General features: G+C 37.3%; 4 protein-coding genes, 1 long non-coding RNA gene and 1 pseudogene across 5 annotated transcripts; 2 read left to right on the top strand and 4 right to left on the bottom strand.

Moving 5' to 3' along the window:
• Positions 1 to 11,511: 11,511 nt before the first annotated feature.
• On the bottom strand, positions 11,512 to 12,303 carry LOC110148348 (olfactory receptor 51V1-like). Its single transcript, XM_070464598.1, has one exon. The coding sequence runs from the start codon at positions 12,301 to 12,303 to the stop codon at positions 11,512 to 11,514; it is 792 nt and encodes a 263-aa protein (XP_070320699.1).
• A 13,945-nt stretch (positions 12,304 to 26,248) lies between these two features.
• Positions 26,249 to 49,486, bottom strand: LOC139034165 (uncharacterized). Its single transcript, XR_011486596.1, has 4 exons — positions 49,382 to 49,486; positions 34,882 to 34,998; positions 33,473 to 33,579; positions 26,249 to 26,502 (listed from the first exon to the last, which is right to left on the bottom strand). It is a non-coding gene; the product is annotated as an uncharacterized lncRNA (long non-coding RNA).
• Positions 29,081 to 29,982, top strand: LOC110142046 (olfactory receptor 52D1-like; annotated as a pseudogene).
• Positions 42,808 to 43,752, top strand: LOC110142045 (olfactory receptor 52D1-like). The gene has a single exon (XM_020901056.2). It carries the CDS (start codon positions 42,808 to 42,810, stop codon positions 43,750 to 43,752), a length of 945 nt encoding a protein of 314 aa, XP_020756715.2.
• A 1,533-nt stretch (positions 49,487 to 51,019) lies between the features above and the next one.
• Positions 51,020 to 52,103, bottom strand: LOC139034163 (adropin). The gene has a single exon (XM_070464599.1). It carries the CDS (start codon positions 51,676 to 51,678, stop codon positions 51,448 to 51,450), a length of 231 nt encoding a protein of 76 aa, XP_070320700.1. The 5' UTR covers positions 51,679 to 52,103; the 3' UTR covers positions 51,020 to 51,447.
• A 9,973-nt stretch (positions 52,104 to 62,076) lies between these two features.
• LOC110142030 (olfactory receptor 52A1-like) lies at positions 62,077 to 63,015 on the bottom strand. Its single transcript, XM_020901045.2, has one exon. It carries the CDS (start codon positions 63,013 to 63,015, stop codon positions 62,077 to 62,079), a length of 939 nt encoding a protein of 312 aa, XP_020756704.2.
• Between the last annotated feature and the right edge of the window lie 9,074 nt (positions 63,016 to 72,089).

The raw sequence follows: 72,089 nt of genomic DNA on the forward strand, positions 1-72,089 counted from the left end.
TTAGCTGAGCATTTGGGCTCTAAGTTCAAGTCTTGAATTTCAGATGTATGGCCTTGGCAGAGTGCATTTACTCTTTATGGAATTCTATACACTTATCTTTATAACAGGCACAAAATATTATGTAACTTATAAGGTTGATAAAATTATTAAGTAAAATGATTTATATAAAGCTTCTAAAGCACTGCATAGCATATAATGAAAGTGAAGGAAGGTTGTCTATTGTTACTATTACCAGTTATACTACTGTAATCAGTCTGCATCCCAGAGAAAGGAATCTCCTTTATATTTCCTCTTTGTGTGTAATACACATTACTTCAGTTATGTCCAACTCCACGACCCCATGGACTGTAACCAACCAGGCTCCTCTGACCATGGGATTCTCTAGGCAAGAACACTGGAGTGGATTGCCATGCCCTTCCCAAAGGGATCTTCCTGACCCAGAGATCGAGCCACCTCTGATATCTCCTGCACTGATCGGAGGATTCTTTACCACTAGTACCACTTGGGAAGCCCATATTTCCTCTTTCCTAAGTATAATTTCAGGCATTATGGGACATAATGATTTTAGGTGATCTTGAGGCATCAAGCTATTTTAATTTTTCACTCTGGAGACAGGAAAAAAATTTTGCCAGAGGTAGAAATTTACAGATTATTAGCATGTGTACATGCTAAATTGCTTCAGTTTTGTCTAACTCTTTGTGACCCTATGGACTCTAGCTCACCAGGCTCTCTGTCCATGGGTATTCTCCAGGCAAGAATACTGGAGTGGGTTGCCATGCCCTCCTCCAGGGTGTCTACCCTACCCACGGATCCAGCCCGTGTCTCTTAGGTCTCCTGCATTTGCAGATGGGATCTTTACCACTAGCACCATACATTAGTAAAAGCACTGGAATGAATAAAAAATCTGCATCTGCTCCCCAAATGACTGTCAATGCTCCTCTTGATCATTTTATAATCATACTATAGACTGCATTTATTTTACCATAGTGGTAATAATTATTACTCTTACTAGCAACAGTAAAAGGTATTCATCAGGGAAGAAAAGAAACAGTGAGATGTCTGAGAACATAAATGATTTATAAAATAATAAATAATAAAGAATATTTTACATGTTCACTGTACAAGTACTAATGAAAACTCATGAACATGTTTATTTCCTCACAGCATTGATGACAAAAGTGAAAACTAGAAATATAAATGCACAGGATGAATGTATTGCAATACATTTTAAAAATTTAGTACAATTATTACTGAACATGTACTACAAAGTGCTAATAAGTTTAAAACATTTTAGAGAGAAATTACAGGTTGCAGAACGATACATATCAGATGATCATAAGTAATGAATGTACACACACATATTAATGTATGGAATCTTACACACAAGTGTATTTGCATAGAAATTCTGGTAGAATATATAGAATTCTCCTGATAGTGTGTATATTTTTAAAAGGATATGTAAATTAAGCTAATCATATAATTAAATTATATCTAGTGATTCCTGTACAAGATGAGATATTTAGCATTAGCATGACTTTATATTATTCTACCTCCCCTGCAGATGTCCCTAATGTTTTCTTAATTCCTTAAGTATCCAGGATTTATATTTAATTACTTTAATTGTCTCTTGAAATTATTCTTTCTTTTTTTAACTCTGATGGAGGATATTTTGAGCATTTTTCTAGTAGGATTTTTAGGTAAGTAAAAATAGAATTTCTACTTTATTCTACAAGTTAGCAGTGAAGAAGATAAATCTAAGTTTATCATGATTTCCAGATTTTTATATGATTACTGATTAATTATATTGTTTCTGATTCTTTCTGTATTTACTATTTTGCTTAAATTCTGTGCTATTTCCCCTAGATATTGAAAGAAAACAGAAGTATAAAGAAGTGATTTTGGCAAATTTTTGTTTCCCATACATGTATAAACATCAAAATTTTAAAAGACTTTAAGCTTATTAAGTATATTATATTCAGTAAAACTTTCTATTCTTCTTTCTCTTCTGTAGAAGAAATAACTCTATAAGTTCTATCTTTAAAGTCTATTTTTAAACTTTAAAAATCATATTGTGAGTGTATTCATGTACAATCAACTATAGTGATTGTGAATTCTTATATTTCATAAATGTTAGTTGGCCTAAATATTGCTTTAGGATTTGAAATTTGATTCATTGTTTTATTGATACCTGTTTACAAAGGATAACTTTATTAATTGTTGGATATCATACATATCTCCTTGAAATTTACAAGAATGAGAGTATGAACTGACTTTTTAAAAGATTAATATAACTTACAAACTTAGTCAAAATTTTCAGGAAATAAATAGAAAATATACAATTGCAAAATAAAAATTAACTTCATTATATCTAATAACTAAGACAAATGAGAAAATCCCTTGCTATGTACAAACTACTAAAGCTCATTTTGAAAGAAATAGGTAATCTAAGTACTCTCATATCTACTGGAGAAATTGTAGTTTAAAACCTTCTGCAATCCCACTTCTGGGCAAACACACCAAGGAAACCAGATCTGAAAGAGACACGTGCACCCCAATGTTCATCACAGCACTGTTTATAATAGCCAGGACATGGAAGCAACCTAGATGCTCATCAGCAGATGAATGGATAAGGAAGCTGTGGTACATATACACCATGGAATATTGCTCAGCCATTAAAAAGAATTCATTTGAATCAGTTCTAATGAGATGGATGAAACTGGAGCCCATTATACAGAGTGAAGTACGCCAGAAAGATAAAGACCATTACAGTATACTAACACATATATATGGAATTTAGAAAGATGGTAACGATAACCCTATATGCAAAACAGAAAAAGAGACACATGTACAGAACAGACTTGTGGACTCTGTGGGAGAAGGCGAGGGTGGGATGTTTCAAGAGAACAGCATCAAAACATGTATATTATCTAGGGTGAAACAGAGCACCAGCCCAGGTTGGATGCATGAGACAAGTGCTCGGACCTGGTGCACTCGGAAGAGCCAAAGGGATCGGGTCAAGAAGGAGGTGGGAGGGGTGATTGGGATGGGGAATACATGCAAATCCATGGCTGATTCATGTCAATGTATGACAAAAACCACTACAATATTGTAAAGTAATTAGCCTCCAACTAACAAAAATAAATGAAAAAAAAAATAAAACAAAACAAAACAAAAAACCTTCCAACAAGGAATTTTCCAAACCCATATGAATTTACTAGATGAATACAACCAAACAATAAGAAGGAAAATAATATGGATTTCATAAAAACTTTTATCAGAAAATGGTAAAGGATAAAGCTCATCCCAAATTATTTAATAAGAGCAGCTCTATGCTGCTATATAACCATGAGTACGCAAGATAAAGAAACCACTACAATATTTTTATAAAGAAAATCCCCTCTCTTTCCACATATATTTGTTCTTCCCTCAGCTGTGTATATTTAAAGCCAAACTAATCCTGGGATTTTTTTTCCTCTTTGGATCAGTGTCACGGAGCGTTCCCATATTTACAATCCTTGGACATGCCTTCCTGTGGAGTTAAGTACCTCACAAGGTTTGGTCACCTCCTCATACATTAGTTCACAAACTTAAGTTCTAGCCACATTGTCAGCCTTACACAGTGATGGCAAGTACCTTTTCACAGGGGATGATTGGAAAAAACTCTGATGCTGGGAAAGATTGAAGGCAGGAGGAGAAGGGGATGACAGAGGATGAGATGGTTGGATGGCATCACCAACTCGATGGACATGAGTTTGAGCAAGCTCTGGGAATTGGTGATGGACAGGGAGGCCTGGTGTGCTGCAGTCCATGGGGTCTCAAAGAGTCAGACATGACTGAGTGACTGAAAGGAACTGAACTTCCAGGTGGTGCTAGTGGTAAAGAATCCCCCAGTCAATGCAGGACATGCAAAAGCAGTGGACTGGATCTCTGGGTCAGGAGGATCCCTTGAGGAGGTCATGACAACCCACTCCATTATTTTTGCCTGGAAGATCCCCATGGATAGAGGACCACTGGTGAGCTAGAGTCCATAGGGTTGCAAAGAGTTGGACACAACTGAAGCAACTTAGCAGGCACAAACTTCAAGATCTCATAAATATCAGTATTTTTGAAGATTAAAAGAAATAGATAAAGCATGGGTCACTGTCAAATACTGCATATTTGGCACAGTGTGAACTCTGGTTGTTTTCTTTAAATTGATAAGAGCCCACGGGAACTCTTTAGCAACCTCCAGGTTATAGAGAAGCTAAAAAAAAATCTTTAAATACGATGGTCCACTGGTAAGATAATAAAAGTAAAAAGAGAAATAAATGTATTTTAATTATAATATAGGGCCAGGTTAAAGAAACAGACTACTAGTTACAAAGGCAATAATTCTAAAAAGCTATTCCAACATCCAAACACATATTTTTAAAAACAATGGGGTTGCGATTGTTTGCAAAATTGCCTTGCAGCCATAGACACAGGGAGGGCTGTGAGGACTAATGATGCAATGAGAGAATCAATGAGGCCTCAAAGTGGATCCAGCAAGTGCAAGGATTTACCATTCCAAGAGGAAAGCACCAGCCCTATAAAATTCAGCAAGAGTTCAGAAAAAAATAAGAGTTCTTCACAGAGTCAAAGCCAGCTAATGTGTTCTGGAACTATGTAAGTCTTCTTGCAGAAGCTAATGACTAAGAATCATCTCTTTTCCTTGCTTAGGAGTCTTAATACAACATTTAAAAAACTTCCTAGATATCTGAATATCATGTTACTTAAAATGAACTTTAAAATGTGCATCTGGGTAATTTACTAGCAGTCCAGTTTTGGGACTCAGTACTTTCACTGCCAGAACCTGGGTTCAATCCCTGGTTAGGGAATTAAGATCATGCCACAAGCAGCACAAAGTGGCAAAAATAAATTAATTACTACATTTGACAGAAAAATGTGTAACTGACATATCGGGCAGAAACTGAAGAAATGTATATCACAAAAGAAACTATTAATGGAGGAGTCAGGAAAGTGTAATTGTGACTAGCAATTATAAGACAAAATAATGCAGAGAATATATAGAATCATAGTAAAACTTAAGAATGCAAAAGCATAAGGCTTTAAATGCTTTTATTAAGAGTGAAGTTAAAAAAAATAAGAGTGCAGTCATTTTCATGTAATTAATTGGAATTACTGGTTTGAAGCATTAGGACACAGTGTAGGCTTGTGACTAAAGAGGACAATCTCTGGAGTCAGAATTCTAACAATCAAATCTTGGTTCCATTGCTTCTAGGTATAAAATCTTAGGAAGCTTATTTTATATGTGTGGATATTTTGTTAAATTGAGAAAATATATAAGGCAATTATAACAACATCTGGAACATAATGAGTGTCCAGAAATGTCAATAGGGACTAACAGAGTTTTGCCAAGAGAATGCACTGGTCATAGCAAATACACTCTTCCAGCAATGCAAGAGACAGTTCTACACATGAACTTCACCAGATGGTGAATACCAAATCAGATTGATTGTAATATTTACAGCCAAAGATGGAGAGGTTCTCTACAGTGAGCAAAAGCAAGACCAGGAGCTGACTGTGGCTCAGCTCATGAACTCCTTATTGCCAAATTCAGACTCAAATTAAAGAAAGTAGGGAATTAGACCATTCAGGTATGACCTAAATCAAATCTTTTATGATTATACAGTGGAAGTGACAAATAGACTCAAGGGATTAGATCTGATAGACAGAGTGCCTGAAGAACTATGGACAGAAGTTTGTAATATTGTACAGGAGATGGTGATCAAAACCATCCCCAAGAAAAAGAATGTGAAAAGGAAAAATGGTTGTCTAAGGAGACCTTACAAATAGCTGAGAAAAGAAGAGAAGCTAAAGGCAAAGGAGAAAAGGAAAATATATCCATCTGAATGCAGAGTTCCAGAGAATAGCAAGGAGAGATAAGAAAGCCTTCCTAAGTGATCAGTGCAAAGAAATAGAGGAAAACAATAGAATGGGAAAGACTAGAGATCTCTTCAAGAAAATTAGAGATACCAAGGGAACATTTCATGCAAAGATGGGCTTAATAAGGAACAGAAATGGTATGGACCTAACAGAAGCAGAAGATATTAAGAAGAGGTGGCAAGGATACACAGAAGAACTATACAAAAAAGATCTTCATGATCTAGATAACCATAATGGTATGATCACTCACCTAGGGTCAGATATCCTGGAGTTGGAACACAAGTGGGCCTTAGGAAGTATAAGCAGAACTAAAACTACTAGAGGTGATGGAATTCCAGTTGAGCTATTTCAAATCCTAAAAGATGATGCTGTTAAGTGCTGCACTCAATATGCCAGTAAATTTGGAAAACTCACCAGTGGCCATAGGACAGGTCAGTTTTCATTCCAGTCCCAAAGAAAAGCAATGTCAAAGAATGTGCAAACTACCTCATAATTGCAGTAGACTCACTTGCGAGCAACATAATGCTCAAAATTCTCCAAGCTAGGCTTCAACAGTATGTGAACTGAGAACTTCCAGATGTTCAAGCTGGATTTAGAAAAGGCAGAGAGGAACCAGAAATCAAATTGCCAACATCTGTTGGATCATAGAAAAAGCAAGAGAATTCCAGAAAAACATCTACTTCTGTTTCATTGACTACACTAAAGCCTTTGACTATGTGGATCACAACAAACTGTGGAAAATTCTTCAAGAGATGGGAATACCAGACCACCTTACCTGCCTCCTGAGAAATCTGTGTGCATGTCAAGAAGACACAGTTAGAAGTGGACATGGGACAACAGACTGGTTCCCAATTGGGAAAGGAGTATGTCAAGGCTGTATATTGTCACCCTGATTATTTAACTTATATGCAGAATACATCATGTGAAATGCCATGCTGGATGAAACACAAGCTGGAATCAAGATTGCAGAGAGAAATATCAGTAACCTCAGATATGCAGATGACATCACCTTTATGGCAGAAAGCGAAGAGCCTCTTGATGAAAGTGAAAGAGGAGAGTGAAAAGTTGGCTTAAAACTCAACATTCAAAAAACTAAGATCATGGCATTTGGTCCCATCAATACATGGTAAACAGGTGGGGAAACAATGGAAGCAGTGAGAGACATTATTTTCTTGGGCTCCAAAATCACTGCAGATGGTGACTGCAGCCATGAAATTAAAAGACGCTTGTTCCTTGGAAAAAAGCTATGACAAACCTAGACAGCATATTAAAAAGCAGAGATATTACTTTGCCGACAAAGGTCCATGTAGTCAAAGCTATGGTTTTTCCAGTAGTCACATATGGATGTGAGAGTTGGACTATAAAGAAAGCTGAAAGCCGAAGAATTGATGCTTTTGAACTGTGGTGTTGGAGAAGACTCTTGAGAGTCCCTTGGACTGTAGGGAGATCCAACCAGTCCATCCTAAAGAAAATCAGTCCTGGATATTCAATAAGGACTGATGCTGAAGCTGATGATCAAATACTTTGGCCACCTGATGCGAAGAACTGATTTATTAGAAAAAATCCTTGATGCTGGGAAAGATTAAAGGCCAGGCAGCGGGGGGACAACAGAGGATGAAATGGTTGGATGGCATCACTGACTCAATGGACATGAGTTTGAGCAAGTTCCGGGAGTTAGTGATGGACAGGGAAGCCTGGCATGCTACAGTCCATAGGGTCACAAAGAGTCAGACACAATTGAGTGACTGAACTGAACTGAAATGAAATGTCAATAATCATTTACAAATATTATAGTAAAATTTAGTTTGCACTTTTGCAGTGTCATGTTGGTGTTGGGACTTGATTTAAATGTAGTACTGTGGAAAAAAGTGTTTAACTTATGCCAAAATGTATTAGCATTATTTTATAACAAGTATAATTTGCTAAAATTCATATGTATTACCATAAGAAAAGAAGTAGTTGAAACCATTCAGAATATATATGTGTGTGTGTGTATTTGTATATATGTGTGTGCCTATATATATATATATAATATAAAATAAATATAATATATAATAAATATAATATATATAATATTTTGCCTTTCGGATATTATTGATTTTTCTTTTGTCTCACTAGCATCCTACCATTATCAGCTACTTCTGTTAGAGGGTGCCAGCTAGAACAAAGATAGAAAGCAAAGAGTTTGGGATGTAGAGAAAGTTTCTTTTAGATATTAAAACAAAAGAGGAGTAATGGAACCCTTTTCTGCACAAGATGGAGAAGAGAAACACAGATAGGCAAGGAGAATTGAAAGATATAATCTTCAAGGTCTCAGGTTCAGCTGCAATTCTTTGGCCCTCATTCAGAGTGTCAGGGCATGAGAAGCTAGAAACCCAATGTCTCTTGAGGGTGAAGTTAAAAGCAGAAGGAGATTAATAACCTACTACTTGTTTATCTCCTGAGGGAGATGTCCATGCAAACTATCTCATGCCATCATCAGAGAGCAGCATTAGGTTAAAAACTAGCACATGGTATATTCAGTGAGGGAACCAGTTTCTTGCTCTTCCACAGTGTGGCACATGCATCTAGGTGTTCTTTACAGCATTGTGGGGACACAAAAATCATGGTGAATGCTGACTAGTGGAGTTGTCAAGGGAACTGTTAATGCCTAGGAAAAAATGATTCTGCAGCCAAAGGCTAAAAAATCAAAACAAACAAACAAAAAAACAACTTAGAGTCAGGGAAATAAGAGAAAATGGGTCCGTTTTCAGAGCTTGTAGACTGAGCACCATTTACAGTTGGATTGCTAACTAGATTGAAGAGAAAATCAGTCAAACTGCAGCAGAGGGTGAGAAAAATCAGCATTCCATACAGAGTGAGGAGGTGCGGTAAGATTCATCCAGCAAGGGCCTGCCAAGTGTTACAGACCTAGAAGAGAGGCCCATCCAGTTTCTGAATCCAGGGCCATGTCAGCTTCCCCTTCAATGCAGTGATGAGGGGTTTGTAGGGAGGTGACAGTTAGTGGAGAGACCTGTGGAAGAAGGAAATATCCTGGCAGAGAATATCAGTTTCCAATTGACAGAAAATATGACGCCACAACAAACATAATTTTTAAGCTCAAAAACTTTAATTGATGTTTTAAGTGGAAGAACCATTGGCTCTCTGAGAGCAGATAAGACTAAAAAAAAAAAAAAAAAACTAAACTCACCACATCTTATTATTTGAGTAAAAAGTATAAAACCTGTTACATTAGAATTTTATATATCATAACACTGGCTGATGAAAGAATGGCCTACTAAATGTTTCAAGTGCTAACGCATTTGAAAACTTATATTTACAGCAACACACAATTTAAACATTTTAATTCACACCATGGACACCACCAACAATAAAAACAAATAGAATGATGGGGAGATAACTGCAATGTAAAATTGAACAGTGATGCAGTGGTAAAAGTTCTGTGAAACTAAAGTGCCCCACAATTATTTTCTACTTTTTAAAAATCCTTTTACTTCAATTTCCTCATCTGCAAAATTGACTGATTATGATTTACACCATGGACTGGGTCTAAAGATCAACAGTGAGAATCGTTACTGTGTCCTTCCACAGTGCCTGGCATATAGTAGGAATCTGATAAATATAAACTAATTATGATCATTATTATTGTTATTGTGATGATTAAAAATAAACTCTAACAATATTAGGGAGTTGCTTTTAAAATTGTATGGTGTAGTTGTTTATAACTGCTTCATTCAAAATCAAAACTATAAAATGCTAACCCAATCAGTTAATGAATAGTTTTCCCTATGTAGTATGAAGGAATAAAACTCAAATATAAAAATGAGCTGTGGATGCAGGCAACAACAACAAGGTGAATCTCAAAAGTATTATTGCACATGAAAGGATCTGGAGGAAAAGAGATTACATTAGTTATGATTCAATTAACGGGATCTTCTCTAAAAGGTGCTTCCCGGGTAGCTCAGTGGTAAAGAATCTGCCTACCAATGCAGGAGACACAGAAGATGAGGGTTCAATCCCTGGTCAGGAAGATCTCCTGGAGTAGGAAATGAACCCACTCCAGTACTCTTGCCAGGAGAATCCCATGGACAGATGAGCCTGGTGGGCTACAGTCCATGGGGTTGCAAAAGAGCTAGACACAGTTGAGCACACAAATAGGGGCTCTCTTAAAGGCAAAACCTATGATAGAAATTAGTTTGGAGGCAGTGGAGAATTTGGGGCTGTGGGAGAACAGTGACTGCAAAGAGATAAAAGGCTCTTGTGGGGTGATGGAAATATTCCATATCTTGATTGATTGTGGTGGTGATTTCATGACTGTAAATATTTTTGAGAATTTATCAGACAGTGCCTGTATATCTAAACAGAGTGAACTACTATTTGAAAGTGTGCATTAACAAAACATGCCTTTAACATATCAAATAGATTATATAAATATCCTTGCAACAATAATATCTTAAGGAAATTTACACATACCAAGAGTCCAAATGTGTGCATTATTTTGCTATCCATGATTTATTTGTGCTTTTGCTCACTTTATTTATTTTATAAAATCTTATGATGGTTGTGGAACCATTTAACAAACTTCATGTTAAAAAGCACAGAGGGGAGATAGGAAGAAAGACTTTTCATGTGATTTGAAAATAAAAGAGTATATATTTAAATCACATTACTTACTACCACCTGAAAATTTGATGTATCATTTAATCTTTGTGTGTTTTAAACTACAAATCATATATGTATTAGAAAATAGCATCTACCACAGAGTCTTGATGAGAAGATAAATTAGAAACATTTTTCTTTGATCACAGTAACCCTCTATCCCCATTGGATTTATATGATCTATAGGTTCATAGGAAATATTTTCAAATGGTTTTCAAATGGAGTAGCTATTTGTATTGTTCCTTGGATTAAGCAAATAAAACTAATCACAAAAGTCTATTTTTTTCCTACTCTGGCAATTACTGATTGTCTCTGTTTCCAGTTCAGTAGGGTGGAAGTTGGGAAGATTTGCTGGCGGGCAAAAAGCATCAAGATTAATTTTTTGTTGTTTGCTTGTTTCATTGGTTTTTTAATTTATTCAAAAAGGTCAAATTCTCTATTATGCTTATTCAGTGACATGGGCATGTGGCTAAACTGGGAAAATTGGGTAGAAAATAAACAAAAATGTTGTTTAGAATAGGGAGAATAAGAAAATTTTTGGTCCTTAAGTAATTACTTGGGGGATTTTAATCAGCAAAATGTACCTTTTTATAATGAATGAATCCCAAACTGGCCATAGTGAGATGAATTTTAATAGCTAATCTGCCTCAGACCTTATTAAGATTCTGAAGCTATTATATATGTATTTTCAGATATACAAAAATCATTGACAGCATAACATGTTAATTTCACTGATATGATAGTTTCAAGGAAAAAGCAGAGGAAGGTATTTGTAAAATGGAAAGCCTCATTCAAATGAAAGTCATTAAACATATTTTAAATATTCACTGACTCTTATCCTTTGGAACTCCTTTGTTGAATTTTAAATACATTCACATTTGATATTAAGACATATTTTTTCACATAAAACAATCTCTGGACTCTTCTTCATATTTGCTGGGTCTTGATACTATAAATAATGGGGTTCATCAAGGGTGGGAAAAGAATATAGACATTGCCCATGAGAACATGAACCCAGGGTGAGAGATGTCTGCCAAAACGATGAACCATGGTCAGACCAATGATTGGGATGTAAAAAACTAAAACAGCACAGATGTGAGATACACAGGTCTGCAAAGACTTGATTCTCTCTTCTCGTGATGCAATTGCTAAGACTGCATGCAAGATCATGATATAGGAGATAATGATGAGCACTGCATCCAACAACAGGTTGCTGATCACCAGGGCCAGACCATAGATGCTATTGAAGCGGATGTTTGAACAGGCCATTCGAATTAAGTCTTGGTGCAGGCAGAAAGAGTGAGAAAGGATGTGGGGGTGACAATAATTTAAGAACTTTAGGCGAATAATGACTGGAGGTATGAGCATAGAACTCCTACATAAGATTGCCACCCCAATCTTCATGATTTTGTCATTAGTTAGGATGGAGGAATAGCGTCGTGGATTGCAAATGGCAATGTAGCGGTCAAAAGCCATAGTGAGGAGGACAGAGGACTCCATGAAGGACAGACCATGGATGAAATAGGACTGGGCAATGCAGGAATCCAGGCTGATCTCTTGAATGACCCCCCATAGGATTCCCAGCACTGTGTGCACGGTGGACAGCCCCACACACAGGTCAGTGAGGGCCAGCATGGCCAGGAAGTAGAACATGGGCTGGTGCAGGCTCGGCTCAGTCCTGATCACGTGGAGCACCATGCAGGTCCCCAGGAAAACCATGGCATAAATGGAGGCGAAAGGGATGGAGAGCCAGAGGTAGTCAACTTCTAAGCCAGGAAAACCAGTGAGAGTAAATCTGGAACTATTGAAGTTCAAGATAGAGATAGCAGACACTAATAGAGGATTAAAAATATTTCTGCTGCTGCTGCTGCTGCTAAGTCGCTTCAGTCGTATCCAACTCTATGCGACCCCATAGACAGCAGCCCACCAGGCTCCCCTGTCCCTGGGATTCTCCAGGCAAGAACACTGGAGTGGGTTGCCATTTCCTTCTCCAATGCATGAAAGTGAAAAGTGGAAGTGAAGTCGCTCAGTCATATCCGACTCTTACCGACCCCATGGATTTCAGGCCACCAGGCTCCTCCATCCATGGGATTTTCCAGGCAAGAGTACTAGAGTGGGGTGCCATTGCCTTCTCCAAAAATATTTCTAGAGAGGTATTAAAAATTAGATCACTTTATGACCCTTTAATTTCTAGTAATGTTTGTCTGCTTTTGAGAAGAAAATATAATACAGTTTCCTCAAGTATCATGAACTCAGCAAAATAGAGATCTGATTTGTTTTTATTTAGGTCAAGAACCAGTTGTCTAAACATAGCTATTCCAGTGCTAGTGACTAAGAAGTCAGAAGACTAGAGGGTTTTAGGCAGAAACAATAATGTTAATAGGCTCATGGGACTCGGTTGGGGATACACTTCTGGGATCTCTGTTTATTTCAAAAGTTAGATAATATATGACCACAGGAGCATATGCTGCCATGGCTGGCAGCACCACTGGGAAAATGTGAAATGCATGTGTAATTTTTCTCTTGGGTAGAACAGCTGATCATTTTACTATCACCAAAGTATCATAGATCCCAAAGGAGATAGACTTGTTAAAGTAACCTAACTTCGCATCAAATAAAGTTAGCCAAAATAAATGTAACAAAATAAGTGGAATCAGAATTGTGTGGTGCATTCCACACTGCTTAGCTTCTAATAATTTACTGATTTTAGTTATACTTTATTTTTCTTCTCTATGTTCATGTATCTCTTTATCCTGTTAAAAGCTTTCTAACTTTTCTGACATTCTCAATACTTTTACTTTTTATGTCTTTCTATAAAATATAAATCATGCACTTTAGACTGTAAAGTCCAAAGCCTGCATTTGATCTTGAGTAACAGCTGGGCATGAAATAGCTAGATCATATGGTAGATATTTAACACTTTGGCAAGAATAGAGTGGAATGAAATATTTGAGTATTCTAAGGAAAAAAAAGTCTAAATTCTACATGTAGTGACATTATCCTTCAAAAGTGAAAGAAATATTTTCTCAGATGTGTAGAAACAGAGAATCAATAGGTAATAAACTGACACTGCAAGAATTACTTTAAAAAGTTTCTCAGAGTAATGAAAAATGATATTGTCAGAAATTTATATCCACATTAAAAAAGCATCAGAAATGGAATAATGAAGCTAAAAGATACTTTATTTTTATTTTTAATTGATATAATAGATAACCATTTATTCAAAGAAATAGTTGTAAGAATGTATTTTATGATTATATGGATAAGTGAATGATTAATAGCAATGTTATAAAACATGGGAAAGAGAAATTGGGAGTTGGGAATATTCTAATGTAAGTTACCTTTGGTACTCATAAAGTGGCATGTTTTTGAGTTGATAAGTCATGTCTGACTCTTTTTCAACCCCATAGACTATAGCCTGCCAGGTTCCCCTGTTCATGGGATTTCCTAGGCAAGAATACTGGAGTGAGTTGCCATTTCCTTCTCCAAGGGATCTTCCTGACCCAGGGACTGAACCTGCATCTCCTGCATAGCAGGCAGATTCTCTACTGCTGCAGATTTCTCTACCAGGGAAGCACATAAAGTGATATATTATTGTGTAAAAGTGAACTTGGATTAGGCACTTGCTAAACAAAAATGGAAAATAGGTAAAACTGATATGCAAGCAGATAAAAAGGAATCATCTAATGTGCTCAATTAAAACTAGGGAAGGGGAAAAAAGAGAAGAAGAAGGGAACAAAAACAAGAAAGAAGAGAAAAGTAGATCAAGTATAATTTATAGAAAACAATATCAAACATGGCTGATTTTAATCCAATTAAGTCAAAGATCACTTTAGGTGTGAAACATCTGAATATCAAAAGTAATAGGGATAACTTGTCAGCGTGGATTTTAAAAACATATAATTATATATTGTCTACATGATACCACTTTAAAAGCACAGGTTACTTGTTTCAATGCCAAGTATACTATCAAGGGTGAAACATATCACCAGCCCAGGTTGGATGCATGAGACAAGTGCTCAGGGCTGGTACACTGGGAAGACACAGATGATGGGACAGAGAGGGAGGTGGGAGGGGGGATCGGGATGGGGAAACACATGTAAACCCATGGCTGATTCATGTCAATGTATGGCAAAAAACACTACAATATTGTAAAGTAATTAGCCTCCAACTAATAAAAATAAATGGGAAAAAAAAAAGAAGAAAAAGAAAAGCAGGCCAAAAAAAAAAAAAAAAAAAGCACAGGTTAAAAGTTAAAGAAAAACATTGGATGAACACTGATAAAAAGAAATCTGAATTAAATACATCGTTTTCAGACAAAATTGATTTCATAACAGTGAAAACTATCATGGATGAAGTAGAACATGATATAGTAAAAAGAAAGGGGGGGCCAATTTTTACTCAAAATTAGTATTCAGAGCTTTTGTGATTATTTGTGGACATGCTCAGAGAGGGAGAAAAGTGAGTCTCCTGATGTAAATATATGTCCCTGATGTAATACCCTCCTTTCTTGGTTCAGCTCTCATACTGTAAATAATCTTCTTCATGATCTATTTTGTGCCATCATTTAAACATTTTTCTACTGTTGATGATAATTTGCTGCTTGAAATGCCTCCAAACATAGTGCTGTCTAGTATAACAGCAAGAAGGCTAGGATGTATCTTACAGAGAAATTTGTGTGTTACACAACCTTTCTTCAAGTGTGATTCATACTGCTGTTGTGAGTTCAAAGTCAATGAATCTACAATAGAGTACATCCAGGAAAAAAAAGAAAATACCTGCATCCATATATGAGGACCCTCCAGAAAGTGCTATAATAATATCTGTAGTACATCATGAAGCTTGAAGAAAAGGGGAGAGCAGCTAAATTTGTGGATTCATGAGACGACAGCTGACAAAAACTTCATAGTGGATATCATTGTTGAGTGATTGAAAGCCAAAGAAATTAATGGTCAAGATTTCAGACTTAGAAAAATGTTATCCCTTTTCAGCTAATGCTAGCTGATTGAGTGTTTCAAATGGCCTTTTGGCATGGTAAATTTTAAATGTTAGACAGAGTAGTTTTTATATATGAGGAAGCAGAGGAAAATTTTTTAAATTATTTTTTATTGAAGGATAATTTCTTCTCCTCCACTCCCCCCATGTCCATAAGTCTCTTCTCTATGTCTGTTTCTCCATTGCTGCCTGTAAATAAATCCTTCAGTACCATTTTTCTAGATTCCATATATATGCATTAGAATATGATATGTATCTTTCACTTTCTAACTTCTTTTTGTTTAATAGGTTCTACATTCATTCACCCCATTAGAACTGACTCAGATGTTTTCCTTTTTATGGCTGAGTAATGGACAGGGAGGCCTGGCATGCTGCGATTCAAGGGGTCACAAAGAGTCGGACACGACTGAGTGACTGAACTGAACTGAACTGAATATTCCACTGTGTACCAGAACTTCTTTATCCATTCATCTGTCAATGGACATCTAGATTGCTTCCATGTTCTAGCTATTGTAAATAGTGCTGCAATGAACAATGGGATACATGTGTCTTTTTCAATTTTGGTTTCCTTGGGGTATATGCCTAGGAGTGGGATTGCTGGGTCATATGGTGGTTTTATTCCTAGTTTTTTAAGGAATCTCCATACTGTCTTTCATAGTGGCTGTATCAATTTACATTCCCACAGTGCAAGAGGCTTCCCTTTTCTCCACACCCTCTCCAGCATTTATTGTTTGTAGACTTTTTGATGATGGCCATTCTGACTGGTGTGAGGTGATATCTCATTGTAGTTTTGATTTGTATTTCTCTAATAATTAGTGATGTTGAGCATCTTTTCATGTGTTGTTAGCCATCTATATGATCTTCTTTGGAGAAATGTCTGTTTAGGTCTTTTTCCCACTTTTTGATGGGGTTGTTTCTTTTTCTGGTATTGAGTTGTATGAGCTGCTTGTATATTTTGGAAATTAATCCTATCTTATCTATGTATAGATATATCTATATGTATACATATATATGTATATAGGTTTATATATATGAAGTGAAAAAAGTGAAAGTGTTACTCGTTCAGTCATGTCCAACTCTTTGTGACCCCGTGGACTGGAGCTTGCCAGGCTGTGGAATTTTCCAGGAAAGAATACTGAAGTAGGTTGCTGTTTCCCTCTCCAGGGAATCTTCCTAACCCAGGGATGGAACCTGGGTGTCCTACATTGCAAGTGGCTTCTTTTATATAGTGAGGCATTTTTTCCAGTCATTTCCCATTAGAACCATATAGACAGCAGATACTGATATCCTCATTACACAAAGAGGGAAGTAAGCACAGACAGATCACAGCCAAAGACAAACCGCTGGTTAGAATGGAGCCATTTATTGAACTTGACAGTCTGGCTCCTGACTTTGCTTTTCACAGCTACATTACCAACAGAAAAATAAATTGGCATTACATTTACGATAGTCTCATCAATACTAGGGTTTCCCAGTGGCACAGTGGTAAAGAATCCACCTGTAATACAGGAGTCACAAGAGAGGTGGGTTTGATCCCTCCATTAGGAAGATCCCCTGGAGAAGGAAATAGCAACTCACTCCAGTGTTCTTGCCTGGAAAATTCCATGGATAGAAGAGCCTGATAGGCTACAGTCCATGGGGGTCACAAAATGTCAGACATGACAGAGAACATAGTCCATCACTAATATTTTTTAATAAAATACATGAAAAAGTTGTATGGGTTGGAAAGGGTTAAATGAACTCTTATGCTTAGGGCATATATCTGAATTTTCCTGTGAAGCAGCTGGCTAGATATGTCTTTGTATCAGTTGAACACATGTTCAGAAAAGGTATCTGGATTGAGAGTGAAAATTTGAAAGTTAATTGGAGATTTTTAAATATTCAGATTGCTCAGAAATTTTACATGATCCATAACATAAGAGAAAAAGCATAAATGTAAGCCAAAGAGTAACACAGAAATACTCTAAGTTTCTAAGGAAGAAAATAAATGTGAGATTTAGAGCCTTTTGAAATGGAGGAAAAAATGAAAGTCACTGCTCACAAAAATTGATAGAGTTAACATGTTTTTCTATGTAGTATGTGGACCACTTCAGTTCGGTTCAGTTCAGTCGCTCAGTCGTGTCTGACTCTTTGCGACCCCATGTATCACAGCATGCCAGGTCTCCCTGTCCATCAACTCCTAGAGTCTACCCAAACTCATGTCCATTGAGTTGGTGATGCCATCCAGCCATCTCATCCTCAGTCGTCCCCTTCTCCTCCTGCACCCAATCCTTCCCAAAAGAGCCCTTAGGGTCTTTTCCACTGAGTCAACTCTTCATATGAGGTGGTCAAAGTTTGGAGTTTCAGCTTCAACATCAGTCCTTCTGAAATGTTGTTGCTGAGCCATGCAAAGACACCGGGATTCTTGGCTTCCAAAGGAGAAGAATTCTATCTGGGGCCAGAGACGAGGCTTGATAGCTCAGAGCTTTTGTGTAATAAAGTATTAAACTTTATTATAGTATTATACTTTATTAAAGTATAAAGGAGATAGAGAAAGCTTCTGACATAGGCATCAGAAGGGGGCAGAAAGAACAGCCCCTTGCTAGTGTTAGCCATGAAGTTATATACTCTCTAATTAGTTATTACAATGAGTCAAAAGAATGTCTGGAGGTTATAAAGACCTCACTAGACCTATTCCTATAATTTATACCATAAGATAACAGGATTAGCCAGAAAGTTTTTTCCAGAGACTATCCTCAAGCAGGGTACTTTATTGTTATATAAGCCTAAGGGATGTAGAGGGACAAAAAAAGTTTGTCCTGTCTTCTTTGTTGAGAATTCCAGACCCCTCTCTCCTTGGGGACCCCTGGACTTCTTATCAACCTGCCTAGGAAATGACTCTCTCATTCCCCCCTTTTCTTTTAGGAGAATTATGTTGCCAAGGGAAAGGGGCATCGTTTTCATTCCATAACTACTTCCCTGCTGTTTAGGGGTGTGGTCCCTAAATTGTTGAGGCAACATATTCTCCTAACCCTCATATTGAGGGTCTCTGATCCAGGGGCCCCAAGTAATAGTTGGAGGAGGCTGTGGCACTCGTAGGAGCTCGGACAACCATTTGTAAATTAAAAGCTTTCATGCAACTAGAAACAAATCCAATTACACAGTTACAGATGCAAGGAGCAAACAGCAAAAATAGAACAATCAGAATTACTGTAATTAAGATAGTTTTCCACCATGGGGAACTGGTTGACGTCTCCCAAAGTGAGGCAATTGAGGCTTTAGGAGTATCCATAGCCCAGTCATCTTGGTCATGTGTTTAGTAAAATGAGTAACATCAGTGCTCATATCAGGTATATAAGTACAACATTGGGTAGGAATAATAGCACAAGTTCCTCCTTGTGCAGCTGTCAGAATATCTAAAGCTAATCTGTTTTGTAAAACCACCTCTCTAATTTATCCTTGTTCAGCATTAAAAGCTGAAATATCTTTTTGAGAATCTTGTAATGCCTGTTGAGTAAAATTAATCAAAGCATCCACTCATAGCATAACATCTGTAGTTCCCAAGGAGGGAACAAACACTGCAGCCAAATAATCATAACAGTGAAATACAGACCTTGTCCACTGAGTTTTAATGTGGGGTAAATTAGCAGGCTTTTCTGGAAGCTCTGAAAATATAAAGCCGTGAGTAAAAGCTAGACCCAGGGTGCATCTCCCTATCCAACCAGGGGGAGGCCATGTCCGTAGGTAAGAGTCACATATCCAGTAAGTCCCGTTTGGAGCAAGCCAGCATGACTGAGATATCCAGTCCCAATCAGTGCCTGGCCAGACAAAGGGAGGACCTGAATTGGGGTTGGAAAACACAGGAATGATTACATTGCATATTTCCTGAGGCAAAAATCCCAAGTGTTTCCAATCACTATAATTAAGTTGTTGACTAATTTCTGGGGATGGCTCTATTTGTCCCCAGCATATAGGGACAGTAGATATTAGACATCCTTTTTCATGAGTTAACCATATAACCTCATCCCATATTTGATAAATGCCAGGTAAAAAACCATTAGATTAGACCTATTTACCTTATGTGTTGCAAAATAGTCATTGAACTGAGACAATGTATAATCAAAATTAAAAGTCACATTATGTCCATAGTTAAAGTACAAAGTGTTGCACCAGTCCATTTTAGGGTTGTTAGATGTCATCAGATGAAGAAGAGGCATCACATATGATTGTTGTCGAAGGTATTTGCAGACTTGGAGAAAGTCTTTTCCTTGAAATGGAGATGTCCACCATGGGAAGCCTTCCACTGATGAAGAGGGGAGCTCTCCACAGACCCAGCAGTTAGACTGATTGTGAAATGCTGCATAGGAGTGAACCCAGGACAGGAAGGCATTGTCTTGAGGTTCAAACGACAGACTCAGGATTTTTGGAGTCAGCATAAGTAGGCTCACATAGATTATCAGGCCCATCTGAAAAGTACAAAGCCAGAGAATAGAAAGTAAAGACATAAAATGAAGTCACTTAGTTCTGGTCAGGGTGCCACCTCTTAACTCGAGTGAGAATTCCAGACCTCTCTCTCCTTGGGGACCCCTGGACTTCTTATCAATCTGCCGAGGAATTAACTCTCAATAGAACCAGGAATCCATGAATCAAGGCAAATTGGAAGTGGTCAAACAGGAGATGACAAGAGTGAACATTGACATTCTAGGAATCAGTGAACTAAGATGGACTGGAATGGGTGAATTTAACTCAGATGACCATTATATCTACTACTGTGGGAAGGAATCCCTTAGAAGAAATGGAGTAGCCATCATAGTCAACAAGAGAGTCTGAAATGCAGTACTTGGATGCAATCTCAAAAACGACAGAATGATCTCTGTTCGTTTCCAAGGCAAACCATTCAATATCATGGTAATCCAAGTCTATGCCCCAACTAGTAATGCTGAAGAAGCTGAAGTTGAACAGTTCTATGAAGACATATAAGACCTTTTAGAACTAACACCCCAAAAGATGTTCTTTTCATTATAGGGGACTGGAATGCAAAAGTAGGAAGTCAAGAAACACCTGGAGTAACAGGCAAATTTGGCCTTGGAGTACAGAATGAAGCAGGGCAAAGGCTAATAGAGTTCTGCCAAGAGAATGCACTGGTCATAGCAAACACCCTCTTCCAACAACACAAGAGAAGACTCTACACATGGACATCACCAGATGGTCGACACCGAAATCAGATTGATTATATTCTTTGCAGCCAAAGATGGAGAAGCTCTATACAGTCAGCAAAAACAAGACCAGGAACTGACTGTGGCTCAGATCATGAACTCCTTATTGCCAAATTCAGACTGAAATTGAAGAAAGTGGAGAAAACCACTAGACCATTCAGGTATGACCTAAATCAAATCCCTTATGACTATACAGTGGAAGTGAGAAATAGATTTAAGGGACTAGATCTGATAGAGTGCCTGATGAACTATGGATGGAGGTTTGTGACATTGTACAGGAGACAGGAATCAAGACCATCCCCAAGGGAAAAAAAATGCAAAAAAAAAAACCAACAACAACAAAAAAAAATAGATTGTCTGAGGAGGCCTTACAAATAGCTGTGAAAAGAAGGGAAGCAAAAAGCAAAGGAGAAAAGGAAAGATATACCCATTTGAATGCAGAGTTCCAAAGAATAGCCAGGAGAGATAAGAAAGCCTTCCTCAGTGATCAATGCAAAGAAATAGAGGAAAACAATAGAATGGGAAAGACTAGAGATCTCTTCAAGAAAATTAGAGATACCAAGGGAAAATTTCATGCAAAAATGGGCACAATAAAGGAAAGAAATGGTAGGGACCTAAAAGAAACAGAAGATATTAAGAAGAGGTGGAAAGAAAACACAGAAGAACTGTACAAAAAAGATCTTCATGGCCCAGATAATCACGATGGTGTGATCACTCACCTAGAGCCAGACATCCTGGAATGTGAAGTCAAGTGGGCCTTAGAAAGCATACTACAAACAAAGCTAGTGGATGTGATGGAATTCCAGTTGAGCTATTTCAAATCCTGAAAGATGACGTTGTGGAAGTGCTGTACTCAATATGCCAGCAAATTTGGAAAACTCAGCAGTGGTCACAGGACTGGAAAAGGTCAGTTTTTGTTCCAATTGCAAAGAAAGGCAATGCCAAAGAATGCTCAAACTACCACACAATTGCACTCATCTTACACGCTAGTAAAGTAATGCTTAAAAATTCTCCTAGCCAGGCATCAGCAATACATGAACTGTGAACTTCTAGATGTTCAAGCTGGTTTTAGAAAAGGCAGAGGAACCAGAGATCAAATTGCCAACATTCATTGGATCACTGAAAAAGCAAGAGAGTTCCAGAAAAACATCTATTTCTGCTTTATTGACTACACCAAAGCATTTGACTGTGTGGATCATAATAAACTGTGGAAAATTCTGAGAGATGGGAATACCAGACCACCTGACCTGTCTCTTGAGAAACCTGTATGCAGGTCAGGAAGCAACAGTTAGAACTGGACATGGAACAACAGACTGGTTATAAACAGGCAAAGGAGTAGGTCAAGGCTGTATATTGTCATCCTGCTTATTTAACTTATGTGCAGAGTACATCATGAGAAATGCTGGGCTGGATGAAGCACAAGCTGAAATCAAGATTGCAGGGAGAAATATCAATAACCTCAGATATGCAGATGACACCACCCTTATGGAAGAAAGTGAAGAAGAACAAAGAGCCTCTTGATGAAAGTGAAAGAGGAGAGTGAAAAGTTGGCTTAAAGCTCAACATTCAGAAAACTAAGACCATGGCATCCAGTCCCATCACTTCATGGCAAATAGATGGGGAAACAGTGGCTGACTTTATTTTTCTGGGTTCCAAAATCACTGCAGATGGTGATTGCAGCCATGAAATTAAAAGATGCTTTCTCCTTGGAAGGAAAGTTATGGCCAACCTAGGCAGCATATTAAAAAGCAGAGACATTACTTATGCCAACAAAGGTCCGTCTAGTCAAGGCTATGGTTTTTCCAGTGGTCAGGTATGGATGTGAGAGTTGGACTCTGAAGAAAGCTGAGCACCGAAGAATTGATGCTTTTGAACTGTGGTGTTGGAGAAGACTCTTGAGAGTCCTTTGGACTGCAAGGAGATCCAACCAGTCCATCCCAAAGGAGATCAGTCTTGGGTGTTCATTGGAAGGACTCGTGTTGAAGCCGAAACTCCAATACTTTGGCCACCTGATGGGAAGAGCTGACTCATTTGAAAAGACCCTGATGCTGGGAAAGATTGAGGGCAGGAGGAGAAGGGGACAACAGAGGGTGAGATGGTTGGATGGTATCACCAACTCAATGGACATGGGTTTGGGTGGACTCCACAAGTTGGTGATGGACCTGGTGTGCTGGTGAGACCTGGTGTGCTGCGGTTCATGGCGTCGCAAAGAGCCAGGCAGGACTGAGTGACTGAATTGAACTGAATATACATATTTATATAAGTAATGTTTATATAGTATATATAATATGTATTATACTATATCTATCAATTATTAATACATATATATTTAAAATCTTACTTGAGATAAAACATAAATATACCTTTAAAAAATAATAAAAGCAACCCCTTTAGCAGGGAGAATAGCGGCCACTACATCAAATATTACTAATATGAAGGATCTTGTCTGCTTTATTACATTTCCAGTCTCTAGAATATTACTATGTCCTAGTACATATAAAAGAGTTGATTTGATGAATAAAAGAGTTGGTTTAATGAATAAATTCAGGAATGTGAAAAATTTCCATATGTATGATGTTGGAGCTAGAGATCATAAAGTTTCTTTGCACAGCAATGTTCAGAGCAGTAGATGTACATGGTTTGTGAATTTTTTCTTTATTATTTCTACCATACTTACATGAAGAATTAATCTTTATAATTTTTCCTAGTTAGTAAAACAATTAAGTAATATATATATTTAGGTAGTGGAGAATGGTTTTAAGTACACTATGTAAGAAAACTCAATGACATATTTTGTGACCACTAAAATTACAATTATGAAAACTCTATCATTTCTTTTAAGAAAAATCTCTGTTCCATTATGTTTTCTCAGAGGAAAAAGCTATGAATTATTACATAAAGCCAATGTTGTGAAAAATTTTAAAGAATTTTGTGAAACAAGCATATCTTTAAGTATTTGTGACCAATCAATATATCCCTATTGAAATTAGTTTTACATTGAGACATAATCCATTGAAAAAACTATCTGTTTATTCTAATCTTTCTGGCTCTTGTGAAAATGGAATGAGAATAACCCTATTCCCTACTCAAGAAGCTCAGCTCTGGTGTAGCTTAGGCTCCACAGGGAACCCATGCACACCTGGGCCACTTTCTTGGCTCCTGGGAGCCTGTGATCTTAGAACTATTAATATAATTGAGGTTAGATGAGAAGAAGTAGATTTGCTTTTTTTTTTCTTTTTTTTTCCATTTATTCTTATTAGTTGGAAGGCTAATTACTTTACAATATTGCAGTGGTTTTTGTCATACATTGAAATGAATTAGCCATGGATTTACATGTATTCCCCATCCCGGTCCCCCCTCCCACCTCCCTCTCCACCCGATCCCTCTGGGTCTTCCCAGTGCACCAGCCCCAAGCACTTGTCTCATGCATCCAACCTGGGCTGGTGATCTGTTTCACCCTAGATAATATACATGTTTCGATGCTGTTCTCTTGAAACATCCCACCCTTGCCTTCTCCCACAGAGTCCACAAGTCTGTTCTATACATCTGAGTCTCTTTTTCTGTTTTGCATATAGGGTTATCATTACCATCTTTCTAAATCCCATATATATGTGTTAGTATACTGTAATGGTCTTTATCTTTCTGGCTTACTTCGCTCTGTATAATGGGCTCCAGTTTCATCCATCTCATTAGAACTGATTCAAATGAATTCTTTTTAATGGCTGAGTAATATTCCATGGTGTATATGTACCACAGCTTCCTCATCCATTCGTCTACTGATGGGCATCTAGGTTGCTTCCATGTCCTGGCTATTATAAACAGTGCTGCGATGAACACTGGGGTGCACATGTCTCTTTCAGATCTGGTTTCCTCAGTGTGTATGCCCAGAAGTGGGATTGCTGGGTCATATGGCAGTTCTATTTCCAGCTTTTTAAGAAATATCCACACTGTTTTCCATAGTGGCTGTACTAATTTGCATTCCACCAACAGTGTAAGAGGGTTCCCTTTTCTCCACACCCTCTCCAGCATTTATTGCTTGTAGACTTTTGGATAGCAGCCATCCTGACTGGCGTGTAATAGTACCTCATTGTGGTTTTGATTTGCATTTCTCTGATAATGAGTGATGTTGAGCATCTTTTCATGTGTTTGTTAGCCATCCATATGTCTTCCTTGGAGAAATGTCTGTTTAGTTCTTTGGCCCATTTTTTGATTGGGTCATTTAATTCTCTGGAATTGAGCTGCAGGAGTTGCTTGTATATTTTTGATGATTAATCCTTTGTCTGTTGCTTTGTTTGCTATTATTTTCTCCCAATCTGAGGGCTGTCTTTTCACCTTGCTTATAGTTTCCTTTGTTGTGCAAAAGCTTTTAAGTTTCATTAGGTCCCATTTGTTTATTTTTGCTTTTGTTTCTAAAATTCTGGGATGTGGGTCATAGAGGATCCTGCTGTGATTTATGTCGGAGAGTGTTTTGCCTATGTTCTCCTCTAGGAGTTTGATAGTTTCTGGTCTTACATTTAGATCTTTAATCCATTTTGAGTTTATTTTTGTGTATGGTGTTAGAAAGTGTTCTAGTTTCATTCTTTTACAGGTGGTTGACCAGTTTTCCCAGCGCCACTTGTTAAAGAGGTTGTCTTTTTTCCATTGTATATCCTTGCCTCCTTTGTTGAAGATAAGGTGACCATAGGTTCATGGATTTATCTCTGGGCTTTCTATTCTGTTCCATTGATCTATATTTCTGTCTTTGTGCCAGTACCATACTGTCTTGATGACTGTGGCTTTGTAGTATAGTCTGAAGTCAGGCAGGTTGATTCCTCCAGTTCCATTCTTCTTTCTCAAGGTTACTTTGGCTATTTGAGGTTTTTTGCATTTCCATACAAATTGTGAAATTATTTGTTCTAGTTCTGTGAAAAATACCGTTGGTAGTTTGATAGGGATTGCATTGAATCTATAGATTACTTTGGGTAGTATAGCCATTTTGACAATATTGATTCTTCCAATCCATGAACACGGTATATTTCTCCATCTGTTTGTGTCCTCTTTGATTTCTTTCATCAGTGTTTTATAGTTTTCTATGTATAGGTCTTTTGTTTCTTTAGGTAGATATACTCCTAAGTATTTTATTCTTTTTGTTGCAATGGTGAATGTTATTGTTTCCTTAATTTCTCTTTCTGTTTTCTCATTGTTAGTATATAGGAATGCAAGAGATTTCTGTGTCTTAATTTTATATCCTGCAACTTTACTGTATTCATTGATTAGCTCTAGTAATTTTCTGGTAGAGTCTTGATGATATAGGACAGGTGGGGTGAAGGATAATACAACCACCTCGGTTATTATTCTTCATTACTAGAGTTGTGGAGCAAGAGGCCCTGGGTTTTTCATCAAGGCCAAAGGGATCAGAACACAGAGTGATATTAAAATTCAATGACAGTGATATTAAACTTAATTTAAAATTAATGCTCTAGAATAGTAGATAGTGAGAAAAGGATTGAGTGATGCTTAGTAATCTTCTATAAATAAACATCCTCATTGAACTGACAAAATGTTATAAAATATTTTTATTACATCTCTCTTCTTATTTCTATCAATTCATGGTTTGTATCAAAGCTGATATTCCTTGACCATTAGATCTTCCTCCTCTAGGATTTTCCTTTTCTCCAGGAGTTTGGTCTTCCTATCTGATCATATGTGTAGAAACTCAGTTGAGGTTCTCTAAGGATAAGTAATGCCACTGAAAAGGGAAGACATAACAGTAACTTCTCCTTGACCTGTTCAATCAAACCCCAGGGCAAATACCCACATCATTTGTTATGCACAACAAACTCAAGAATAAGCCATGCTATTGAATGTATTTATCTGGGAGCTAAGACTGAAGAAATTTAGGTTGTGCTACAGAAAGAGGTACCTGGGAGGACAGAAATTGTGTAAGTATTACTTTCTTCTCAGATTCTGCAACAGGGATGCTACTTGAACATGATATCTAAGTATATATCATTATTGCCGAAGTGAGAAGCAGGAGCTTTGTGATCCACTGAAGAAAAGTCAGTTCCTATAGTGGCAATGGGACAAAGGAAAAAAAAAAAAAAAACAAAATTCCAAGCAAGTATGTATGGGCTTGCTCTTACTTTTTTTCTCTCTTACTTTTGTGCTATATCCCACTTTTTATTTTTTTTCTCTTTCTTCTCATCATTTACTTTCTCCTGTTTACTCAAAATTATTACTGGTGTTATTTTAAAATTCTTAATTCAAAGTTTTGTTATTTGATTTTATCATTTTATAACAAAAACAATGCAGTCCAGGAATTTATTACAAATTTTAGAACTGGAATTATGCCATGCAGATGCTATGTTTTCATATTCTATAATTACATTAGAGAGTGTTGCTCTGAACTTGATTTACTCTTTAAATGAGCTATTGTGAAGAGGAAACTTAACTGCACAATAATGTATGTGTTTTGCCTATCCTTTACATGCTAATATCTACTTTCTAAACTTTTATTTGCTGAAGTAAAGCTATTATTCAAAGTAAATCTTAAACCATATGTATTAAGACAATTTACAGCTTCATTAGCAAATAAGTTTAGATTTCCCTTATTGTCTTTTCTCTTATTCAATTTCAAATGAGAAAGCTCCTCAGTGGTTGCCAAGTCCAAAACTGAGAGATATGTTTATTTCTGCCCCCATGCCATCTTCTAGGTGTTAGGACTTCTAGTCCTTTTTAGCTCCTTGGCCTACATTTGAACTAGTCAAACAGCACAAAAGTTATACATATATATATTTCCTAACAGAAGCAGACCTATCTGCTTAATTAGCTCTCTGGTCATACTGGAATATGAGTGATAAAATATGCACTTATTATTTTGCAGGCTCTACTCCCTGTATTTTCAGCTGTTTTTCCTCGTTTTGATTTCTACCTCCCCATGGGTACAACGTGCTGCCACTGTTGCTCTTATATATCTGGTCTATAAACTGTCCTCAGAGTTGACAGTGGTACTTGTCAGCATGACACTATTGAGCCATATATTGCTAAATTCTGATACCTCCAGAACTCTGAAGTTTGAACTTATCAGATGAAAAGGATGGGAAAAGAGGCGATGTTTGAAGGAGAAATGAGATATTGGCTGAAAGAGGATGATTATTACCTGGTTCAAAATAGTTACCTTCCATAGGAGGAGGGTGGCTCTTAATTTTAACATAATCTGAGGAGACAAATGCAGAATGTGTCCTAATTTAGAACCTTCTGCTATCACTTTTATAGTTCTCATTCCACGGAAAAAGAGTCCAGAATATGTGCAATTAAAAGTATTCATCAAAGCATGCTAATTGATGTGGCACGGTGGACAGTCAAGTGAAATTTAGGACAGAGTCTTGTGTTCTCTTCATTCTGCAATGTCACTGCCATTTCAAGGGACAATTGACACTTGAATATGAGTCTGAACTGCACAAGTCCACTTGCATACTGATTCTTTTCATTAAATATATGTAATATTACTACATGATTCAGGGTTGGTTTCATGTACAGACGTGGAACTGAGGATACAGATGGCTGACTAAGGGATTTCAGCTTCTGAGGATTTTACTATCCGTGGTGGGTCCTGACACCAATCCTCCATGCATACTGAGGGAACACTGTATTTCACAAATGAATGTATTAGTCACTTAGTCATGTTCAGCTCTTTGTGACCCCATGGACTAGAGCCCACCAGGCTCCTCTGTCTATGGGATTTCCCAGGCAAGAATACTGGAGCGGGTTGCCCTTTCCTTTTACAGGAGATCTTCCTGACCCCTGGATCAAACCAAAGTCTCCTGCATTGCAAGAGGATTCTTTACCATCCAAGCCACCAAGGAAGCCCCATTTCACAAATAGTCTTGTACAAATTAATTTTCAAGAGGGCTAACACATTTAAGGTTAGAGTTGTCTGATTGTGAATCTACTTATGATACAATTTTTCTTTATCTTAAACATCCAGAGTGCTTCAGAACCAAGACTAAACATCTTATCTGTGAATCTTCTAACTCACAGAAGTAGAATAAATATCTCTACCTCTTTGTTCATAAAATGGTTTGTTCATAAACCTTTTACTACATTGATCATGTGGGAAATTAATCACTGGTTTATATCACTTTCTCCCCATTAGAATGTCAATCTGAAATTAGGAATTAGGTCCTATTTATCATTTTATTTTTAGAGTATAAAACATTCTCAAGATTTATATTAATTAATAAATGAAGTCATCAGTAAATAAATGGTCATATGAATATGAAAGTATACACATATTCTGCAACTGAACACAGCCCATATTTTTCATCATGTCATTGCCAAACAACATCAGCTTTCATCCCAGTATCTTTCTTCTCCTCGGCATTCCAGGGATGGAGGCCATTCACACTTGGATATTAATGCCCTTCTGCCTTATTTATTTAAGTGCTCTCCTTGGAAATTTCTCCATTCTATTTATTATCAGAACAGACTCCAACCTGCATGAGCCCAAGTACTTCTTCCTCTGTATGCTCTCTGTGGCTGACTTGATCCTTACTGCTATGTCCAAAATCCTCAGCATTTTTTGGTTCCATGACAGGGAGATGTACTTTGAAGCCTGCCTTGTCCAAGTATTTCTCATTCACCAGCCTTTGATAGATATGTGGCAATCTGCAATCCTCTGAGACATTCCATTATCCTGACACACAGAGTCATCCAGAACTTGGGGCTGGCTATTGTCTTCCGTGGAGTTGTGCTGTTCAGTCCTCAACCCTTTATGCTTCAGTGGCTTCCCTACTGCAGAACTAATGTCATCCCTCACACCTACTGTGAATTTATGGCTCTGATCAAGCTGGCTTGTGCAGACACCAGGATCTGCAGAATATACAGCCTAACTGCTGCCTTCCTCACTGGAGGTTTAGATTTCATATTAATCCTCTGTTCCTATGTTGTCATCCTTTACACTGCCTTCCATCTTCCATCTGAGGTTGTTCAGCTCAAGACCCCATGCACTTGTGGATCCCATGTGTGTGTGATCCTGGTGGCCTATACTCCAGCCTTTTTATCCTTCCTTACTCACAGGTTTGGGCACCACGTGGTTTCTCATATTCACATCTTTGTGGCTAACATCTATGTCCTCATCCCGCACATGGTGAACCCAATAATCTATGGCATAAGAACCAAGAGGATCAGAGAACGATCTCTCCAACTTTTGACTTCTCACAAATTCTAAAATGATTAGTTTTTATGTAATAAGTTTCTAAGACTTATTTTAAAAAAAAGATATTAACCTTCTTTCTAGAAGCCTGGATCCCTACATATTCTATTTGCAATATAAAGCATTAGTTAGTATTGATTTAATGTCATTCTTCTCAGGAAACTTGCTTAGAAGATGACTGACTTAGGTGTTTATTTTTTTGTTTGTTTTTTATTTTCTTTTTTTTTCCATTTATTTTTACTAGTTGGAGGCTAATTACTTTACAATATTGTAGTGGTTTTTGTCATACATTGACATGAATCAGCCATGGATTTACATGTAATCCCCATCCCGATTCCCCCTCCCACCTCCCTCTACACCCGATCCCTCTGGGTCTTCCCAGTGCACCAGGCCCGAGCACTTGTCTCATGCATCCAACCTGGGCTGGTGATCTGTTTCACCCTAGATAATATACATGTTTTGATGCTGTTCTCTCGAAACATCCCACCCTCGCCTTCTCCCAGAGTCCAAAAGTCTGTTCTGTACATCTGTGTCTCTTTTTCTGTTTTGCATATAGGGTTATCATTACCATCTTTCTAAATTCCATATATATGTGTTAGTATACTGTATTGGTCTTTATCTTTCTGACTTACTTCACTCTGTTTAACATGTCTCCTTGATAATTCAATTTCTCCACTTTTCCGTGATCTTTCTCATTATGTTTGCTTCCACAATACTATTCTGTTTTTCAGTTTTATGAACTTCAAGAGACACTAGTATTGATTCATTATTCTGACTTTCACTAAGCTTAATTAATGGAATTGTCTATTTCTCGTAGACAAGAAAACTGAAAATATTTTAAATCTAAAACCTCAGAAACTGGCATAGTTCTAGTTAAATATCTTCTGAGAAAACAGATAAAGAAACTATTCCCTCCAGATTACTTCCTGGAATTTTGTGTGGCATATTACTATTTCCTCAATCCATCTAAAATTCTTATAAGTTTTCTAAATAATATCTAGTCCCACAAAAACTTCTTCAGAAGACTTAATGAATCCAATACTGTCCTACCATTTTCCCTTTTATTTCCTCAATTGGTTCAAACTGATTCATTTGATTCACTGAAAATATATATAATTCTGTCTACCATTCTTTTGTGTTCTTGCATACTCTATTTAACTCACAATATGTATTATAAAACAGAAATATTGTATTCTGACATTTCTTTATAAGTCATCTTTCTAGTTACTCTTGACTGTGATATTGTTCATTCCTCTTCCTTTCTGAAGTTTAGTAACAGACTAAACTTTTGTATGGAATATCATGTACTTATCATAGGCATATAACTCATTTGGGGCATGCCAAGTCATTATAGGTACCTAATACAATACAGTGCTTTTCTTTAAGATATACACTATTCCTGATAATGATCTAAGCAGTTTTGTCATGAGGCCATAGTAGCATATATTACCAAATTCTTCAGTAACCTGAGTACCTCTCTCAATTAGCAGTTCTTCAGAATCATGTTACTTATTGTCTTTAATCTTTGTTTTCTTCTTTCTGAGCAAGTGGGTTATCAGATATCAGTTCTACATGACCCCTTTCTGTAGACTGCCCTATGATTTCATACCTCCTCCCTCAATAGTAAAGTGTTAACTCTGTGCTCATATTTCTGGTTGTATAAACTTATTTTATTGTCATCCATTTCATATTATGTTGGTTAGTACAAAAATTACCTGAATATTCTAAATTCTAAGAGAGGCAAAAAATTGCTGTTTAAGACAACTGGCTCTCAAGTGATACTGCTCAGTTTTGAATCCAAAAACAACTACTTTCTAACTCTGTTGCTTCTCATCAAGTTATATTATCTGTCTTTCTCAGTTTTGAATGGTAAAATGGAGATATCGACAGCAGTTACTTCAGAAAGTAATCCTGACATTTAAGAATATGCCTATGAGACAAGAGCTCAGGGCTGGTACACTGGGAAGACCCAGAGGGATTGGGTGGGGAGGGAGGTGGGAGTGGGGATAGGGATGGGAACACATGTAAATCCATGGCTGATTCATGTCAATGTATGACAAAAACCACTACAATATTGTAAAGTAATTAGCCTCCAACTAATAAAAATAAATGGAACAAAAAAGAATATGCCTACATGTGATTTGTTTCTATTGAAGTTAATTTATCAAGAGCTTGATAAGTTAAAGCCTAGAATTAAGAAATATTATCCAGCAAGAGTGCTTACTTTGGAATCCAGTGTGGTAAACTGGAAATAACTGGACAATTTGGGGTCTATTTTCACTAATTCTGATGATGTACAATAAAAACTTGCCAGCAAATAGAAAAGAGGAAAATTCAAGAAATAGGAAGAGTCCAGTTAGAAAAGCTGATGAGTTCTTAGAATCATTATCATAGTTATGTTTATACTGAGTTCAGACAAGTCTTAAGAAGAAACTAATGCTTTTGGCTCATGGATCAACCCTCAGAGGCAAAGCTTTTTATGTGTGAGAATTATAATTAATATTACAAAGTATCTTTGATTATTTCTAGAGGGATGCCAACACACATCGTGGAGTAGTCAGGAACCTAGACTACCAATCACACTGTGGTTCAGCCAGCTGCCTAATTAAAGAAGATTGAATGAGTGAATGTACACTAAAATTCTACTACAGCCCAGATATGACCTCATGTGTTGAGAATACAGTAACATACAAGACTGATATGAAACATACAGGTTCCTTATAGTATATAATGTGTATGTAGAGAGGAAGGGACATTTGGGAAGCTGTATGAACTATTTAATACACACAGTGAGCAAATAATTTTGTATTGTGAAAATGTGATATAAAAATATGAGGCACTCTGAGGGAACAGAAGTTAAGGCTACTCTAGATGGAGTGATCACATTGTCTCTGAGAAGTGATCTGAAATATAATGAAAACATTTTCTGAAAATTTAGGGGAAAAAATTCACGCAAAGGGAAAGAGTAAGCAATACAAATAAACATAATCTAATCAACACGCTGGACAACTTGAAATTACAGAACATCATATGTCAATTATAATTAAATAAAAATAATTGAGAGTGAGAGGATAAGGCAATTTGATTTGACTTTAAAAATAGTTCCTGTGGACTCAGTGTATACATGCGTTACCAGAATAATTTAAGGTTAAGGTAAATAAGTCAGTAATGCAAGCTAAATTGTAATCTTCAGGAAAAAATAGAAACAGAATTACAAATGAGAGGCGGCCTTCTGTGTCTTGCAAAACATCATGAAATTTTTCTAACCTCTTGAATTGGAAACTTTTCTCACATCTCTCTGCATAAGGAATTGGTCACTTATTCAATTCATGAAGGTGGTGACCCTGTGTCTTTGTTCATATTTCTTTACACATCCAACCTTCAGTAACTTTTGGTTAACACTGAAGAGTCTACGCACATGTCAGCTACCCTGAGATTACCTTTCTAGCAGCTCTGATTCATCACTGACACCCCTCCTCAGTGTCCTTATGGTATGTGCACTTACCTGCCTTCTATCTCTTGTCATACTGTATTTTACATTTCTGCATATTTTTCTCCTGTATTATATTGCACATTGTTACTTGACAGAGACAATATCTTTTCTGATTTTTGCTGTTTTTTCAATTAATGAATAAAGAAAAAAAGAAACAGAATGTAAGGGAATGCTACTACTTTTTGTTAGTAATTTCAATAAAGGATAACCAGTAAGTTGTTACAAATTTATGACACCAGACACTATCCCCAAACTTCGTTCATTAACCATTTCCTAATTTTGATATTAACTCTTTCACACATACCAAGGGATCAGTTTTCAGAAAAATTGAATTCTGTCAATATTTTGTTTCTTATTTGATAATAGGATGGAGAGGAAGAGGAAATAGTGTTAAACTCACACTTGCTGATGGAAGAATTAAATATATGGCCTATAATGTCTTCTGGCTAAATCCTACTTCCTCTATCATTCTTTACAATAAACAAGGAAACAATCAAACATGAATTGAGTATCCACTAGGACTATGTAAGTTGCATTGCAGGTGTTAACCCCATTAAGTCCTTAAGGAAACTGTGACATGTCTCATCATGTCTGACTCTTGGTGATACAAGGAACTGTATCCCATGTGATACATGGGATACTTTGTGATACATGACTGTATCACCCCATGAGGCTCTTCTGTCCATGGAATTTCCAGGCAAGAATACTGGAGTGGGTTGCCATTTCCTTCTCCAGGGGATCTTCCTGTCTCAGGGATAGAACATGGCTCCTGCACTGAAGGCAGATTCTTTATCATCTGAGCTACCAGATGGTTTTCTTATCATGACACAAATAAGAAAACAAGCTAAGAATGTTCATTTGCCAAAACCTACCCTAAATGAATTCATGGACTATAACTTGAAACCAAGCATAATCACAAAATTTTGAATCTTTGTATTAGCCATTAGAATATACACTCTACAGGGTTTTGTAAATGTAAACTGACACAATGCAGTTAAGATGGCTTTGAACATCATGGACCATTGATCACATATCATCTATTTCTAAGGTCTGTTTAGAATATAGGGCTGATAGATCCACACTCTCATCCTTTGCTTCATCAGCCTTCCTCTGAAGGAATGAACTAAGCAGGGAAGTTCACACAGAAATTTACTTTCAGGAAACTTGCATCCTGGTCACAACCTGTAATAGAGTATAGATGTTGCTGCTTCTAGGCCAGAGGAAGTCTTTTCATGGGCCACAATTTCAAACAGGTTCAATTGCCTCAAGAAATCATATACCAGCCTGTTTTTCACAGCCGGTCTGCTCTAACTGGAGACCTGAGACCTTCCATCTGGCTACTGTCACTCAGCCCAAGGCACAAATGAGAACAACTGCACACTGCCTGAAGTCAGCAGCGGTTCTGGGGGATGAGCACCCACCTTACTGAGGAAGCCTTTAGTTCTCTCATGACTCTCAGATTTTTCCAAATGAGCTCAGTTATAGACATGTTTCCTAATGTGTAAGACTTTCATGGTCATTGCATGTGGATAGTCTCCCTGTGGGGTCAGAGAAACAAGTCATTGGGAATTGAAGATCTTAGTTCAAAATTCGTGTTTGAAGACTTTAAAGGCAATATCTTAATAACAGCAGAAGCCAGGACAGAGTATGGAGGGAAGTGAGTCTTCCTTGTCTCTGGAACCTACCCCTCAGCAGGACAGCTTGAGTCTCAGATTTTTTTTTTTATTCTGTGTGTTAATTGGAAAAGGAAAGATTATGTCTAGTTCCTGTTTTACATAACACCTTTGTATTTTTAACAAGGTAATGCATATTAGCATGCATCTCCCTCCAGAATTTTGAGAGTTAATAAAGAGCACTTGGATCAGTCACCAAAATTGTCCAGATGGTCTTGAGTTGTGCTAGTCACTTCAGTCGTGTCTGACTCTTTGTGACCCCATGGACTGTAGCCCACCAGGCTCTTCTGTCCATGGGATTTTCTAGGCAAGAATACTGGAGTGGGTTGCCATTTCCTTCTCTACCATATGGTCTTAAATGTACATTATTCTCTCAAGGATATGTCCTTGGTTACTCCTGGTATGAGAATGATGGGTGGATTTTACATTCCAAGAGCAGCAGAGAGGGTAAGGATACTCTGACTCCCTTAGTCTAGCTTCACAGTCAGTTAGCAGTGAAGTCTTTTCAAAGACCTCTTCCAACAATCTATACCTTGAGATGGGCTCTTACAATTTTATATGCCCACTCTATTCTGCACTGTGCTCTTAGTGCTCAGCAAGGGGTTTCACTAGCATGGAGGTGGCCTGTTGGGTGACTATCTGGATATACTAAAGGCAAATGCAACAACAGTATAGTCATATGCAAGAGAAAACACAGGTCAAGATAAAAACAAAATAACATTTTTTTTTTTTTCATAAAGAGCCACATAAACATAATATGACTTGTTAAGTTCCCCTAGGCTAGAAGTCAGGTCAGTCAGAGTACTTGCATAGCACATTGATCCATGATGAGAGTTGGGGCGGTGGCTGTCTCTGTAACATCCATATCTTTACGGAGTTTGATCTCTCTGCAAGGTCCCTATTCTGCCATATGGGTCAACAGATCCTACTGGTTGATCATTCTTATGTATTAAAGTCTAGGATAGTACTTTAGTTTAGCTGACCAAGATGGTTTTACACTTAGTATTTTAATCTAGCTGTTGAATATTTTACTTTTTGTCCCTACTCCGCTGTTAGGTGATTGTAGAGGAATTGGAACTTCAATTCAGTGTCATGTTCTTTTGTCTGCTCTTGTATATCATGAGCTTTAAATGTGACCTCCCAATAATTGTTTACAATGTCAATGCCTTGGACAGCCACAAGACAAGCAGATCTTCATACCCACTCTCCTGAGTCTTAAAAGTTTATATAGAGGCTGTAACTGGGTTCAGTCATGTGTTCCATACAGAAGGTCTTGACAAAACATTGCTCTCACCCAAGGCTAATATGTCCCTGGAATAGCTCTTAGTGTAGAAGTGGTGGGTGGAATGAGGACAGGGGAGGGGTTGAGAAGATTCTTACTGGCATATTTTCACATAGTTTAGGGAGAAGAAGGCTAGCAGGAAACTGGATTGTGGAGATTAGAGTTCAAGAAGTATTCAATTGAAATGCATATTACATACCCAGATAGAGAAGTCAATTTGTTGGGTGGATAGAGAAGTTCTATTTCAACAAATAGGGCAGAGATGGTGATACAAACTTGGAAATCTTCAATGCACACGCTGTTATTTGTAGCCATAGAAATAAGTGTGGCCATAGAAGGAAAGATGACAAATATGCAGAAGATAAAGGCAGAACAGGGAAAATTAAAGAGAAGGAGAAACTGGAGAAACATGTAAGGAAGCAGATGATACAAAATATTTTCACCAATCCTATTTTTCCCCATCCTCTATATTTAGTACAACAGCAAGTTCTGTTGATTATATCTTAAACTGGTCTCATTCCTCTTAATTCACTTTATTTTGACAATCTTCACATAGGATCCAAGCTGCTATTGTTTTTTTGAGGCATATACCCTGATAGTCAATCATCTATTTGCTTCTGCTCCTAAATTAGTAGTCATCCTTGATTCTTTTTTGTTTTTTACAGTCATTCCACAAATTTAACTCCATAATCCATTTATGTTTCTACATATTCAGCTTCCTTAGAAAACCTGACATCATCTTAAACCTGCTCTTTGAAAACAGACTTAATTTTATACCAGTAGATCTATGAAAGTGAAAGTGTTAGTCACTTAGTCATGTTCAACGATTTGGGACCCAATGGACTATAGTCTGCCAGACTCTTCTGTCCATGGAATTCTCCAGGCAAGAATATTGGAGTGGGTGCCATTCTCTTCTCCAGGGGAATCTTCCTGATCCAGGCATAAAACCTGGGTCTCCTGAATTGCAGGCACATTCTTTTCCATCTGAGCTACCACAGAAGTAGATCTATAGAGGAGATCAGTATACGTTGCTGAAAAGAAAGTTTCCTATTGAAATAGATTAAATTTAAGCTTTTTTTCATTGATTTATAAAGTCCTAAATGACCTGACATGTGCCTCTTTTCAACTTTCTCAAGTACCACTCTTCCTTACATAACTTGTTTCAGCTGTCCTACTCTTTGCCTCCTTCTCAAAACTTAGTAAGTATTTCTCCCAGTAAGCAAGATACTCCTTCCATCATTTCTTTTTCTTGCAATACTTTTCTTCCTCTCTCTGAATGACTGGTATTTTCTTATCATCTGGATCTCAATTCAGTCACTATCTCCAACAGAGTACTTTCCTGACCTTTCTTCTTACCTCCAGTCAGTCTCCATCACATTAACCTCTGAGCTTTCATAAGAGAATATTTTATTCCCTGAAATATTATGTTTTTTATTTTTTTTTGTTGATTTTTCTCATTACAACAAATATTCTAAAATAAAGGACCTTTTCCACTTTGATTATTACATTTTCAATTCCTAGAATATTACCTATTTCTTGATGCAAAGAAAGGAACTGGTTTAATAAATAAAAACAGGAATGTGAAAAAGTTCCATGTACATGGTTGTTCAGCAAGAGATTACACAGCCTCTTTGCACAGTAAAGTTTTAACAGTAGATGTGGATAATTTTTTTTTTGTCTTTATTTCTATTATGTTCCTATCACACTTGCAAAAAAAATTCATCTCTTCTTTCTCTTTTTTTGCAATTAGTGGAACAATGAAAATAACACATATATCTGGGAACTGAAGACTGGTTAAGTAAATTATGGAACATAAATTAAATGATGTATTTTATGGCCATAAAATAATATATGATTCCATAATGTAATCATGGAGACTTCTCTATCAACATAAGGTCTTTGTTGCATTACATTTTCTCACAGGAAATTATATATACTCAACCAAGTCAAAAATTATTGTGTAAAGCCAATGTGATTATACATTTGAAAGAATTTAAAGTTAAGAAGCATATTTGTAAACTGTGTATTTCTAATGAACCAGTGGGTCCCAAGGAAAATAGTCTCAGAGTGAGATAGATTACATTGACAAAATTATGTTTTCTTCCCCTTTTCTTGGATCTTTAATAAAAGTGGAGGAGAATAATGCTGAAGACTGGCTTCTATCTTTGGCTCAAGAATTTCCGCTCAGGCATATATTGGGCTCCACAAGGAACCCATGCACACCTGAGACACTTTCTTGACTCCTGGGAGGCTGTGGGTCTAAAACTATTATAATTGAGGTTAGCTGAAAAAGTGGATTATAATAAAGACAGGTCAGGAGATTCTGGTAATATAGGACAGGTAAGGTAAAGATAACACAACCACCACAATATCTCCCTTTATGCCCAAAGGTTTGGAGCAGAAGGTAGTAAGTACTTCATCAAGGAGAAAGGGATCAGAAAACAGAATGATACTGGATGATTAAAATGAATCTCTAGGATAAGTACTTCTTGATCACCAAATCCTACTTCTCTAGGATTTTCCTTTTCTCCAGGAGCTTTATAGTCTTCCCATCTGATCTTATCTCTAGGAAAGTCATGACATTCAGTTGAAGTTCTCTATGGATAACTATGCCAATGAAGAGGGACATAAAAGTAACAGCTCATTGATCCCCTGCTTAATGAAACCCTTGGGCAAAGTACATACATCATCATTTGATATATACAACAGACTCAAGAATAAGCCAGGTTATTGAAGATATCCTGCCAGGAGCTGAAGAGGAAAATTCTAGGCTGCGCTACAGAAAGAAGCACTTGGGAGGAGACAGATCTTGTGAGTTTACTTTCTTTTCAGATTTTGCAAGCTCAGGAATGCTACCTGCACGTGTCATGTCTAAAGTACATGTTATTGCTGCTGAAGTAAGAAGTAGGAGCTTTGGGATCCACTGAAGAAAGGTCAGTTCCTGTAGTGGTAACAGGACAAAAAGAAAGAAATTCCAAACAAGTATTAAATTCATGTGGCTTCTGTGGAAACAGGCTGAATGAGGGTGTCCTAAATAGGATCCAGGCTGTCTGACTTCTTTGCTTTATCACACTCGAAGGACAGGGAAACCTGACATGCTGCAGTCAGTCCATGGGGTCACAGAGAGTCAGACACGACTTAGTTACTGCACAGCTATAAAAAATCTAAATATGAGTTTCTAATTCAGGCCTTAGTCACTAGTTCTCAAGAAGAAAGTGAAGACCAAAAAACAGTGAGTCAGAGTTAAGTTATATGGAAAGAGTTTGTGCACAAAAAAGTATCCCTCTGCCAGAACAATGAGCCTACTTTAGGGGTCATTTAATTCCCTAATGTGCAATTTCACAGTAAATACGTTGTTTGCTGGTTTGCATTTCTAAATTTGCTTCATTCATTTTTGTCTTTTTTGTGAACTTGGTAGACTATTTTTTCAGGTTTGGTCCTATTTTAAATGACATGTTTTTAAAAATTATTTTACTGTTCCACTAAATCTCACTCTTTTTTCTTATCCTCATCTTCTTTCTCCTATTTTTATAGGAGAAAATTGTTGGTGTTATTTTAACATTCTCAATTTCAACTTTATTAAAATTTCTATCCATCACTATAAATATATAACATAAATGTATATAAAAAGAGCCTCTAGATGAAAGTGAAAGAGGAGAGTGAAAAAGTTGGCTTAAAATTCAACATTCAGAAAACTAAGATCATGGCATCCGGTCCCATCACTTCATGGCAAATAGATGGGGAAGCAATGGAAACAGTGACAGACTTTATTTTTGGGGGCTCCAAAATCACTGCAGATGGTGACTGCAGCCATGAAATTAAAAGACACTTGCTCCTTGGAAGAAAAGCTATGACCAACCTAGACAGCATATTAAAAAGCAGAGACATTACTTTGCCAACAAAGGTCCATCTAGTCAAAGCTGTGGTTTTTCCAGTAGTCATGTATGGATGTGAGAGTTGGACTATAAAGAAAGCTGAGCACCGAAGAATTGATGCTTTTGAACTGTGGTGTTGGAGAAGACTCTTGAGAGTCCCTTGGATGGGAAGGAGATCCAACCAGTCCATCCTAAAGGAAATCAACCCTGAATATTCATTGGAAGGACTGATGCTGAAGCTGAAGCTCCATGGATACTTTGGCCACCTGATGTGAAGAACTGACTCATTGGAAAAGACCCTGATGCTGGGAAAGACTGAAGGCAGGAGGAGAAGGGGATGACAGAGGATGAGATGGTTGGATGGCATCACCAACTCGATGGACATGAGTTTGAGCAAGCTCCGGGAGTTGGTGATGGACAGGGAAGCCTGGCATGCTGCAGTCCATGGGGTTGCAAAGAGTCGGACACGACTGAGCAACTGAACTGAACTGAATGTAATCTAAAAATTTATTGCAGGTTTCAGAATTGGAATTATGCCATGCAGATGGCATATGTTCTCATATTTTATAATTTTATAAGCGGATATTCCTTTGAACTTGATTTGCTCTTTAAGCAAAGAGTTATTCTGAAAAGCAAATTTAATTGCACAATTGTGGGTATGCTTTACGTATCCTTTATATACTAATATCTAGTTTCTGAACTTCTATTTTACTGCTAAAATGAAGTTATTATTCAAAGTAAATATTGAACCATATATATTGACTCAATATCAATTTCATTACCAAATAATTTTAGATTTCTCTTTTTGTCTATTCTCTCATTCATTTTCAAATAACAATCATCTATACATGCTCAGAGGTTGCCAACTTCAAAATTTAGAGCTGTATTTATTTTTTATTCCATGTCATTCTATAGGTGTTAGGACTTTAATCTTTTTTTAGCTCTCTGACATACACTTAAAGTTGTTGTTGAGTAGCACAGCTCTGAGAAGTTATGCATCTTTTATATATTTCCTAATGGAAGTGGACTTTTTTATTTAATGAAAAAATAAATAAATATTTATTTTTATAAATATAATATTTTATATTTTATTTTATATTTTATATTTTATATTTATTTAATTTTATAAATAAATATTCTGGTCATACTGGAATAATAGTTATAGAATTTGCACATTATTTTTGTGAGCTTTCTAGTTCCTGTATCTTCAGCCATTCTTCTCTTGTTTTTGACTTATAACTCTCTAAGGGTACAATGTGCTGCCATTGGAACACATCACTCTTGTATATATGATCTATAAACTGTCCTCAGAGTTAACAGTGAGACTTCTGAGCATGGCACAACTTAGCTATATAATGTTAAGTTCTGCAAGCTCCAGAAATCTGCAGTCTGAATTTGCTGGACAGAAAGAATGGAGAAGAGAGGTGGTTTGGAGGAGGAATAAGATACTGGTTGAAAAATGATTACTGCCTGGTTCAAACTAGTTACCTGCCATAAGTGGGTAGCTCCTAATTTGTACTTAGTCTGAGGAGATGGATACACCCTGGTTTACAGTCTTTGTTGTCATTCTTAAAGTTCTCATTCATTGGAAAAAGCATTTAGAATATGTGTAATCAAATTCTTTTTCAAAACATGCTAATTACATGTGGCAGAGTAGACAGGCAATTTAAATTTAGGAGAGAATCTTCTATTTGCTTCATTTTACAATGTGATTTCCATTTTAATATATTTCATAAATAGTTCTGGACAAATGAATTTTAAACTGGAGTAACAGAGTGAAGAGGGTAATAGGGTTTCCTGATTGTGAACTTAATGCAAGTTATAATTTTCTCTTATTTTTATCTATTTTAAAGGTACAGAATGGATGAGAACCAAGATTATGCATCTTATCTACAAATCCTCTGATGCACACAAGTGGAATAAATATCCCTATATAATGCATGCATGCATGCTAAGTCACTTCAGTTGTGTCCAACTCTGTGCAACTCCATGGATGACAGCCCACCAGGCTCCTCTGTCCCTGGGATTCTCCAGGCAAGAATACTGGAGTGGATTGCCATTTCCTTCTCCAATGCATGCATGCATGCTAAGTCACTTCAGTTGTGTCCGACTCTGTGCGACCCCATAGATGGCAGCCCACCAGGCTCCTCTGTCCACAGGATTCTCTAGGCAAGAATACTGGAGTGGGTTGCCATTTCCTTCTCCAATCCCTATATAATAGGTCATAAAATTAAATAATTCATATAACTTATACTGCATTAATCATATGTGAATTTAATCATTGGTTTGCACCAGTTTCTCCCCTATTTAGCATGTTAACATCTAAGTTTAGAGATTGAGTCCTATTTATCCATTTTATCCTTGAAACATTATAAGTATTTCATACAGCAAATAAATATAATGTATATATAATATATATATGTAAAAATAATACAAAGTCTTCAGTAAGTGATGGAGAAGTGGATATGAAACAATCTAATCCATTCTGCACTTGAACACAACTGGCATTCTTTCATCATGTCACTGCCAAACAATACCAGTATCCATCCCAGTACCTTTCTTCTCCTTGGCATTCCAGGGATGGAGGCCATCCATACATGGATATCAATGCCCTTCTGCCTTATTTATTTAAGCGCTCTCCTTGGAAATTTCTCCATCCTATTTATTATCAGAACAGACTCCAACCTGCATGAGCCCATGTACTTCTTCCTCTGTATGCTCTCTGTGGCTGACTTGATCCTTTCCACTACTGTTATGCCCAAAATCCTCAGCATTTTTTGGTTCCATGACAGGGAGATCTATTTTGAAGCCTGCCTTGTCCAAGTATTTCTCATTCACTCACTATGCAGCATGGCCTCAGGGTTTATCTTGGCCATGGCCTTTGATAGGTACGTGGCAATCTGCAATCCTCTGAGACATTCCATTATCCTGACACACAGAGTCATCCAGAACTTGGGGCTGGCTATTGTCTTCCGTGGAGTTGTGCTGTTCAGTCCTCAACCCTTTATGCTTCAGTGGCTTCCCTACTGCAGAACTAATGTCATCCCTCACACCTACTGTGAATTTATGGCTCTGATCAAGCTGGCTTGTGCAGACACCAGGATCTGCAGAATATACAGCCTAACTGCTGCCTTCCTCACTGGAGGTTTAGATTTCATATTAATCCTCTGTTCCTATGTTGTCATCCTTTACACTGTCTTCCATCTTCCATCCAAGGCTGCTCGGCTCAAGACCCTGGGCACTTGTGGATCCCATGTGTGTGTGATCCTGGTGGCCTATACTCCAGCCTTTTTCTCCTTCCTTACTCACAGATTTGGACATAATGTGGCTCCTCATATTCACATCTTTGTGGCTAACATCTATGTCCTTGTTCCACCCATGGTGAATCCAATGATCTATGGCATAAGAACCAAGAGGATCAGAGAACGATTCCTCCAGGTTTTGACTTCTCACAAATTCTAAAACAATCAACTCTTTCTGTAACAATTTTCTAAGATTTATGAAGAAAAGAGATATTAACCCTCTTTCTAGAAGACTAAATCTCTACATCTGCTATTTGTAATATAAAGTATTAATTAGCACTGACGAGACTTATTCTTAAAATTCTTGCTTTAGATGATAGCTGACTTAGATGATTTATTTTTAATATATTTGCTTGGTAATGAAATGTCTCCACAATCATGTGATCTTATTCACTATGTTTACTCATACAAGATTGCTCTGTTGTTCAGTCTTATTAGCTTTATTAGAAGTGTTGTTATTGACTTACTACCTCTGACTTTCATTAAGCTGCCATGCATTTGTAGGTTTCAGTTAATTGGGCTATCTCTGAAACAATAAGACAAATTATTTTAACTCCATAACCTTGGAAATTGAGATGGTTTTTAGCAAAATGTCTTCAGAGAAGGCCAATGCAAATTAAAAAAAAAAAAAACTGTCATGATATATCTTCCAGAGGCCTTCCTATAATCTCTTTGTAACATATTCTTATATGTTTAATTTATTTATTTAATTATGTTCCTAGAATCCTTTGAAACTTTCTAAGTAATATACATTCCCACAAATACTCCTTCAGGATGCTTAATGAATTCTAAAATTGCCCCACCAATTTTCCGTTTTGTTTTGTTTCTTCAGTTTGTTTCAAGTTGATTCAGTATATTCTTTGAAAATTTCTATAGCTCTCTCTCCCATTTACTGACTATCTTCCATACTCTAATCTTATTTGCTACCAAAAAGTACTGTAAAATAGAGAAATATTCTTTTGGCATTTCCTCATAAATAATCTTTCTTGCTACTATTGACTCATATTTGTATAGAATATTGTGTAGGATTATTTATTAATGGTATGTAAGTCATTATGGGTACACCAAGTCATTATGAGTATATATTACAATTATGTTTCCCTTAAGATCTAAACTCTCCCTGATTATGATTCAAACAGTTTTGTCTTTAGGCCATAGCAGTATATTTCACTAGTCTCTTCTCAGTCTGAGTACCTCTCTCAGTTATAATTATTCAAAATCATGCCACTTTTTCTCTTTGATTTTTAATTTATTCTTTCTAAGCAAGTGGGTTATTAGATATGGGGTACTACCTGACCCATTTCTATTGGCTGTCCTATGATTCCACACTTTCTCCTTCAAAATGAGAGTGTAACTCTGTGCTACTATTTCTGATGATCTAAACTTATTTTATTGTTGTCCATGTCAAATTGTCTTATTTAAGATGGAAAGGACCAGCATATCTAAAATTATGAGGTAATAAAAGGTAGCATTTAAAATAACTGGCTCTCAAGCCATATTGCTCAGCTGACTCTAACAACCACTTACTAGCTGTGTTGATCCTCATTAAGTTACACCACCTATATGCCTCAGTTTTCTGAATGGTAAAATGGAGAAAATTGATAATAGCTATTTCAGAATATAATTCTAACACTTAAAAAAATGCCTGTTGTAATTTGGTTCCATTGGGGTTAATTTATCAAGAGCTTAAAATTTAAAGCCTAGAATTAAGAAACATTATCCAGGAAGAATGTTTAAATTGGAATCCAATAAACTGGAAATAATTTTACCACTTGGGATCTATTTTCATTAATTTTGAAACCAAATGATGAGAATTTGGCAATGATTAATAATAGATTCAAAAAAAAGGAAAAGAGTCCAATTAGAAAAGCTGGGCTGATGAGTTCTTAGAACCATCATCATAGTTACGCTTATATTGAGTCTACACAGGTCTACGTAAGAAAATGAGGTTTTTGACTCATGGATCAGCTCTTATAGGTAGTTTTTATAACTGTGAATTTTATTTAATATTGAAGAACTATCTTCACTTATTTCTAGATCAATGACAACACATATTCTGGAGTAGTCAGGAACCTCAGCTACCAGTCAGCTTAGGTAGTAGTTCAGCCAGGTGCTTAACTGAAGGAGATTCATTCAGTGAATGTACACTAGAATTCTACTATGGCCCAGACATGCGAACAGTAACACACAAGATTAATATGAAGCACACAGGTCTGTTGAATTATATAACATGTATCTTGGAAGGAAGGGACATTTGAGAAGGTGCTTAAAATAAGTGATTTAATACACAGTGAGAAAATAACTTCACATGATGGAAATATAATATAAAAAATAGTAGTATAATAAAACATAAGTAGTGCTCTGAAAGAACAGAAGAGGGTTCTTCTCTAGAGAGTGTATTCATATTCCCTCTGAGAATAGGTTTAAAATATAATGAAAACACTTTTTTGAAAAGGTGGGAAAGAAAAATTCATGCAAAGGAAAAAGTAAAAAGACCTGAAGGTAGAGAATAGGTTCTTTAAGGACAGTTAGAAGAACTGTGCTTGGGAACAAAATGGACAAAGGAGAGAGTCATAACATATGCATTTGGAGAAGGCTACAGAAACCAAAACCATTCATCATAATTATTCAGACCACAGAATTGTGTGACCATCCTGGGGACCAATGATGACATGGAAAAACAACAATGAGATGAGAACATTGCTGTCCATTAACTTAAGGTAAAACTGGAAAGTCAGAGGACATCCTTGAAAGACGGTGACTGACTTTCATTACCATACTTGGAGAACTGAGAATGCTTAGGAATAGTAAAGCTCCAGGGAAGATGAAATTCTCAAACCTAGTAAGTCTTCTATGCTACTTCAGGGCCATGTTTGGAAAAGAGTGGGGCAGTGAGTCATAGAATGAAGACATCTGAGCTGTCACACCTAAAAATTTTGAAACTGTTGCTTAAAGAATAAAAGAAAATGACAATATCAATAATTTGGGGGGGCACAAATTTAAAGTTGGTTGGGGAAATATTATTGATATAGGAGCAATCCCCTATGATATAACATTTCTTGTAAGAACCTTTGAAATGGTACTATTATGTGGCTAGTTTGATTCTTGGAAATTTTATTTTACTAACTGAAATAAAGATGCTAGAAATGCCATCATCTCACACAATACAGAAATGTATAAAAACACTCAGAGATCTGGATATGATGAAATGGACATATTATAAAATGCTCATAAACCAGTAGCCAATTATATTTTATGAAAGGCAATAGAGAGGATTTATCAAGTGAATTCAGAAGTAATACACTGATGAGAGAGGGACTGTCCCACTGAGAATCTAGCGATGACTGGCCTCTATAGCCTGGAATAAAGGAGGCACATACTATTACGGACTGTGTGCCTGTTCAGTTGTGTACGACTTTTTGTGACCCCCATGGACTGTAGCCTGACAGGCTTCTCATGAATTTTCCAGGCAAGAATACTGGAGTGGGTTGCCATTTCCTTCTCCACGGGAATCTTTCCTACCCATGTCTCTTGTATCTCCTGCATTGGCAAGCAGGCTCTTTACAAGCTAAGTCACCAGGGAAGCCCTTATGTACTATCATGCTGCTGCTAAGTCGCTTCAGTCATGTCTGACTCCGTTCGACCTCATAGATGGCAACCCACCAGGCTCCCCCATCCCTGGGATTCTCCAGGCAAGAATACTGGAGTGGGTTGCCATTTCCTTCTCCAATGCATGAAAGTGAAAAGTGAAAGTGAAAGTCACTCAGTCATGTCCAACTCTTAGCGACCCCATGGACTGCAGCCCACCAGGCTCCTCCGTCCATGGGATTTTCCAGGCAAGAGTAGTGGAGTGGGGTGCCATTGCCTTCTCCTACATACTATTATAGAACTAGGAAATACAAGATAAAATAATATCATCTTAATAGAACTTAGTCATATGAAACAAGGTAGTAAATTTTTCTTTGTAGTTAAAGTGAAGGTCACAGTATTGGTCAAGGGTCCTGATGCAGAAAGAAACATGGAGACGGTTAATATAATATGGCATTCCAGGGGGCAGATAAATGTCAGCTAAAAAAAAAAAAAAAAAAAAAAAAAAGCTATTTTTCAATGTATACAACCAAAAGAAACCAAAGATAGGTCATCAGGAGGCTGAGAGCAACTACTTCAGTGGAAATGTCACAATACTTTGCTCAGTTTTCAACTTGAGACAATTTCCAGATCCAGAATCCAAATCCAGACTACAGGAGAAGCTGTGTTTCCAAGAGCAAGAATATTGCAACAGTATTGCAAGTTTTCTGGGAGATGAATCTCCTAGTGGAGTCCAGTTCTATAACAGATATATTTGTAACTGACATGATACCAGAAACTCAAAGTATCACTATACCCTCTTACTACAATGAGAAAAAAAAAAAACAGGGAAAAGGTTAAAATGGAGACCGGTTTCAAACTTTGATTCACAGAGGAATCAAAATCCAGCTTCATTCACAAAATCCAGTAATTATTTACTTCCTTTCAAAACTATAATTTAAAAGGACATATGTAGCAGACAGAAGAAACTCCACACTCATTTCTTGAACAGTGGGTAAGAGACTGTACAAGAGAAGATTGAGAGACTTTCCAACGGTCCTTCTGCAGATAGTAAATAAAAACAACATTGCTTCTTGTGAGGAAAGGTAGAGAACAAAATACTCATTACAAACTTAGATGTTGAAGAATGATTACCCTATTCATATCCTCATTTAATTCCCCAGTCTGATCCCCACACAAGTCTAACACAGTCAAAGGTTTTGTCTCTATTTAAACAAATCATGAAGGTGGAGAAGGAGTTAATGGACTACTGAAAACACAACCAATGAACGGCAGCAATTGCAATGCTGTGCCACAAGTTTTTGGGTTTTTTTTTTTGCTAGATTCCTTGGTTATATAACATATGACATTGATCTGGCAGATTCATTATTTTCCAACTATATCAGGAAGAAAGTTAAACAGTTCACATTAACAGGGAAAAAGAGCAAAAATGGCATAAAAATTCAGGCACACTTGGGTCTTGTTAATTCTCCTACTGTTCTGATACAGTTCAAAGGATGCTGAACAATCAATAGATTCTGGATAATATAAAACTAGTTTATTTTAATGAAATAGTCGAACCATTAATAGAAATTTTATTGGAGGCCTTGGTAAGACACATTTGTTTCAAAGAGTGGGAGATAAACCCTATGAATATTAAATGGCCTATCTCATCAGTGAATTCTTAAAAAGCCTTTTGCACTGAGACATTTTTTTAAAAGACATGTTTTAAAATAAAGGATGAATGTTTGCCTCTCACACCTCCTATCGCCAAAATAAAGCACAATTTGTGGTACACCTTTTCATCTACTACAAACATGTACCACGCTCGGGATTATATCTTCAAAGCATTTATGAAGTGATAGGAAAGACTTTAAGCTTTGTGATAGTTCCAAAGCAAGAGTTATGAAGCAGGCCTTGGCTGCATCGTAGAGAGCCCAACAGTTTGTGATACATACAATCTGGAAGTCTCTAATGGATTAAAACATTCGTGGTGGAAAGGTATGTGGAATTTATGGTCAGCTCTAGTTAGGTACAGGCACCGTAGACCTCTAGAGTTGAGTAAAGCCATGGCATAAGAGGCAGAAATTTTTACCCCCCAAAACAGGGGGCTTCTCTCTTGCCTGTGGCGGATACAGGTAATTGACCTTCCCTTGCACGCAATGCAGAGTTCCCAAAGTCCAGGACAAGGATAATAACAATGGTAATAATAATATTCCTACCTCTGTCAGGCAAATTGCTGAGATGAACCGGAAGCAAGAGCACCCACAGTAAGTAGGCTTCCATTTCTGACCAATTGCATAAGCCCAGGACTCTGAGTGGGTGGAGTCCGGTGCTAGGGCTAATGTGACTGACTACCGGGAAACGGTCCTCTCCACCAATGAGGAGGTGCGGCAGGATAGAGGGGCGGGGCCTGGCGGTAGCGCTTCTGGGAAGGCTCTGGCCTTTGAGGCAAGGAAAAGAGGTCATGAGAGTTCTAACTGTGGTGGAAGCGCGGCTGGATGCTGCTTGCAGGTGAGCGCAGTTCTGAAGGAGGGCGAAGCAGAGTAGGATCCATTCCGTCCACTCTGTAAACCAACTATTTCTTGGCCGACTTTTGGAGCCCTGTCGCAGCCCTCCATACCCACAGCTTGGATCCAGCCCTGTACTGTCACCCCTGGTTCTCCGCCCTTTTACTCTTCAGCACCCTCTTTTCTGGTTCACTCTCTTCCTCCACGCCTGCCTCTCTCCTCCTTACCGCTGTCCCTCCACCCACCTTTCTGTACCAGCCGCCTCTCTTTCCTCAGCTCTCCTTTCTGGTCATCTTTCTTAGAATTGTTTTCTCGCACCTATAGTATCATTGCCTATAATCTGAGGTCACGGAGGAGGGGGCACACAAGGGGTGAGGGGCAGACGGTGAATTTTGAATCTCCTAGAAGTGAACGCTAGATTTCCTGCAAAGCAGCCATTCACTGAACCATTTCCCCTCACCTGTGGTCCTTTGTAATTTCTACAGGTTGTGGGCAGTCCCATTTAACTGAAAGCTAAGACTTTCGGTTCAACTTTCTCTTGGCAAAGTGACTGTTCATGAAGGGGGTAAATAAGGACATAGTTATGCTGCCAGTATGATCCAAGAGCGTGTAGAGGACTAAATATTTTTAAAGTGTTTGACAGAAAATAGAGTCAAGGAAGACAAGCAGTCTTAAGTCTCTGCCCTAAAGTCTCATCTCTGTCCATGGGAAAAATCTGGTCCTCATTGAAGCCAACTTGAGGAGACAGGGAGGGGATTGAGCTACAGGAGCTCCATGCCTGAGGCCTGTGATCTTCATCTCTGTTCATAGTCTTTCTCCGATATTCACAGCCTTGCAAGGGCCTGGTCTGCTGCTGCTGCTAAGTCGCTTCAGTCTGTCCGACTCTTGCAACCCTGTAGATGGCAGCCCACTAGGCTCCTCTGTCCCTGGGATTCTCCAGGCAAGAATACTGGAGTGGGTTGCCATTTCCTCCTCCAATGCATGTATGCATGATGAGTCACTTCAGTCATGCTCGACTCTGTGCAACCCCATAGATGGCAGCCGACCAGGCTCCTCGGTCCACAGGGATTTTTAGGGAAGAATACTGGAGTAGGTTGCTGTTTCCTTCTCCAGGCCTAGTCTAGGAGGCACTATTTATTGTGGCACTCTTCTCCAGTCTTCAAGGAACATCATTGCCCTTCTTGCTCCTTACATAGAGCCTGAGTATTTCTTTCTCTGTGTTGCAGGATTTTAGATAATATCAGTATGCATCAGGTTTTAGTGAGTTCTACTGAAGAAACTTATGGGACTGTGTGGAAATATGGGTTGAACAGTTTTGCCATATATACTGCACTCATATATTTCTTTTTTTTTTTTTTTTTTTAGAGCCTTAGATCCATTTATTATCCAGCAAACAGTAGGAGGACCAGAGGAGGGGCCCAGCCTGGACACCCTCCCATTATTGCCATGGATTCTAGTTTGCTTCCCCAACCTTGAGGGCCGAGAGGCGCTTGGCCTAGGGGGAGGGTGGACCCCACCCCCGACCGCTGGGATGGAGGAGAGTCCAGATGGCCCTGGCCCTAGCACCAACTCATGAACCCCTGCCCCAGGCCTGTCTACCTAGGGCCAGCAGGGCCCCTCTTGGAGCCAGGCCAACCAGACACTGGGCGGCTAGGTCCAGTTCCACACAGGCTGGACTCTGAGTTCTGGACCCCAGGCCGGCTGGACCCTGGGATCCCGATTCCAGGTGCCAGGTGGGGTGGACTTAAGTCCCAGACTCCGGGCTAGGCCAAGGGCCGTCAGGGCTGCAGCAGGTAGCTGCCTTCATGGCTGGACTTCTGGGGCGGGGGTGCCTTCTCAGGACAGGGGCCAGGGCTGGAGTTGGGACTGGATTCGGAGAGGGAGTCGATGTTGGCAGAGCGCGAGTGGCAGGCCCAGCAGAGGATGACCCAGAGGAGCAGCAGCAAGAACCCGACGAGGCCGTTGCAGATGATGGCGATGAGGGCCCCCTGGGAGAGGGCTGCCCCCATGACGGGCGCACCCTCAGACGAGCACAGGCTGAGAAGCTGCCTCAATGGCAGGACCCATGCCGAAGCAGAGCGCCGGGACAGCCGGCCTTCCACACACTCAGTGATCCCTGGGCAGTGGAGATGTCTGAGCCTGAGTTAAGCCCGGTGCGCGCCCGCGGGAGGATCCGGGCTAGCGGGATGCTGGGCGCCGAATGATGCTCGGGAGCCTGCGGGCGGGGGGCAGCGGGAGGCGGGCAGGGGTGACGTCCCCTCCCCCGACCCTCCCCCTCAGCAGCGCAGCCTCCGCCGGCCGCTCCCGCCGCGGCGCGACCGGGGCGGCCTCTGCCGCGGGCGGTCTGCGGCGAGCGGCCACCTCCTCCCCCTGGGGCGGCGCCTCCTCCGCGGCCGCGGCCGCTCGCCTGCTCGCACGGCGGCGCTCGGGCGGCGGCGGCCTGCACTCATATATTTCTTGCTGTGATGCTAGTTTTGTTTTTTCAATATCATTTTTTAGTAGTAGGGAAGCAAAGTTTCTACCCTATATTTTCCATTACTAATTTCTCCTTGAAATCCTTCACTAATTTTTTTTTCCCTTTTCTTCGCTCCATCCCCCACCACATGACTCCCCATCATAATGAGTCTGATTGAGAGTCTTAAGAAGATATTTCATACCTGGCATCATGAAAAAGAATCTCCCTTCCCATGTGCTTTATTTGGGATATAGACACTATTTTATGACTTATTTGGAGAAACTTCTAAACTGTTTGGAAAAGAATCCTTAGCCAACTCGGAGTTACTGTAACATGAAACTAACACAGATTTTTCTTTTTTGTTATTTTACTTGACCTTGTTAGGTACCAGAGGTACAGAGCACTTGACCATGGAATGAAATGTGATTCTGTGTCCAGACTACCCATTATTACCTAAATTCTGTCGTATCAACTGAGTCATATGGCCCATCACAGTTCATTGTAAGATAGAAATTCTACCTTTTGGATCAGATACAAGCAGGGCCAGAAGACACAAGTAATCACCATAAACCAGTTTCCCACTTGCCCCTGTCACCTATCACTTTTGTACCATCACTTCTCCAAGTCACATCTGTTGTCTCAGGATGGTTTATTGTGACCAGCTAAAGGAAAAGAAAACAAGTCAAACTTGACTTCTGAATGCATATGTCAGTACAACCTTGAAATGGACTGCCTCTGTACTATAGTACCACTCTATTAGGATCAAGAGTGATCCTGATAGATAATAATAAAGGGAAATACACCTGGCATTTGGAACATCTGACTACAACAAGTGCTCCCAATAGTTATAGCTTCAAGTGGTATTCCTGGTCATACATTTTGTGTTAAAAAAGTGCCCTGAGGTAAAAATGTCTACAGACTCCTAGGACGTTTGAAAGAATAATTGGTTAGAAGGCTGGATGGAGAAATAATAGAACGTTGGGAAAAGGAAATCTGGGAAAAAAACATGTGGTTAACTCAAAGCAGAGGGCACAAGTGTAAAGATGTTTGCATTTACCGTTAATATTCAGCAGAGAGCACTGAGCATAGAAGGAACATGGCACAACCAGTTAGACAGAATGAATTGACTGGCAGTCATCATCTGTCACTGGTTACCTCCAGTGCTGGAACAAATGTCAAATGTATTCAGTAGACTTGGGAGTAGAGATGGAGGTTTTGCATGGTCTCAATTCCTTGGGTTCCTACATACAAAGACTACTCTTGCTACTGCTACTGCAGAATGTCCTACCTTCCAGACAGAGCTGATACAATTTCATCCTTTGAGAAAACCATCCAGACATTTAATGGCACGTTAGTTACACTGGACCTCTTTCATTCTGAAAGAATCAACAATTCATCATGATTGGACCTGACATATATTCAGCCAGTTTTCTTTATGAGATTATCTTCTCTGCTTGCAGGACCTCGGGCAGCAAAGCTAACTGAGTATTCACAAAATAATCTATATGCAAGAAAAGGACCTTACAGACTATCACATCAAACAAAGTTTACAGTAATGGAGTGCAGCTGTGGGCACGTGACCATGGCATCCACTGGTCATCTTACATACCACAGGACACAGCAGTGTATGCCTAACTAAGTGATGAAACATGTTTTGATGGTGCTGCTGAGTTGCTGATTTGGAGATAATACCAACAAAGATTGGATGTCTTTCTGCAAGAGATAGGAAATGCCCTAAGCGAGTGGGTCCATATCTGTAGTGCCACTGGATCAGGTAGGAGAGTTTCTCCAAACCATTTATTGAAAAGATAATGCTTTACCCATTGTATGTTGTTCTTGATTCTCTTCTCACACATCAGTTGCCTATACATGGGTGGGTTTATTGCTGGGCTCTTTCATGTGTCTGTATTTTTGATTTGTGCCAGTACTATACTGATCTGATTACTGTAGCTCTGTAATATATTTGAAATCAGGAAGTATGATCCTTCCAGCTTTGTTCTTCCTGCTCTAGAGTGCTTTGATATTTTTTCATCTGCTTGGTTGCATATATTCCTTACTACTCTATTGTTTTTGATGCTATTGCTTTTATGTATAATTTTATATAAATTATAAAATATTAGGAAATTGTGTGCTTCCATATAAATTTAAGGATTATTTATTTGTATTTCTGTGAAAATTCCACTGGAAATCTGAAAGGCAAGATTGCATTTAACTTGGAGATCACTTTTAATATTATGGATCTTTGAACGGTGTTATTCCTTCCATTCTGTCAGCATGGGATTTTTCTTTCACTTATTTGTGTCTTCTTCAGTTTCTTTCATCGTTATAATTTTCAATGTACCTACCTTTCATCCACTTAGTTACATATATTCCTTACTATTTTATTGTTTTTGATGCTATTGCTTTTATATATAATTTTATTTATTTTTGTCTGTGTTGGATCTTCATTGCTACCCAGACTTTTCTCTAGTTGCAGAGAGTGGGGGCTACTCTCTAGCTGTGGTGCATGGGCTTCTCATTGTGGTGGCTTCTCTTGTTGTGGAACATGGGCTCTAGGGCGTGCAGGCTTCAGTAGTTGCAGCTCATAGTCTCAGTGGCTGAAGCTTCTAGGCTGTAGAGCTCTGGCTCAATGGTTGCGGTACACAGGCTGAGTTGTGCCATGGCATGTGGGGTCTTTCTGAATCAGGGATAGAACCTGTGTCTCCTGCCTTGACAGATGGATTCTTTACTCTTTAGTCACCAAGGAATTTGCTGACACTGCTGTTCATGGGGTTGATTTTTAATATCATTTTTGGATAGATAGTTTGTACCTTTTGGAAATGTAACGTATTTTTGTACATTGATTTAACATCTTCTGATTTAACTGAATTCATATATTATTAGTCTTATAGTTTTTTAGTGGCTACTTTATGGTGTTCTATATGTAGAGTGTCTTTTAGGAGACACAGGAATTGGAGAGCAGATGATTTACAATAATGTGTTCCAATGCTTGATGAATATGAGCCTCCTGAATATCTGGGAAAGAATGTTACAGACAAAAGAAAATAAAACAAAAACAGAAAATGGAAAGACTCTGAAGTTTCACATACCTTGCATTTTTTGTTATCTGTTAGAAAGCTGAGGTAACTAGAAAGAAATATACAATGGAGGGATCACTTGTAAGAAGCATATTCTAAGACATAAAAGGGGTCTAGAGGTTGTGTACCCTTGCAACAGATGTAAGAGTTAGTCTGTTACTTTGAGTAAAACGAGAAGACTAGGGTAGTTTTCAAATAGGTAAGGTTTGAGCTGTATTTTCAGAGGATAATTCTGATTGTTACTTTGATCTTTGGCTAAAGAGGGAAATGGTTGAGAAAGGGGATCATTTATCATTATTGTATCAAGTAACATGAACTAAGTAATATTATATTAAAATTAATTCCTCATCTCACACGGACTTATCATAATAACAGCAAAAATATATTTCTCACTCATTTTTCAGTTTTGTTGCTTCAGTCTGGAATTTATTGTGAAGGTGGTGCCATTATAATGAACTACTGCTATTGTGTCATAGAGAAAAAGAGACTCTGAAAGTAAATTATGGCTTATAAATCTTCATTCATAAATAACACAGTTAAATCTTATATTATATTGGCAATGCAAATCACATGATGAAAACTAATGTCACTAGGATTGAAAAATAATACTCCAACAGTAAGAGGCTCTATCAGGCAGATTCAGTGAATATTTTGAACTAATAATATACTACATTGTTATTACAAATATCCAAGAAATAAATAATATTTTTCAAGAATGTTATTAGATAAATATGTGTTCTGGATATTTTGGTAGAAAAGTGAATAGCATTTGTTGATTTGAATGGGATATATGAAAGAAAGAATTATAGAGAAGAATTTGGGAAATGTTATCATAAGCAATTGTAAGGATATATTTGCTCTTAGTGATATGGGAAACACTGGAGGGAAATAGTTTTGGATACCTTAATTGAAGATGAATGTCAAATAATCTAAGGCTAATACCCAGTAGACAGTTTAATGTGCAAATCAGAGGTTCACATGGGTGACTTTAGTTGGAGAAAAATGTGGGGTGAGGAGACAGTGAGGCTGGGATGATGAGTGGTGATGTGGGGAGAACAGTAGAAAATAAAATAGAAAATGGTATGGTATTGTACCATGAGCCATGTGTAGCTTGTACTAAGAATTCTGGGTTATCGTTGAATGAAATGGAAAATAATTAGATGATTTTGAGCAAGGTAATGGCAGCATTTAAGTTAAATCTTAATGGGGTTGCTCTGACTGCTATTTATAGAATCAGTTAAAGTTTGTAGGAGTTGAGGAAAACTGAGAGATAAAGACAAATTAGTAGGATATTGCAGTATTTCAGAAGAGATGATAATGGTTTGGATAAGGTTGGTTGAAATGAATTTGCGAAATTAGGTTTAGATATGTCTTGGAGACACAGGTAACAAAATTTCTGAACAGGTGGTGTATGAAAGATAATATAATGATTGAAGTCAAGGGTAATACTTTAAGTAAAATAAAATGTAGATATCTTCTTAGAAAAGCAGAATGTCTCATGCTTCTCCCATATTTTCTTATTATTCTATGGAGATTATTCCTATATTACTTACTACCTGAACATTTCTTAGAGAAAATTCAAATTTCCTCTGCAACTATGCATGTCCAGAAAAGCCCACATATTGCTTTCTCTACTGCTGCTGTTGCTTTGACTGATCTAGTTTCCTGGAAACCAAGGCAAAAGTAAAAATGTAGTTGACTGAAAACTGAACACTGAGAATAAATAAACATGAGCAAAAGTATTTAAAATAAAAAGACTGTGTAACAACTAAAAATAAATGTTCTTTTTAAGTGGACATACAGTTGTTAAGAAAAATTAGCACATGATTCAAAGTATTGATATGTTCTCTGACCTAATGCAGTTAAACTCATTGTCAATGACAAAATTATATGATATCCAGAAAAAGATAATTCTAAAATATTTGGAAATTAAAGAGCATCTAAGTAATACATAGCTCAAAGAAGAAGTGTCAGAGAGTTAGGAAATATTTCAAATGTAATGAAATAAAAATACAAGAAACCAGAATTTCTATGGTAGATAAGCTAGTTCTTAATGGCAAATGATAGCATTAATTTTTATATTAGACAAAATAACAAAAATAACAATAACAATAACAAAAATAACAAAATTACCTAAATTGTGTTTCCATCTTAAAAAGATGGAAAACAGAGGCCAAAATAAATAAAAAACAATATAAGGAAAGAAATACTAAGAATAAAAACTAAATTGAGAACAAAAGATAGAAAAAAAAAAGCTAATGGAACCAAAGCTTGGTTTGTTCATAAATCTGTAACTTAATTTACACAGATAGAAATCACCAACATTAAAAGCTAATAAAGAAGGCATATCAATACTGACCTTACAGATAGCAAAATGAGATAATGGAATATTGCAAACAATTCTATGCACATAAATGTGACAATGTAGATAGATGAATTTGTTGAAGGAACAAACTATCAAAATACACTCAAGAATAAATAAATAAATCTTTTTTTTCTACATCTATATCTTAGTGAATTTTATCAAATATTTAAGGAAGATATAACACCAGATACTTTCAATGTCATCTAGAAACTAAGAGGGAGAGGAAACAACTTTCAGACTTGTTTTATGAAAGTTGCTCATAATGACAACCAGATGAAAATTGTACAAGAAAAGAAGCTATAGATCAATACTCATAAATAGAGATGTTAAAATTTTCAACTAAATTTGGATTAAAGCTCAACATTCAGAAAACTAAGATCATGGCATCTGGTCCCATCACTTCATGGCAAATAAATGGGGAAACAGTGGAAACAGTGGCTGACTATTTTTCTGGGCTCCAAAATCACTGCAGATGGTGATTGCAGCCATGAAATTAAAAGATGCTTACTCCTTGGAAGGAAAGTTATGACCAACCTAGACAGCATATTAAAAAACAGAGACATTGCTTTGCCAACAAAGGTCCATCTAGTCAAAGCTATGGTTTTTCCAGTCAAGGCTATGGTTATGGATGTGAGAGTTGGACCATAAAGAAAGCTGAGCACCGAAGAATTGATGCTTTTGAACTATGGTGTTGGAGAAGACTCTTGAGAGTCCCTTGGACTGCAAGGAGATCCAACCAGTCCATCCTAAAGGAGATCAGTCCTGGGTGTTCATTGGAAGGACTGATATTGAAGCTGAAACTCCAATACTTTGGCCACCTGATGCGAAGAGCTGACTCATTTGAAAAGACCCTAATGCTGGGAAAGATTGAGGGCAGGAGGAGAAGGGGACGACAGAGGATAAGATGGTTGGATGGTATCACTGACTCGATGGACATGGGTTTGGGTGGACTCCAGGAGTTGGTGATGGACAGGGAGGCCTGGTGTGCTGTAGTTCATGGGGTCGCAAAGAGTCGGACACAACTGAGAGACTGAACTGAACTGATACATTAGTAAATTGAATCCTACAAAATAAAGACAAATAATATGTCACTAAAAGTTGGATTTGTCTCAGGAATGCAAGCATGAGTGAACACTCAAACAGTGAAGCGCACCAAGGTGCGCATTAAAAGGTGTAACAAGAAAAAAAGTCATATAATTTTATTGACATATGCAAAAATCATTTGAAAATATTTTAATATCCAATCATGATTTGAAAAAAAAAACAACTTTAGCCAACTAGAAATAGAAGCAAACTTTCTCAGGTTGATAAAGAACAACATAAGTGATGGTTGAAGATTAAGTAGTGTCTATTACCAGAAACAAAGTAAGGGTGATCATTTTGACCACTTCTGTCCAATATCATATTTGAAGTCTTTGTATATTCATTAAGGGTAGAAAAAAAGACATTCAGATTGGAAAGAAATAAAATTATCCCTTTTTGCAAGTGACATGCTATCTACATAGAAAATACCAAGGAATTTAAAGAAATCTGGAAATAATGTTTATCAAGATCCATATACAAAATTCAGTCAATGAACAACTGCAACTAAAATTTAAAAATAACTGTAATTTATAATGGTGTTCCCAGGTGGTGCTAGTGATAAAGAACCCACCTGCCAATGCAGGAGACTTAAGAGATGAGGGTTTGATCCCTGGGTCGGGAAGATCCTCTGGAGGAGGGCATGGCAATCCACTCCAGTATTCTTGCCTGGAGAATTCCATGGACAGAGAAGCCTGGTGGGCTACAGTCCATAGGGTCACACAGAGTCAGACATGACTGAAACAACTTAGCATGCATGCACATCATTTAAAATAGCTCAAATAATAGATCAAAATATGTGTAAAACTTACATACTCAAAGCTACAAAACACTGATGAAAGAAATTTTTAAAAGACCTAAATCAATGGAGATATAACTATAGTCTTGTGTTTTAAGAATATAGTTATGATATCAATTTTCACCAGAGTAATCAATAGAGTTAGTGCAATTTAATGTATATATCTTCTCCTTGTATCTTTCTCCTTTAATTAGTAGTGCTTTTAGATTAATATAGAAAGCTTAATTTTAACATAGTCCAATTTATTAATATTTCCCAAAGGCTATTTTTAGTGGCCTATTTAATACCCTTTAAGAAAACTTTGCTTACTCTAATATAATACAGATACATTCCCTCCCATATATTCTTCTTATGGCTTTATTACTTGGCCTTTGTATTAAAATCTAAAATAAATCTGCAGTCTGCTTTTTGTATATAGTGTAGTTGTTGGAACTAAACTTTAGAGTAATGAATATGAATATTCAACTTAACAGCATATATTAAAAGGAAAGAACATTATTCTCTATTGCACTGTGTGACACATATGTCATGTGTGTGACATATTTGCCCATAGAATGGACAGACAACTGTCCATTCTAGATCTCATATTTATTGCATTGGTCATTTTTTTAAAAAAAATCTTTGTATCAATACCACTTTGTCATAATTAGTATGAATTTTTGTTTGAACATATTGTAGTCTACTAGGAGTAGAGATGCATAGTTGTAATCAGTTGTCTGAGGACCTGGAGCTAAGTTACATTGTAGGTGTGCAGCTACATATAAGTACCCTATACTGAGCAGACAGAATGCATATTTAGATAAAAATCTGTTAAGGACATGACATAATTTATATTCTTGTTAATTGATACAAGTCATCTGGGACTTTTTGAAGGGCAACTCTTGTGCTACCTCTATTTCAGAAGTATAAGGAAGATATATTTTACATTCAGCATTGTGAAAAAATATGAGGGATCCTAGAACATTTCTGGATAACATTATCTGCAATTGGATCATATTATTGTTGTAAAGTAAATTCCTTTTCATGGGGATATTTGAAAACACATTTTTTTTAATACTTTGAGCATTAACCAGACTTACAGGCTGACCTAATAATATGGCTGGCTTAGAGAAAGAGATTAGATGAATAGATTCAGGTTAATAACATTCCCAGGATGGCTAGAAGTGTAAAGGTTCTTTCTGTGTTCAAGGCCTTGTTGTGACAGTACAAGTTAAAGAGGTAACTGCACTATAGGATTGAAGCAACTGATTATCTGAGTAATGCAGGAATGCCAGCTCTGTGTCCATGGATCAGGAAGAGTGCCTTGCTAGCACAGAACAGTACTGTACACTGTGGTATAAAGTAACCTTAGGTATGCAACTTATTAAACTGGTGAGCTGAGAAAGATGGTACAGGCACAGTTTACATCACCATGACTGGGTTATTACTCACATTTGAGGATCCGAATCCAGAAGAATAATTTATGAAAGTTGGAATGAAATTATATCTGTATTGGAAGAAAGATTTATCTTCTCCAGCTCTGAACATGAAATGAGCCTACCCATGAGTGTAGCCATATCTGAACTGATATGAATGATAATGCCACTGGGGCAAATGATAGTTACAGGCCAAACTAAGCCATGCCACCTGACTGACCTTGAGTGAGAATACCTGCAAGCCCATATACGAAAAGGTCAACAGACTTTTACTCCTATCATTATTAAGACTGTGTGAATCTCTCCCAGGAGATGAAACAATTCAGACATACATCTAGATGCCAGAACACAGGGCTAGGCAGAACTGTAGGAAATGAAGCTGAGCTGTGGGTTGATTGTCTGTTACTCTGGGAAAGCTCTGACTCATGGAGAATCACCTACGAATTTCTCTGTGCTTGCTTGAAGACTGGAGTTTTGATAGGGGAGCCAGATTTCAAGGCTAGCTTACAATGGTTAAGATGGCAGTTCAATTTGAGGGATGCTCCAGGGGTAACAGAAATGATGTCGATGGCACCAGTAGAAAGTCTGTGGTAGCAACTGTGCACCTGGACGAAAGCTCCTTTCGCTACAACTGTTGCACTAGGATGTCTATCCTAGACTGTAGCCAACATCCTCTCCTCTCATCTAAGATATATTAGGAATGCAGGTAGACTCAAGAAGCTACTTCAAATGAAGGACTCTGATTTGGTGCTTTTAAAGTTTAAGCTAGGAAGATGTGAATGACAGTTTGTTATTAGTTACTGGAATATTACAGCTCTTTAAGACAAAATGCCAAAATTCTGGGCTGCAGCAGAGACAATGGTTTAAGATGTAACTGAAGTTTAAAATACAAATATTGCAAAAGGTAAGTATTGAAAAATATTAATGAATTTTCCTATCAATAAATATCATAATTGCAAATTAAATACAAATTAAAAGGAAGCAATAAATATTAAATTATAAATAAAATTATTAAATAGAATTAATATCAGTATTAACCTGAATAGATTTTATTTTATTCTAGCTGAGGTTTGTGAAATAAATGTCTAAAAGTTTAAGTTTGATGAAGTGAAGTCTTTAACAATGAATACACAGAATTTAGCCAATGTCATCTCTATCTTTAGGAAATGAAAATATTCTTCCTGTGAACTTAATATTTGATGGATTACTGCTATTATCAGTGATTCAGGGAGAATAGCCGTGCCACACGCTTGCGAATTACCTTATTTTTCACACCATAAACAATAGGGTTGAGAGCAGGGGGCACAAGGAGGTAGATGGTAGACAGAAGAATGTGGGTAGAGGGCACAACACGTCCAAACCGATGGCTGAAGAAGGAGAAAAAGGCAAGAATATAAAACTCAAGGAAAACAAAAATGTGAGCTGTGCATGTGTTGAAGGCTTTAAGCCGTGCTTCCTTTTGGTGTAGACGAAAAACAGCCTGGAAAATAAGGATATAGGAAATGAGGGTGAAAGTCATGTCAAATCCTAGAATTGTGAAACCTACGAAAAGACCACATGTCTTATTGACATGGATGTCTTCTGCAGCCAGCTTGACCACAGCCATGTGCTCACAGTAAGAGTGGGCAATTACAATGGAATGGAAAAAGTGTAATCTTTTGATTAAAATGGGTAAAATGCCAACGAGCACTGTTGCTCGGATTGCCACAACCAGCACCATACTAACCAGAATGAAAGGTGTAAGGGTGGATGTGTACCTCAAAGGATCACATATGGCAACATAGCGGTCAAAGGCCATTGCCAATAGGATTCCAGATTCCATGCCCTGCAAGGCATGGATGAAGAACAGCTGGGCTAAGCAAGCATCAAAGGCCATGGAATAAAAGCCAAACCAGAAGATAGCCAACATTTTTGGAGCAATGGCTACACAGAGTCCTATGTCAGTGGCTGCCAACACTGCCAAGAAGATGTACATGGGCTGGTGCAGACTGTGTTCTGTAGGGATGATGATCAGTAAAATAATGTTTCCCAAAAGAGCCACTAGGCACACAGCAAAGAAGGAAAACCCAATCCAAAACTGCACGTGCTCCAGTCCAGGGATGCCAATCAGTGTCACTGTTTTGGGGTCCATATATGACATGTTCATGGATTCCATGGATGTTAGTGATCTCTTTTCACCGTTGGTTCTCATACCTAGAGAAGAGAATGAATTCGAAGTGAAACAGGACACTGACCTCACTATCATTCAGACATATCGGACATTAAAGAAATAAATGTAGTGCTTTAGATGAAAATCAGGCCAGAATGTTGAGAGGTTCTATGCAGGATGACAGGATGGTGGTAGAAAGCCATCCTACAAAACCTTTACTAGAGACAACAGGGGAAAGTCTCAGGATTTCTAACCTACCATTTATGTAAGTAGAAACTATGACTCAGAACACTCTTCTTGAATTTTCCATGACCTAGAGTCTGGGCTGTTTGCAAAACTGTCAGACTTTCTATCTTTATCTCTAGATACCAACCCAATTTTGCTGTAAATGCAAATTCTCCCTGGGATTCTTAAGGATCCAGACAATACTGTTGCTCTCGCCCATGTGCATTAGTCCACAATCCTGTTGGGAATCTTCACCCTTAAGCAGTCTATTCCTGGTCCCAGAGAGCATGCTATTTATCCCCAAGTCATTGGCATTAGTTCTCAATTGTAGATCAGTAGGAGTGAGTTTAGCTATCTTACATTCACTTATTCCAATATCAAAATGCTGAATAAGTCACTAATTGGCAGGGCATTAAGCAGCATGCCCCTTAGAGGAGATTTGGAGAAGGTGATCTGTTTTTAAAGGCTTCTGGAGTTGTTGGTTCTATAAATTATTCTTCATTTATGTTTAAGGAGAACTGTTGCATGGAATAAGGAAGGTGAAAAACAGATGATATTTTTACAGGGAGGCTTTAGGAAATTAAAAAAAAAAAGAATAGAAATATTTCAAGAAGAGTAATAGCTAAAAATAGGGTAGAATTGAGTCAAAAGCAGAACTAAGCTAGTTTACATGTAACATATAGCTGGATGCATGATATTATGCTTTCCCCCCACAAGTTCGAATTCAGTAGATAACTAGTTGTATATCCTTCTGCTTTATGCAGTGGGGATCCTACTTTTCTTTTTAATAGCTTTATACTGTACTATGATCCCAAGTTGTACTATGTCTCTCTACAGTATACTGTGGTTAATTAGCTGTGGCTTGGATTCTGAAGCACTTTTGAATATAATGACCAACTCTTAGTACCTCTCTAGTTTTATACTCTTTTCTGTATTTGACTTGGGTTCCCTTTTATAAGGTCATAATCTCAAATTTAAGAAATTTATTTTTATTTCCTATTAATGTATATTTCATTAATCATTCTGTAATATTTGGACCATTTCACATTTTACTACTGTCTAAAAACTGATTGAAACTACTCCCACAAAGAGGTTTCCTCTGATCTGGTCATATTCATATACCCTGGAAAAGGAAGCAATTTATGAATAGAAGTGAAAGTCTCTATTTTTTGTTTGTCTGTGGTGTTAGTCTCTTGAAAAGATCATATAAGTAGCTGTTTCATCACTTAAAGCACATGTGTAGAGGTATAAAAGGAATTTTTAGTGTAATAATTCTCATATGAATGAAAAAAGAATGATGGAGGTACACTGAGATCTCTTTGCTTGTGATCCTGCACCAATATGAATGCTATATACTGTACTGATATTAACACTGCAGTCAGAATAGTCATAAAATATGGATTAAAGCAATAAATGTTGTGACAAATGATTTTCTTTAATGTTTATATGTAGTATTTGGAAGGATATAGTGGGAGAAACGATGAAATGTGTGGAAGATGTTGCTAATAATTATGAGTGTGAGTTGTGAGAAATGATAGAAGCTAAGAGAAAAGGAAATCTCAGAATCCAAATAAATCAGTATCTCCTCAATTCAAAAACTGCCTGAATTGTAAAGGCAAAAATAAATAGTCACACCCACTTAGCGACAATGCTCTTATCAGATTAATTGTCTAATTATCAGTAATTGGATCACAAAGAGTCTGACACGACTGAGCGACTAAGCACAGCATAGCACAGTTAACACAGTTATACTTTGGCCACCTGATGCAAAGAGCCAACTCATTGGAAAAGACCCTTGATGCTGGGAAAGATTGAAGGCAGGAGGAGAAGGGGACGACAGAGGATGAGATGGTTGGATGGCATCATTGACTCAATGGACATGAGTTTGAGCAAACTCCAGGAGATGGTGAAGGACAGGGAAGCCTGGTGTGCTGTAGTCCATGGGGTCACAAAGAGTCAGACACAACTGAGTGACTGAAAGACAAGAAGTTAAAATTAAGTGCTTGAAAATATGAAAGATGACCTGGCTACTAATCCTAGATCCCACCCTCCAACACTTAACTATAGAATTTTGCTGAGGATTTTATGGAATATTAGAGTTCACTTGCCTATAAAGGAATAATAACCTCACTTACCTCAGTGCTAAATGAGATATAGAATAGATTGGTGGTTGGCACAGTTCAGGTATTATCTATAGTAGCTATGAAAAAACTGGTTATTTTACCAAGAAACAAGCTAATAAAATTGAGGAAGCAAAGCAAAACACACAACTGAAAACTCCTTGATTATAGAAATGAAAAGAAAAAAAAAACCTCACAAGAAGATGAAAATTCCAGAGCTTAAGAGCTTTCTTCATCTTCCTATATATAAGATTGACCACAGCCAAAATATTAAGGTGATATCTTTAGTATCATATAGTTAGGAAATGTCACATAATTTTTTAAGTGTATTTGTAATAATTACTCATTTACAAACTTTGTGAATTAGTAGGAATAAAATGCTGTGAGCCCAATGCATCTAAATTGCATTGAATACAATTAGGATGAGAAACAATAAGGGCTTGGGTTTGATGATCTTTAGCTTTTTGTTTATTTTAATTTATTTGCTTATTTTAATTGGAGGTTCATTACTTTACAATATTGTAGTGGTTTTTGCCATGCATTCACATGAATCAGCCATGGTTGTATATGTATTCCCCATCCTGAACCCCCTCCCAACTCCCTCCCCATCCCATCCCTCAGGGTCATCCCAGTGCACCATAGCTTTTAAATAATCTAGTCACATACAGGATCATCTAATTCTTACTTATTGAGAGGAAGAGGAATAAAAGGTACTAACAGATGATCTCCAATAGAAGCAAACAGCCAGAAAGGAGATTGGGATATCTTTTGCCCCATCACAACGAAGACTAATATTTTATATAAATTAATAAGATACTAAACCTTTTGAAAGTTTACAATTTTCCTATATTGTCTTACTTTACATATCACTCAAACATATACCATATCTCCACAGACATAGATGGTCTGTTGCTCATAATTATTCTTTTTAGTTTTCAGGAAGCCAAAGAAAATTAGAGTCAACAGGCCTCCAGGTGACTTGAATCCAGAATCTTGGGGACCATTTTTCACACATAATAAATTACTTGAGGACTATAAATAACAAGATGAGACTAAATTATCTGCAAAATTATTTTAAATCTGTTATATTAATCTAGCTCCCCAACTCTCTTTTTGTTGATGAAAAATTCTAAACACAGAGAACAGAAATGACATGGCAATGGACAGAAAAATTAATGACCAAAGCAGCATTTTATTTATTTATTTATTTTTTATTTTTTTTAATCTTTTATAATGACTTTTTTTTTTTTTTTTCTTTTTTTTTCCCATTTATTTTTATTAGTTGGAGGCTAATTACTTTACATCATTACAGTAGTTTTTGTCATACATTGAAATGAATTAGCCATGGATTTACATGTATTCCCCATCCCAGTCCCCCCTCCCACCTCCCTCTCCACCCAATCCCTCTGGGTCTTCCCAGTGCACCAGGCCTGAGCACTTGTCTCATGCACCCAACCTGGGCTGGTGATCTGTTTCACCCTTGATAATATACATGTTTCAATGCTGTTCTCTTGAAACATCCTACCCTCGCCTTCTCCCAGAGTCCACAAGTCTGTTCTATACATCTGAGTCTCTTTTTCTGTTTTGCATATAGGGTTATCATTACCATCTTTCTAAATTCCATATATATGTGTTAGTATACTGTATTGGTCTTTATCTTTCTGGCTTACTTCACTCTGTATAATGGGCTCCACTTTCATCCATCTCATTAGAACTGATTCAAATGAATTCTTTTTAATGGCTGAGTAATATTCCATGGTGTATATGTACCACAGCTTCCTCATCCATTCGTCTGCTGATGGGCATCTAGCTTGCTTCCATGTCCTGGCTATTATAAACAGTGCTGCGATGAACATTGGGGTGCATGTGTCTCTTTCAGATCTGGTTTCCTCAGTGTGTATGCCCAGAAGTGGGATTGCTGGGTCATATGGCAGTTCTATTTCCAGCTTTTTAAGAAATCTCCACACTGTTTTCCATAGTGGCTATACTAGTTTGCATTCCCACCAACAGTGTGAGAGGGTTCCCTTTTCTCCACACCCTCTCCAGCATTTATTGCTTGTAGACTTTTGGATAGCAGCCATCCTGACTGGCATGTAATGGTACCTCATTGTGGTTTTGATTTGCATTTCTCTGATAATGGGTGATGTTGAGCATCTTTTCATGTGTTTGTTAGCCATCTGTATGTCTTCCTTGGAGAAATGTCTGTTCAGTTCTTTGGCCCATTTTTTGATTGGGTCATTTATTTTTCTGGAGTTGAGCTGGAGGAGTTGCTTGTATATTTTTGAGATTAATCCTTTGTCTGTTGCTTCATTTGCTATTATTTTCTCCCAATCTGAGGGCTGTCTTTTCACCTTGCTTATAGTTTCCTTTGTTGTGCAAAAGCTTTTAAGTTTCATTAGGTCCCATTTGTTTATTTTTGCTTTTGTTTCTAAAATTCTGGGATGTGGGTCATAGAGGATCCTGCTGTGATTTATGTCGGAGAGTGTTTTGCCTATGTTCTCCTCTAGGAGTTTGATAGTTTCTGGTCTTACATTTAGATCTTTAATCCATTTTGAGTTTATTTTTGTGTATGGTGTTAGAAAGTGTTCTAGTTTCATTCTTTTACAGGTGGTTGACCAGTTTTCCCAGCACCACTTGTTAAAGAGGTTGTCTTTTTTCCATTGTATATCCTTGCCTTCCTTTGTCGAAGATAAGGTGACCATAGGTTCGTGGATTTATCTCTGGGCTTTCTATTCTGTTCCATTGATCTATATTTCTGTCTTTGTGCCAGTACCATACTGTCTTGATGACTGTGGCTTTGTAGTAGAGTCTGAAGTCAGGCAGATTGATTCCTCCAGTTCCATTCTTCTTTCTCAGGATTACTTTGGCTATTCGAGGTTTTTTGTATTTCCATACAAATTGTGAAATTATTTGTTCTAGTTCTGTGAAAAATACCATTGGTAGTTTGATAGGGATTGCATTGAATCTATAGATTGCTTTGGGTAGTACAGCCATTTTGACAATATTGATTCTTCCAATCCATGAACACGGTATATTTCTCCATCTGTTTGTGTCCTCTTTGATTTCTTTCATCAGTGTTTTATAGTTTTCTATGTATAGGTCTTTTGTTTCTTTAGGTAGATATACTCATAAATATTTTATTCTTTTTGTTGCAATGGTGAATGGTATTATTTCCTTAATTTCTCTTTCTGTTTTCTCATTGTTAGTGTATAGGAATGCAAGAGATTTCTGTGTGTTAATTTTATATCCTGCAACTTTACTGTATTCATTGATTAGCTCTAGTAATTTTCTGGTAGAGTCTTTAGGGTTTTCTATGTAGAGGATCATGTCATCTGCAAACAGAGAGAGTTTCACTTCTTCTTTTCCTATCTGGATTCCTTTTACTTCTTTTTCTGCCCTGATTGCTGTGGCCAAAACTTCCAAGACTATGTTGAATAGTAGTGGTGAGAGTGGGCACCTTTGTCTTGTTCCTGATTTCAGGGGAAATGCTTTCAATTTTTCACCATTGAGGGTGATGCTTGCTGTGGGTTTGTCATATATAGCTTTTATTATGTTGAGGTATGTTCCTTCTATTCCTGCTTTCTGGAGAGTTTTAATCATAAATGGGTGTTGAATTTTGTCAAAGGCTTTCTCTGCATCTATTGAGATAATCATATGGTTTTTATCTTTCAATTTGTTAATGTGGTGTATTACATTGATTTGCAGATATTAAAGAATCCTTGCATTCCTGGGATAAAGCCCACTTGGTCATGATGAATGATTTTTTTAATATGTTGTTGGATTCTGTTTGCTAGAATTTTGTTAAGGATTTTTGCATCTATGTTCATCAGTGATATTGGCCTGTAGTTTTCTTTTTTTGTGGCATCTTTGTCTGGTTTTGGAATTAGGGTGATGGTGGCCTCATAGAATGAGTTTGGAAGTTTACCTTCTTCTGCAATTTTCTGGAAGAGTTTGAGTAAGATAGGTGTTAGCTCTTCTCTAAATTTTTGGTAGAATTCAGCTGTGAAGCCATCTGGTCCTGGGCTTTTGTTTGCTGAAAGATTTCTGATTACAGTTTCGATTTCCTTGCTTGTGATCGTTTTGTTAAGATCTTCTATTTCTTCCTGGTTCAGTTTTGGAAAGTTATACTTCTCTAAGAACTTGTCCATTTCTTCCAAGTTGTCCATTTTATTGGCATAGAGCTGCTGGTAGTAGTCTCTTATGATCCTTTGTATTTCAGTGTTGTCTGTTGTGATCTCTCCATTTTCATTTCTAATTTTGTTAATTTGGTTCTTCTCCCTTTGTTTCTTAATGAGTCTTGCTAATGGTTTGTCAATTTTGTTTATTTTTTCAAAAAACCAGCTTTTAGCTTTGTTAATTTTTGCTATGATCTCTTTAGTTTCTTTTGCATTTATTTCTGCCCTAATTTTTAAGATTTCTTTCCTTCTACTAACCCTGGGGTTCTTCATTTCTTCCTCCTCTAGTTGCTTTAGGTGTAGAGTTAGGTTATTTATTTGACTTTTTTCTTAGTCTATTTCCCTCTAGCAGAAGCAGTAGGCTGAGCGTGAGTGAGCATACTCTCCAGCAGGTGATTGCTGGGCTCTTTTCTGTCCCATTTACTCTAAGGGCTTAGAGTTCTAAAGGCTTAAAGTACTCTTTGGAATTACTGTTTCAGGTATACAAAGCTTTGGTATGTGCTGAAAACCCTCTGAATCTCAGATATATTTTAAAAAAACATTAAAGTTATTCATTATTTTAAAGGAGATTTGCTGAGTAGCCAGGTCTTAAAAATGTTTTATTCGAAGCTAATTATACTAATTGACTGTCACAGAAGGATTTGATAGTTGTTAAGAGGTAAGGATGGTTGGATGGCATCATTGACTCAATGGACATGAGTTTGAGTAAGCTCCAGGAGTTGGTGATGGACAGGGAAGCCTGGCATACTGCAGTCCATGGGGTTACAAAGAGTCAGACATGACTGAGCGACTGAACTGAACTGAAGAGGTAAGGATCTAAGAAGACTGTCAATAATGGGTTTTCCATCTCAGCAGTTGCAAATGTAGACTGTTTCCTAACCCAGAGCTTTAATAGTTCACTCACTTACTTTAAAAATCATTAATTAACTAAGATTGCAATGTGAAGATGGCAAACTGCCTTTCTGTAGCAAGCATGTAGATTGTGGGGTTTTAAGTAACAGTGACCAAAATGTGAGGATGTCCACCTAGGTAGTTTTCTTCTGAGTGAGACTCAACTGTCTGCACTCACTTTCAATCCTCATATGATGCCATCACATTTTTGTTTATTTACTTATTTATGTGTTTATTTTGGGTATTAAGTTGTCAGTAGTTGTCCAGCCTCAGAATTATTTATCCAGCTTCAGTATACAAAATATCAATTTGAATTATAAGGAAAAGAAAATGCTTTCATGCACTAACAGTTATCATCTTCATTGCTTTTCCTATTCTTTTTTCTTCACAGTTTCCTCAGGAATTTATTCTAAAGGCTGACATCTCTCCCTTCTTCCCATCTCATTATTTTACCTTCTTTACTCTACTTTCTGATTGTTTTTCATTTTATTCCTTTATAATTGCTCATCTTTCACTTCTTTCTTGTGTCTTTCCTTCCTTTCTTCCACTTTCTCTCTTTTTTAATCACTCTCTTTTTTTATGCCTATCGCAATGTTTTCTCAGAGTTAGGTTTTCATCAGTTGTCCACTCTTTCTGGAATATTTGCCTCCCCACTCTCTCCTTTCTCCCATGCATTTATCAATTTGAGATTTTCTTTAAAAGAATATAATCTTCATGAGGTGAAAAACATTTCAGAAATGTTATTCACTATATATATTTATGTGTATATTTATTTATTTATTTAATATTGTCTTCTACAAAGAATTTGAAGCCATTCATATACATTGAATGGTAAAATATTCATTTTTAAAGCATAAAGCAAGAAAGACAAAGAGAGATTTCTCATTTTATAGCTATGTTATTGAATAGTAGTATATATATGTATAAATGTATGTACATATATGTATATTCTTTGTATGTCCCATATTAATATGGTTTAATCTTTTTTTCTCTATTAGAATTTTACTTTCAAAAACTACAAAATTCCCTCATGACCCAACAATTCTGCTACATAGTATTTACTAAAAAGTACGCATATAAGTCCACAGTAAGTCTTGTATAGTAATTCTTATAGTAGTCTTTTTCAGACTAACCCCAATGACTGAAATGTCCATCAAAAGGATAATGATTCTTAGTTTCTCAGTATGATGAACTTTTCATATATGTATAATACTATGTAATCATCACCTAATATTTAGGTACTGAAACTTTTCAGTATCTCAGAGACTTCCTTATGCTACATTCCAATCATCATCCAAACCTCTCTTCACTTCAAGCAACTATTAATATTTTTTGTTTTTATTACCACAGATTAGTTTTACCTTGTCTTAGATTTTACTTGAATTTTAAATTGCAAATTGAAGCTTACTGAGTGAAAAACATAATGAAGAAATTCAAGCAAAAGGATGGATATAGCAAAATAATCTTGAAACAAAGGTCATACATACATTTACATGTCATTGCAATTCATTGTGATAGGGAATATTGTGGGAGATGGAGAAGTTAGTTTGTGTATATATGCATATGTTTAAAAATGCATATATATACACACATTCATATATATATATGTGTACACTTATACACACACATATATATATATAAAATCTTGCCTCTCTAGCTGTATTTCTCA

The sequence above is a fragment of the Odocoileus virginianus genome, unplaced genomic scaffold (genome assembly GCF_023699985.2).
Source record: "Odocoileus virginianus isolate 20LAN1187 ecotype Illinois unplaced genomic scaffold, Ovbor_1.2 Unplaced_Contig_30, whole genome shotgun sequence".
Classification (NCBI taxonomy): Eukaryota; Metazoa; Chordata; class Mammalia; order Artiodactyla; family Cervidae; genus Odocoileus; species Odocoileus virginianus.

Coding starts and splice junctions, on each gene's coding strand:
- LOC110148348 (XM_070464598.1), bottom strand. CDS start 12,303: ATGGTTTTCCTGGGGACCTGCATGGTGCTCCACGTGATCAGGACTGAG.
- LOC110142030 (XM_020901045.2), bottom strand. CDS start 63,015: ATGGAATCCATGAACATGTCATATATGGACCCCAAAACAGTGACACTG.
- LOC110142045 (XM_020901056.2), top strand. CDS start 42,808: ATGTCACTGCCAAACAATACCAGTATCCATCCCAGTACCTTTCTTCTC.
- LOC139034163 (XM_070464599.1), bottom strand. CDS start 51,678: ATGGGGGCAGCCCTCTCCCAGGGGGCCCTCATCGCCATCATCTGCAAC.